The sequence below is a fragment of the Xiphophorus maculatus genome, unplaced genomic scaffold (genome assembly GCF_002775205.1).
Source record: "Xiphophorus maculatus strain JP 163 A unplaced genomic scaffold, X_maculatus-5.0-male Unplaced_Scaffold_BN000168F, whole genome shotgun sequence".
NCBI lineage: Eukaryota > Metazoa > Chordata > Actinopteri > Cyprinodontiformes > Poeciliidae > Xiphophorus > Xiphophorus maculatus.
Window position 1 is genome coordinate 2664 of NW_019369765.1, and position 71278 is coordinate 73941.

The 71278-nt window shown below is 38.0% G+C and overlaps 28 non-coding genes across 28 annotated transcripts; all 28 read left to right on the forward strand.

Moving 5' to 3' along the window:
• Positions 1 to 25568: 25568 nt before the first annotated feature.
• On the forward strand, positions 25569 to 25641 carry trnav-cac. The gene has a single exon. It is a non-coding gene; the product is annotated as a tRNA-Val (tRNA).
• Positions 25642 to 25771: 130 nt separating this feature from the next.
• trnav-uac lies at positions 25772 to 25844 on the forward strand. Its single transcript has one exon. It is a non-coding gene; the product is annotated as a tRNA-Val (tRNA).
• Positions 25845 to 25981: 137 nt separating this feature from the next.
• trnaq-cug lies at positions 25982 to 26053 on the forward strand. The gene has a single exon. It is a non-coding gene; the product is annotated as a tRNA-Gln (tRNA).
• A 287-nt stretch (positions 26054 to 26340) lies between these two features.
• On the forward strand, positions 26341 to 26413 carry trnav-cac. The gene has a single exon. It is a non-coding gene; the product is annotated as a tRNA-Val (tRNA).
• Positions 26414 to 26543: 130 nt separating this feature from the next.
• trnav-uac lies at positions 26544 to 26616 on the forward strand. Its single transcript has one exon. It is a non-coding gene; the product is annotated as a tRNA-Val (tRNA).
• Positions 26617 to 26783: 167 nt separating this feature from the next.
• trnav-aac lies at positions 26784 to 26856 on the forward strand. The gene has a single exon. It is a non-coding gene; the product is annotated as a tRNA-Val (tRNA).
• Positions 26857 to 26993: 137 nt separating this feature from the next.
• trnaq-cug lies at positions 26994 to 27065 on the forward strand. Its single transcript has one exon. It is a non-coding gene; the product is annotated as a tRNA-Gln (tRNA).
• Positions 27066 to 27555: 490 nt separating this feature from the next.
• Positions 27556 to 27628, forward strand: trnav-uac. Its single transcript has one exon. It is a non-coding gene; the product is annotated as a tRNA-Val (tRNA).
• Positions 27629 to 27758: 130 nt separating this feature from the next.
• Positions 27759 to 27831, forward strand: trnav-uac. The gene has a single exon. It is a non-coding gene; the product is annotated as a tRNA-Val (tRNA).
• A 137-nt stretch (positions 27832 to 27968) lies between these two features.
• Positions 27969 to 28040, forward strand: trnaq-cug. The gene has a single exon. It is a non-coding gene; the product is annotated as a tRNA-Gln (tRNA).
• A 287-nt stretch (positions 28041 to 28327) lies between these two features.
• trnav-cac lies at positions 28328 to 28400 on the forward strand. Its single transcript has one exon. It is a non-coding gene; the product is annotated as a tRNA-Val (tRNA).
• Positions 28401 to 28530: 130 nt separating this feature from the next.
• Positions 28531 to 28603, forward strand: trnav-uac. Its single transcript has one exon. It is a non-coding gene; the product is annotated as a tRNA-Val (tRNA).
• A 137-nt stretch (positions 28604 to 28740) lies between these two features.
• On the forward strand, positions 28741 to 28812 carry trnaq-cug. Its single transcript has one exon. It is a non-coding gene; the product is annotated as a tRNA-Gln (tRNA).
• Positions 28813 to 29302: 490 nt separating this feature from the next.
• Positions 29303 to 29375, forward strand: trnav-uac. The gene has a single exon. It is a non-coding gene; the product is annotated as a tRNA-Val (tRNA).
• Positions 29376 to 29505: 130 nt separating this feature from the next.
• On the forward strand, positions 29506 to 29578 carry trnav-uac. The gene has a single exon. It is a non-coding gene; the product is annotated as a tRNA-Val (tRNA).
• A 137-nt stretch (positions 29579 to 29715) lies between these two features.
• Positions 29716 to 29787, forward strand: trnaq-cug. Its single transcript has one exon. It is a non-coding gene; the product is annotated as a tRNA-Gln (tRNA).
• Positions 29788 to 30074: 287 nt separating this feature from the next.
• Positions 30075 to 30147, forward strand: trnav-cac. Its single transcript has one exon. It is a non-coding gene; the product is annotated as a tRNA-Val (tRNA).
• A 167-nt stretch (positions 30148 to 30314) lies between these two features.
• On the forward strand, positions 30315 to 30387 carry trnav-aac. The gene has a single exon. It is a non-coding gene; the product is annotated as a tRNA-Val (tRNA).
• Positions 30388 to 30524: 137 nt separating this feature from the next.
• Positions 30525 to 30596, forward strand: trnaq-cug. Its single transcript has one exon. It is a non-coding gene; the product is annotated as a tRNA-Gln (tRNA).
• Positions 30597 to 31086: 490 nt separating this feature from the next.
• trnav-uac lies at positions 31087 to 31159 on the forward strand. Its single transcript has one exon. It is a non-coding gene; the product is annotated as a tRNA-Val (tRNA).
• Positions 31160 to 31296: 137 nt separating this feature from the next.
• trnaq-cug lies at positions 31297 to 31368 on the forward strand. Its single transcript has one exon. It is a non-coding gene; the product is annotated as a tRNA-Gln (tRNA).
• A 287-nt stretch (positions 31369 to 31655) lies between these two features.
• trnav-cac lies at positions 31656 to 31728 on the forward strand. Its single transcript has one exon. It is a non-coding gene; the product is annotated as a tRNA-Val (tRNA).
• Positions 31729 to 31858: 130 nt separating this feature from the next.
• On the forward strand, positions 31859 to 31931 carry trnav-uac. The gene has a single exon. It is a non-coding gene; the product is annotated as a tRNA-Val (tRNA).
• Positions 31932 to 32098: 167 nt separating this feature from the next.
• On the forward strand, positions 32099 to 32171 carry trnav-aac. The gene has a single exon. It is a non-coding gene; the product is annotated as a tRNA-Val (tRNA).
• Positions 32172 to 32308: 137 nt separating this feature from the next.
• Positions 32309 to 32380, forward strand: trnaq-cug. Its single transcript has one exon. It is a non-coding gene; the product is annotated as a tRNA-Gln (tRNA).
• Positions 32381 to 32870: 490 nt separating this feature from the next.
• Positions 32871 to 32943, forward strand: trnav-uac. Its single transcript has one exon. It is a non-coding gene; the product is annotated as a tRNA-Val (tRNA).
• A 130-nt stretch (positions 32944 to 33073) lies between these two features.
• On the forward strand, positions 33074 to 33146 carry trnav-aac. Its single transcript has one exon. It is a non-coding gene; the product is annotated as a tRNA-Val (tRNA).
• Positions 33147 to 33283: 137 nt separating this feature from the next.
• Positions 33284 to 33355, forward strand: trnaq-cug. The gene has a single exon. It is a non-coding gene; the product is annotated as a tRNA-Gln (tRNA).
• Positions 33356 to 71278: the final 37923 nt, after the last annotated feature.

Below are 71278 nucleotides of genomic sequence, written 5' to 3' on the forward strand. Positions count from 1 at the left end.
CCCCAGAGACTTTAGAAAAGGGCTCCAGTGGCAGGTAGAAGCAATTCTTAAGTTTGGTCTCAGAGAGTGTGTATCTGACAATGGAGGCACAAACACACCCCTTCACGCTCAACACCTCTGTTGACTGCAAGGAGGCATGCTGAGCCGCATTTAGAACGTCGTCAGACAGGAAGGAAGCTCCGTGTGCAGCACTGACCAAAGCGTTGGCAGGAGGGTTCCTGCTGTCAGCAGAGAGAGAGAGCTGCCGTAACATGACAAGGACCAATAAACATCGTTTGACTTCGAGATTGTATGCTTTCTTCCCCAGAGATTGAGAATGAATATTTGTTATTGTTGAATTTTCACTCACTTCTGCTGATGGACAGGAAAAACGTATGATCCTTGGCAGAAAAATAAAATCACTGTTCGTGGAGAATATTCAGCCAAATCTGGCTGAATACTTCTTTTTTTTATATCAATGATTCTGATACAAAACCCCAAAACATGTAACTATGAGGATTCCAATAATGATCCTGATTCCAATTGATACAGAGTCAGTCAGATACTCAAAGCTATTAAATCAGTGCTTGAAAACTAGCTAGCTTTACAGTACAATATAATAATCACAAGTAGTCTGTATTGCTATTCCGTGTATGATTTGGTCATTGCTTTTTCCATTTCAAATATTATAGTTTTTAGTTTTAAAACTAAAGTAGGAAAAGCTACAGTCACAACCAGAGGTGGGGACTCGAGTCACATGACTTGGACTCGAGTCAGACTCGAGTCGTTAAAATCACGACTTGAGACTTGACTTGAAAAAATGCTCAAAGACTCGGACTTGACTTTGACTTTCATGCCATTGACTTGGGACTTGACTCGACTTGAAGCTGTTTACTTGAAAAGACTTGATATTTTTTACTCAAAGTCTTTTAATTTAAAACACATTATTTATAAAGTGGCGTCATTAATTCATTTCACTCATTCCGTATCAATATGCGCAGACCGTCACTATGGTTTTCCTCTCTCCTTATGTATGTATGTGTACGTAGCTGCAGCACAACCAATCAAATTAACAGGATTTGGACGTTTAAAAAAACGCGGCAAAGCTACAGAGCTCAGGGAACGAAATACGAAATAACCGCTCGAATATGCTTCCGCGAATAATTTCTTTTGGCTACGTAGGTTATGAACTTTCGACTAAAAAACGAACTGCAACTTGTAAAACATGCAAGAAGAGAATATCGGACGGAGATGCCACGACGTCCAACTTTGTCCGGCATTTGAAGCTTCACAAAGATCGGTAGGTGGCGCTTTTCTTTTGCTGTAAGATAGTTGACTTTAGCTAACTTCGTGTTAGCATGTGTACTCCGGGTTAAATTGGTGATGATTTACCATAAATCCGGTCCTTCAAATGCCTCCACAAATAATGTGCACCGTGTTAGCTCAGGAAGCCGGTGGATAGTGAGCGGGGCTCCGGAACAGAAAGCAGATTCTGGACCTGAACACAGGGAACAGAGTCTCTCTGTCCCATCATGATGATGAGCCGGGTCTAGTATCATCTAAGGATGGTTGGTTGGACATCTACGTTGGGAAATTATATTGACAATATATTGTTTTGACAGGTCAGAGAAAAGAGGAAAAAAACTGCTGTTATGGTTCTTTGTATTGTGCTGTGGAAATGTCAGCATTTTCGTCTTTTTTTATTGAATATCAAGTTGAACAGAAATGGGCAATAAAGTGGTCCAATTTAAAAATGTTTTTTATACTTTGTGTTCAGCTACACATGTTCTATCATTTGAGATAAATACATATTTTAAAACGAACAAATGGTCTATTATTGGAATTTTATGTATAATTGCAAATAAAAATATAATAAAAACGACTCGAAATGACTTGAAATTAAAGGTTCCTGACTTGAGACTTGACTCGACTTTTGCCTGTCTTTACTTGAGACTTGACTCGGACTTGAGGACAAAGACTTGAGACTTACTTGAGACTTGCAACACAGTGACTTGGTTACACCTCTGGTCACAACACTAAAGGAAAGCTCTGTTTTTTCATATTGTAATATTAATTGTAAAAGCAAAGACAAGCTTTACATTTTGCTACTGCAACATTTGTGACCTTCTGGGGGAACCTGAAATCCCGACCTGAACTCTTAGCGCATTATGTTTTAACTTAGCACTTTGGAAACAGCCCCAGTCTCTTCCTGTTTGTCCTGTTTGACTCGTCTCATTGAGAGCTGATCACCTTACCATGAACAAACTTCTTCTTCTTTGGCCACTTCCGTCATGTTCGGTATCTCCACAACAACCGTGTATTTTATTTTGGATTGAGATCGAAAATCAAACACTTGAGTTTTAGTTAGCTTGATTTTACATTTTTACATTTAACTTTTGAAAGTCAAAAAACAAGAAACCACATGTTTTTTGGTTGGTTTCTTTGTGATTTTGCTTTGAAACAGAAAAGCCAAAGAACGAGTCATACATGAATTATTTTTACAGTTCTTTCTTTCCTTTTTTTATTGACAACAATTTGTTTAGTTTGTGAAACAGAAAAACAGGAAACGTTGTCCTCTAGTTATCGATACATTCTCTTTCATTTTTAAGTCACATCATAATTGCACACTTTTTGGGTTAATAAATGTGCTTGAAAAGGAAAAAGTGCAATTAAAAAAAAATAAAAGTGGAAAAATTGGAATCTGGTCAAAATAAATGAATAAATAAGATGGAATTTGGGAAATAATAAAGTCCTATGTAGGCAGTTATCAGGCCATAGCTCTGGCTACAGAAATCCAACAGAGCTAATTAAAGATGAAACAACAGCAGCAATTTGTTTTTCGTATGTGGTCAGATTGGTTTGGATAAGTTATTTTTCCCTTAATAAAAGAAATCATCAATTGAGCTTCTCCGTAGCCATCCGGGCAGAGGTGTGTGTGTCACAGGTCTTTCTGTCTCTTTGGGGTTGATGAACTGAGGGGCAGATGGATGGATCATCCCGGAGTGTACGCTGCAATCCACCCAGTCAGGGTTAGAGCGTGATTCAGCCTCCTGCGAATCCCTGAAGGATTTAACGAGCACAGAGATGTACAGAGTAAGACGATGGATGGTTTCTGAAAGCTTCAGAAAAAACCTGTCTTTGTACAATACTGTATTTGTTTTCATGTCCTTCCTTACTCTGATGTTCTATCTTTGTTACATTGTGTCCTCCTGGGTTTGTCTACTGTCTGCCTTGTACTTTTTTTTTTTTTTTTTTACTTTGTCCTGTTATTGTTAAATTCCCACAGAGTTGTATGAAGAATAGTATTAAACTGTATTCTGGACTTTGAAAAGTTACAGGGAAGAAGGTAAAATATGACCCCATCCTAGAACATTTCTGCTCTCACCGCCACATTTAACATCAAACACAGTTTTTTTTTCAGCCTGTTATTTAGAAGAGTTTGACATTTTCGGATTTCTATTCCGTGTGATCCCAACAGCGTCCAGGAGGATATCAGATGTTCCCCGACCTGGAGCGTCTCATTAGGGCTGACACATGCAGACATCTGCTCATGCACTCTGAAAATCAACTTCATTACAGCTTGTGCACATCTGCATCCGCAACCCGTGGAAAATGCATGCATGAATGCATGTTAATACTGGGACGTCTGCACACTTATCTTGCAGGAGGAAACTTGTTGTGCACACATATCCTAGGCCTTTTAATGATTCATTTTAACTGTCCCTTTTCCAGACAGAAATTAAATGGTATGTATTGCATGAATTTCAAAAGCAATAATTTGAGGACAAGTTTGTATTTATACAAAAATTCTTCACTTAATAAAATATTATTTCCACTGGCAGATTTTTTCTACTCATAGAGATATTTTCCCCATGATTTACTTAAAAAAATCTGCCAGTGGAACTAGTTCTTTTTAACCTACATGCAAGAATTATTGACTTAAAACAAGCTCCTATATCTTGCTATAAAGTTACTTGTGAGTTAGTTTTGTCTTATCTTAAGTGTGAAATAGTAATTAGACTAAACATTGCCCATTTACTTTAAGGTGCGAACTGTGTTTTGACCTCATGCTTTGTGTGCCGTCATTAAGCTTCTGGCATGATTTTACTCCAACATTTAGCCTCCCTTTTTGACAAAATATGTACAATTGATTTAAATTAGAATTAGTCGTAATCCATGCACAGACTCAGCTTTCAAGTATGGTCCACTAATTTTAATAAGGTGTCAGACAGGCTATGGGGTAAGTCACCCCAGAACCCGAGCAAAGACCAAAATCACAACCAAGACCAATTGTGATGTGTGTTAGGGATCCTTGTCTTGTATGGATGTAACAATTTCTCGAATAATTCAAGAATCTTGATTTTTAAAATTTCTGGAGGAAAGATTACTTGTCTCGAAGTTTTGTTAAATTCTGCTATTTTATTTACCACGCTGTGTTCTGGCCGGATGATTATTTGTGTTACGCAACACTCTCACGTCCACCAATGAGCTGTTGACGAACGCCAAGTGCTATTAGTGGAGGATGATGATGATACACACTTTTTGTCTCTTTCTTGGTGAGAAAGAGACAAAAAGTGTGGATTGCTTTAAACTAAATAGAAAAGATAAAAGCGCAGTGTGTGTATTGCAAAACAATGGCACGTCCTCAAACCCCTCAGCAGGAAACATCCACTACATGCATCAAACTTGTTCGTGGAGCCTATATAGGATTATGTTTTTGTTTCCTTTCAAAAGTTTTATCTGAGAGTGTTACTGCAGATTCTGGCATGCTATACATGTGCAAGGAAATGCATTTTGGTTAACATTAAAAGTACTTGTTGATCAAGAAAAGTAACAAGAAAAAGAAAAAGTTCTTCCAGAGAAAACAGAGGGAAAGGTAAATGATAACAGTAATGTCCTTCAAATGCTCTGCAACCAATAGTAATTTTAAATGTCTATTTATCAAAATGTTTTGGCCTAATATAACTGCTCGAATGGCTTCCAACAGACCCCCTTCCAATCCTAGTGATGCCTCTGCCTAATCCCCAACCTTTCGTTTCAAACCTAGGATAAAATATGGCATTTTCTAAGACCTAAAAACTCAATGGCTGCCTCACATACACATAAATATGAACACATCCATATTAGTCTAGTGAGTCCACAGTCCCACACATGTTTAAAAAGATATTGATTCGGTTGTTTATTCAAGGTATTAGCCCTAAGTCCTATCAGACCCTCAGAATGTTTTTTCCATAGCTGTTTAAACCTAATTAGATTCCCAAAAAGGAGAAAACATACAGCAGACGAGGCGAGTGAACGAAGAGGCATACATGAAAGGGGAACACTAGGAGTACCGGAGAAAGGCAACTCACTGGAGTTTACAACACAACAAACTAGTTTTCTGGCACGCAGAGACGAGGCACACAGAGAGACAATGGGGTGTCACAGAGTCCCCGTGTCTGAGGAAGTTTTCTGCAAAGCATCAGGAATCCCCTACATCAGACTGACTGATGAGTCACAAAGCAGGCCGCAGTTGACTTCATTTGGACTGGAGCTGCTTTCAATTACTGCAAGTGTCACGCTGGCTCCTGGCCTGTTGCGGGCCTTTGAGGAAAACAGGACTTCCTATTGTTGAAGAGCCAAGACTGCAGACTGTAGAGGAACTCAAGTTTGATCTATTTCGGTTCTGTGTCAATGTCATTAAGAACTGTGTTGGTTTAGGTTGGCCTTAGGTGCAGGCTGAATAATGAAGCTTAGGGCAAGGATTCTTTGACTCAAGAGTTGCACTATGACCGTTGTGTGGTTCCATACATCTTTGAGTTTTGAATTTCAGAAGTGAATGTTAATTTTGCAAGTTAGTGAGCAGATTCAAAATGAAAATTTAATGAGTTCCAAACTTTTGGCATACAAGAGTATTTTGAGGTAAAAACTAAAGAAATTAAGAATTTAAACATAAAAATATGTGAGAAACTTAAAATGCATGCTCAAAAGAAGTTTGAGCATGCAAACTATTTCTCAACTATTATTGAGAAACGATTGCTTACTGGAGGGGTGGACTCTGTTGAAGTTTGAAAGATTTTAACCCAATAGATTCACCTTCATAAGTGGAGCATTGCAGTTTTCGGTATGATGCTCAAGGAGATGGAAAAAAACGAGAAAGAAATTGAGAAAGGTCAGAAGAAGGTTTTTGAGGAGATAAGACTAGAGGATAGGAAAGAAGGATAGAGAGAACACAAGACAACACCCTAAAAGTCTGCTTTTACACCTGCAGAAAAGGAGAAAAAAAACTGGCCCAAGAAACCACACAGACAAACAACATATGCATATATAATAATAGCAAATAGAACATCACTGAAAAGTACACAGTACAAGTTAATACAAGATGTATTTAGCGTCAACCAACATAGACAATATGAACATTATAATAAATATGAATATTGAGTTTTTTGCATGAAAGGGGAGAAATATGTGGAGATGCACTTCAAGTTGTCTGTTATGTATATGGTAGAGGACCAGTGATGCTGTGGACCTGTTTCTGTTCCAAAGGCAAAGGAAACCCCATTAGAGTTAATGGTATCAGGAACTATTAGTCGTCCCAAAGGATCTGAGAGAAGATCTTGCAGTTCTTATTTGAAAACTGAGAGTAGATCATTACAGGGTTCTTCAAGCTAGTAATAGGTCTAGAAAATACAGCTGGAAAAACACAAATTGCAAAAATCAACCTTCTTCCATGGCCGACTCAGTCCTCAGACTTAACACTGAATAAACGGCCTTAGGTTATCTGGAGAACTAATGATCTACACAATCAATAATTTGATCCAGGATTTTATAATCTCCTAAAACTACACATGAAGTTCTCTTTTTGTGAACTTCTCAACATTTTGTGCTTGAATGAAACTCTTGACCCCGCCTGAACTAAACTATTTTCTTTTGCCTTTTGTGACTCTGAGGAGAGCAGCAGCAACCAGATGATTAGAATAATCAGGACTGCTGGAGTAGTTTTTAAAGTTATTAACATAAAGACCTCTGAGCTCTCTAAGAAACTAGCTGATTTCTCTATTGGGCTGTTAAAAACTGAGGTTAATGGCAACTGAATATTTGAATAGAATGCTGAATAATAGCAGCTATGGAACATAAAAGTGTGGAAGTTGAGTGTGGCCAAAGAATAAGAACGAAGACTTTATTATTATTATTATTATTATTATTATTTCCAAACCACGCTAGTATACTGTTAGTATTGACAGTCACAAACTGTCAATACTAACAGGGCATACATACAGGAAGGGTAAGACACAATACATAACTTCCTGTTCAGGCAATGTAAAGTCAAGGATGTTTAAAATCCCAATTTCTTTGGAGATTAAACATAAATGTTCGCTGTCAATAAAATCAAAGGGAAAATATTGAAGCCTAAATTTACAGAATGAAATTTAATTAATGAACTTTACCTGTTGGTGTTGTTTTTCTGTGGAATGTGACTCCAAATCATGCATGGAAAATCTGCTTATGTGAGTATTGCATGTTCTGTTATGACCTTTTTATGGTTTACACAATCTTAGGGAAAATTTGGCAGTTTTCCAACTGACAATGATCGACATCCTCCACAAGGAGGGCAAGACATAAAAAGACATGGCTAAAGAAGCTGGCTATTCACAGAGTGCTGCATCCAAGTACATTAACAGAAGGTTGAGTTTTAGAAAAAATGTTTGGTACAACAAGGTACACAAGCAGTAGCGACAACCAGAGCCTTCAGAGGATTGTGAACCAATCCTTGATTCTGCACTTTCAAGGATTTGAGGGAGACGCACAAGGGGGAGGACTGCAGCTGGAGTCAGCCCTTCTACAGCCATTATGAACAGGAATGGCAAGAAGGTGGTCAACAAAAATGGAACAATACAAAAATGGAGGGAAATGCTCAAGAAGCAAAAGGTACCTTGGAGTGCTGTGGTGGCGCAAGGGTAAAGCACAACCCACAAATGGAGGCCTTGATCCATCACAGGTTTGAGTTTCGGTCAGATGACCTTTACCGCATGTCTTCCCACTCTCTCATCACCTATTTTCCTCAAATAAAGACTGCTAGAGCCAACATAACCTTTCAGCAAAAGGAACCTTAAGCATACAAGCACACCTTTGGGGGTTCTTCAAGCAAAATTCTTTCCAGAATTTTGAGGATCACAAGAATGGAGGATGGACTCAGCACATCAAGAGCCTCTACGCACAGGCATGGGATGCAAATGTCTTTCCTGGGCTAAGGAGAAAAAAAACATAAGTGGACTGTTATTCAGTGGTCCACTGCCCTTTATTGGGATTAAAATTAAAGATTCTATCTCATGTGGAAATCAAGTTTCCAGAGTCTGAAGGAAGAGTAGAGCGGAACATAATCCACATTTCTTTAAGTCCAGTGTGTAGTGTCCACAATCAGTTGGATTTTCTTAAGTGCACAGTCAATGCAGCTGTCTAGCAGGAAATATTAATGCTTCCTTCATACAAGCTGCAGCATACATGAATGGATATGCTGATTTGATTTTCCAGCATGGACTTGGTGCCGGCCCACACTGCTAAAAAAAACCCCAAATGATTTTCTACTTTATTGTGCTGCTCATTTATTTACGGAAGAACACCAGTTTTTCTTTAGAGAAAAAAATCTTTCATCAGGGCTGTAATGAACTTGTAGCAGAGATTACTCTTTCACTGCTGGTGGTCTGTCTTCCTGACCTTGTTGTCAAACCTGCGGGAGACATAGTCTTTGGCAGGCAAACTGCCAGTATGGCAGGCTGTTTCAACATTGGCTCAACTTCACCACCAACCTCATTCCGGCTGTGGATAGAATTTCATCTTCAGCACTGCTCTCCCAGAAACAGTGGCAATGCCAAGCACACGTCAAGATGATGGCAAACAGTCCTGAAGTCTACCAGTGGCTAGATTCACCTGACTTCTCCTTGAGAGTCTATCAAATCTAAGCCAGTAGCTAGAGGGATGGCAGCAGGGTTTCTTCAACCAATGCCACCAAAACAGTTGGTGTGTCCAACCCTGGCATCCTTCCTCTCCTTATGTCTGTTCTTCTTCTTGCCTTTAGGTGGCACCAAGGTTCCACCCATGCTTGAGGTCTAACTGGCTAATAATTTGATCATTTTTCTTGAGCTTCACAAATATGCACTTGATTGTCTTGTCCTTTCTAGATAGATAGATAGATAGATAGCATTTATTGTCATTGAACAGAATTCAACGAAATTTCCATTGCAGCTCCCGTGCAAAAGGTCAAATATATACAGTATAAATAAGCAAACACACAATAATAATAATAACAATATATACAACTAAATTAACTAAAGGCACTCAACCACACCAAAGAAGTAGCAGCAGGTCCAATTATGGCAAAGTACAGATAATGTGACAGTGCAAAGTGCAGAACAGTGTGGCTGTGTGGGGGTGGGGGATATGTATGTGTGACTGCGAGGTTATGATATGTGTGTGTGTGTGTGGGGGGGGGGGGGGGGGGGGCAGGGAGTAATGGCTCTGACGGCTGTGGGGAAGAAACTGTTTCTCAGTCTATTTGTTGTAGTCCGTATATTCCTGTACCGCTTGCCTGATGGCAGCGGCACAAACAGTCTGTGGCCTGGGTGGCTGGGATCCATGGCTATGGATCCAGCTCTCTTCTTGACCCGGTCTGTGTAAATGGAGTCCAGGTCTGGGAGGGGGCATCCCACAATGCCTTGTGCTGTTCTCACCACCCGTGTCAGTTGTTTCCTCTCCAGTGCTGTGCAGCTACCATACCACACAGTCATGTTGAGGCAGAGGATGCTCTCGATCATCGCCCTGTAAACCTATAATGTTCTGTCAGTAATACTGAGTAGAGTTGGATCTCTAGTGGTCATATTTTGTATATTTAGTGTTCCTGTAGGTAGTTTTAAACTTTAAGTGGAAACTGAACAGCAACAGTTTTCTTTCTTTGCATTGTATGGTCAGGCCAGGAAAATACTCAAGCAAGGAAAGCACTCTGTCAATTTTGAGAAGGCTGGAATTGATGGTAAAATGATGATTTACTAAAGCCGTCCATGCAAATCATCAGCCACCGTAAGAACTAGACAAAAACAAGTAAAAATTACAATCGTTTTCATCACTCTTTAAGCATAGCTTGTTATAGCAGTACTAATGCGTTTTATTAATGTTTGAAAATGCTGACCGTTAGCATCTACATGGGTTTTTCATTTACATTGTTTGTTCTTACAGTTTTACAGTGTGCCTTATGTAAAGCTTTGGAAACAATCCCAATGTGCTGCTTTTCTTTTGAAGAAAACTGTTGAGCTCACCTGTACAAACAAGCAGAATACATTTCACAGAAAAATCCCAAGAAAATACACAGAAGACAATTGTCACAAAATTACAGCATGTGGAAAAGTTCCAGGGGTTAGAGCTCATAAAGCAAATATATATGCATATTTCTAGCTTTTTTCATGCAAACACCTTCAGTCATAAAGGATTCTTGCTGCCAAACTGCTGCAATGCTGTGGTTAGTAACTTTAAACATGCCAGATAGATCTTTGGAACTCTTTGTACATATTGCCATTAACTTGAAATAGCTGCACATTCAAGCAAAGGACAAGTTCAGACTTTAGGACTATGTAAATATAGACTGGTAACGAGCAGCATTTGGGTTGTGTTTAGGAGGGGTTATTAAAATGCCAGTAACCCTGGAAACTCCATCTAATATTTACTTGTTTATGAGCACTTTGGCTATGATTCAATTATCCATCAGTGACAGCAAAATGGCTGCTGTAGATAGTGTGGAAATACATGAGATCAATGACATATCATAGGGTGTGAAGATTTAAGAGCTGCCATGGAGGTTCATTTGATTTTCATTTATTATTCTTATAATCAGCTTTTTCTAATGGGCTTGTTTGTACTGGTGACAAATGTGAGTCCCAGTGATTCAATTGTTTGTTTTCAGCTCCATTCATCTGCATTATCTCAAGCTAACATAATTAGGCAGGTTGATGAAAGATTAGCCAATGTGTGTGTGGGGGTGTGTGAGTGTGTGTACTGGTTTAGATATCCTATTTAGGACCATTTTTGGCATATTTATCAACCCTCTCAAGACCAATAAACCTTATAGGGACCAAAGCTGGGTCCTACTACTGTTAACCCTCTTATGTAGGATTAACCCTGGTTAAGATTATATCTGGGAAATGACATTAGTCAATTCCCAACTAATGTTGGGATATTGTTTTCATGTTTATTTTCTCCACCATAAGTGATGATGCTCATTCTGGTCAAACAGTTCAGTTTTAATTTCATCAGACAAGAGGACATGTCTTCAAAAGTTTTTTTTGCCTGAAATCTTGCTTTTTTTTTTCTAAGTTTAAACATGGGTACATGTACAGGTTCCACTGTGGGAAGTGACTCTGCTACTAGTTTCCAGCAGGAATTTCACAAGATCTTTTGTTGTTGCTTTGGAGTTAATTCACACGCTGATACTGTCTTTTATGGACAGTGTGATGTCTGCACATTCTTCTGATATTTATATTTCTGTATAATCGATTGAACAGATGAACCTTCAGGAATCTGAAATATGGTCCCAGGGATGAAAGAGACTTGTGGGGGTCCACAGTTCTCTTTTCACCATATTTTCCACCAACTTCTTTAGATTTGCCTTTGATGTCGCATAAATAAGCGGTTTGATGCTCAAACACATGAACAGCTGTGCCTCTATATAGCTCAAATATTCAGAAGTTCACAAAGGCATAAAATTATCATCTGGTCTTCCTGTCATTGCCTAAAGGCATAATAATGCCAGTGTGTGTCACTCATTATTCTGGCATTTAGCAAATCGAAATAATGATAGAAATCCTAAGTGACCTAAAACAGAAAAAAGCTCAATCTGAACTCAAGTCAGAAAGTAAGCAAAAAAAAGAGCTTCTATTTCTACAGCGTCTGTAAATTTCTGGTTTTCGCTCATGTACGACAGAGACAACTGATTAGTCATTATTAAAAAAAAAAAAAGAATATTTTCATGTTCTATTTGGATTTTGATGGCGATTCCTCCTTGTCAAATTAAAGTCTGCTTGCATGATTTCACATTTGTATGAGCTCTCAGTTCACCCACTCAAATGTCAGCAGTGCCACAGTTTTCCCACAGTACATCAAAGTGGGAAGATTAAAACGTCAGCTGCGCCCTGCGCCTCGCTGTATATCTGTGTATGTGACCACAGCAAAGACAGCAGTGATGATCCAACCCTCACAGCTGAGTGGCTGGTACATATTGAGCTGTAAAAAACAGCCAGCGGGCATGTCCTTGGATCAAAGCCCCACCTCATACACTTAACGACACATATGCCCTCTTTGCGTTATGCGTTTGTGACCGTGTGCATCTCAATGGTACCTATTATGAAACGAGGACAAGAGAGATATGCAGAAGCACATAAACGTTGTCTTTATTAGCTACAGAAATTGACAGAATATAACAGGTTAGTTACAATGAGGCATTGTTATGATTTGTTGAGAATCAGACAAGGACAAATATTTCGGACATTACATTCAGCCAAAGAAAGGTTGTCAGTAGCTGCGTTTTAATTGACCATGTAATTGTGCAAAGTAGAATTATGGAAATAAATTGACTTAATGGAAACATGCCAATTTCAAAGAAACTATGGGGTTTTGATAAAAAGTTTTTTGTGGTATAATGAGGTGGATTTTTGGTTGTATCGAAATTAGTGTCACAAAGCTGCAGTGGGAACAATTTTTTCGCTTCCCAAAAGTCACGGGATCACGACTGGCAAAAAAGACGAAGATGATGGCAGGAAGTGGCAGGATGACTGACTTCTTCATGTGTGATTTTAATTGTGTTTCATATATATTGGAAACACCACAATTGAAAAATACTTTTCTTTTTTTCTGTTTTTCTTTTTTTTTTAAATCAGCGGATCATCAACATTTCCAATGGAAACCTGGCTAACATTGCAGTTCTTTCTCCAACACCGCTCCCCTCATGCCTGCAACCTTTTAGCCAATCAGCTCCGGTCTTTTGCTCCAGCATTCTCTCTCCCAGCATTTATCCTCTCCTCTTTCACTGACCCCTCGCTTATTTCTCCTGTTAATCTCCCTTTGCTTCATGTTCCTGGACTTTGTTCCCTGCGGACTCCAAACAGTTTTTGTATTCTCAATTAAAACGCTTTTTTCATTGTTATCGCCTGGTTGCCAGCTTGCATTTTGTTCCCCTTCCTGCACACCCATCATGACAACATCCTATTTTCTAATTTCATAATTTCTCACCCAACAGGCTTAAAAGCTTTTTTACTAAACATGTTTCTCAGTTTTTATAGGCATCAAGATAATGTGCACTGAGCTGTAGTAGATGCATTTGAACAATTCTTGTTAAGTTGTCAAACATCTAAATTATTCCTCAGAAATAATTTTAGTTCCACGCCAAACTGAGCCTGTCTGCTCTGTTAAAGATCTGCAGTGAGAACATGGGTTGCTATCATAAGTCAGAAAATACATTATTCACTTCTTCAAATGGATTCCTCTTGACTTCACCTTACTAAAATCAACTCTGATTTGGTCATCAGAGGACACCAAATCAAAACTGACCTGTCTTTGATTCCCAATGCATGCTTTCAGGAAATGTAGTTTTTCTGCAGTAAAAAAACAAAAAACTTTCACTAAATATTAAAAGGTTGGTGAACACTACATGTGCTAATGTCTGTCATGTTGAATGAAGTCTTACTGAAACTGTTGTGCAGTTGAAAGCAGCAGAAAAGCTGAGAGTGGAAAGGAATTTGTAAAGGAATTCATTTATTTATTATAAAGAAATAAAGTAGCTACAGAGAGAAAAAATAAAAAAACAGAATCTCAATTAGCTTTTTAAGTGCTAAACTAGTACTGGATTTCCTCCTACAGTCATGTTGGGTTTCTTCACCCACATGTAGAACAACCACAGGAGAACAGGAATCAGTTAAATGATGCTTATTTAAACAATATGAACAGATTAGTTGAGAGAATATGATCCCTGGGACAGGCTCACGGAGTCGTCTGCACACTAGGGGACAGCAGAAGGAGATGGTGAGTTTGCAGTATTAGGAAATGGGAACTGCAAGATGAATTGGACTGATCTTACTTGTTGTGATGATAATTTCCTTCAAGGAGAGGGGAGACTGCGGGTTCAGGGTCTTGGGGACTTTGTGCGTGTCTTCGAGGTGATCCAGGTTCCAGAGGGTGGGCTTGGTTGAGTGGGTTCCGGGTGAATATGTGGAGGCTGCGGTGGAGGGCGGGCAGGTAAGTTCAGGTGTGGAGGAAGACAAAGGAGCGGTCCGACTGCCAGCTGGAGAATCCAGGAACTGCTTGTGATCAAACTGAGGGGAAGATGGAACTCGGGCAACCAATGGATAATGATTAGTGATGGCAACACCGATGCGTCGACGCATGCGTCAATCCCATAGACAAAACCTCGTGTCGGTGCGCGTATTGCTTTCAGCAAGTCACGTGACCGATACAGGAATTGTTTTGAAATGACACTGGCGCCAAACTGTTTATAAGGAAGCAAATCTGTCAACGGGATGCATTTGTCAAAAGAATTCTTGATCTTTTATGGTACAACGTCAACTATGGAGCCTCAAGGCAAAGGAAAGGTTTCGTAGTTTGGGACCATTTTGATCTTACGTCAGAAAATAAGGTATTGGTTCTCACTTCGTTGTTTCATCCAGTTCTTTTCAGTTTCTACTTGATCTATCTGAATCCAAATTCAGCTGAAATTGACTCTTAGTTTACTTTCATATTATGTTCTGCAGGTTAAGTGTTGCATATGTTTGACAGAACTGTCTTATTTAAATAAATCCACCTCCTCAATGCTGAGGCATTATAGAGCCAGACTATCAGAATGAAGTTCCAGATACACCTAGGATGAACTCAGGTATACATTTGTAGCCATTCTACAAATTATAAATGATTTCATATAAATGTATCGTTTACTTCATTTTTTTCTACACCAGGAGAAGTTGTGTCAAAAAAAGCATAACAAACAAAATTTCCAAATGTTGGAAAAATGTATGTTTTTCAATGAAAATTTGTGGGGAAAAAGAAAAACAAAATCAGTCCGCAAGCATCCTCATTCCAAACATGTTCACTTAAATTTTCACTTTATGGTACATGTTCACATTATTTATTGACTGCATCTAATAATATCACATAAATTTGGAATTTAACTGAAGATATGACATAATACACTATATAATATACAATAAAATACAATGGCTTAAATCTTATTGTATAGACTAGGTCATCAAATCAGTCTGTCAACTATGTTGCCTGTAGGGATTTTTAATGTCCAGCAGGTGTCAGTATTCAGTGACACAGTATCAACACAGTATCAATACAGTTTTGCTATGGGTCGAAACGCTTCATCATGCCTCATTTACCCTTCACTAGTAACGATCCACGGCGTTACTAGGGGAGAGAATCCAGATAGGTAGAACAAGGTCTTCACAGGGAGTATCCACAGCATCACAAGGAAACACCTGAGAGAAAGGAGGCAACCAGAATAAATTACCAAGAGTCACTTCTTGGGAAAACACAGAGAGTTACCTCAGGGGGGCTCAGAGTACCATTAATGGCAAACACTCAGGCGCTGAAGTGCTGGCAGTTTGCTCCTCTTAAGCTCCAGGATAATGAGATGATGAAACACAGGTGCGCTGAATAGCGGGCACGCCCCACCAGGAGAGCAGCCTCTGTCACCATCTAGTGGATAAAGGAAGAAGCAGGAGGCAAACAGGAAAACACAAAGAAGACCAAGAACCCCGGTATCCAACATCTACAAATGTAAGTGGACATGATGGTACTCTGTTTTTTTTTTTCGTTTTTTTTTCTTCAATTTTGCTCCCCTATTTTACAACATAATCAGGTTCGGATGCTCTAATTTCTGCTGCAGCACCAGCTACTTTCTCTGAAAATCATCAACAGTTGATGCTTTTACAGTGCAGCTAATAACACCATGATTCAAGCCAACACCAGGCAGATGAAGGCAGAAAACAGTTAAATCTCTTAGCAGTCAGAAAAAGAAGATCTTATAATATCTAAGGTATATGAGTTCAAGCTGCGCTCAGTTCTTTTCTGGCAAATTCTGTAACTACTTATGTGTGAATCTGTATCCAGGGAGAACAGAATCAAACAGAAAAACACAAGCAGGAGAAATGACAGCTGTATCAGTTAAAACTGCCAGCATCTTTCTTGTGATATTTAGAAAAAGTTTGCTTAAAATTTTCTTGACAGTTTGATGGAAACAGAACCTTGCTCTGGTGTGTTTCTTTCCTTGCACCAATTTGAACAAACTGGTTATCCTCCATTGTGGGGATTCTATGGTAACATCTGGTGTCAAACTGCATGTTTTAACTATAGAATCACTTTAACCCGTTGCAGGTCAAATTGACCCGTTTTAAAGTTTAAGATTTAAAAAAAAAATACTTGGAAGTATTTTTTTGCATGAAACTTTTTCTGTTTGTCTTAATAGGTGCACTCTACATATAAATTGAAAATTTATTCATTTTACACATTTGCACCCCCCCGGGTCTACTTTTTACATAGATACTGATTTGACTGCCGGGTCAATTTGACCCGGCAGTCAAATTGAAGGGTAAAAAAATTTTTAAAAAATGTCCAATTCCATATGTTTCTTTGTAGCTATGAACCATATTTCACCACACACACACAAACACACCACACAACACGCCTACATGCACATGTGCACCCCCACAAGCCCACTTTCTCACTATTCTCTTTACGTCACTAGGAAACTGCGAGAAAGCAGGTGTTCATACAACTTTTGACGGGAACCTTTTCTGTTCCCGTGGAGAAACTCCACCCACACTGAGATTGTGGAAGTGGAGGAAAACATTAATACTCTCTGCATGACTCATTTGTCTTGATTTTAATTAGCGGGTCAATTTGACCCAGAACAGTATGTGTGTCTCAAGTTCAATTATAAAGATCGCCCATTAAAAAGAAAATCAAAATGTAATATAAACATTTTTTCAAAAGATCAATTTCAAGGAAATTATTGTTTTTTGTGTGTCTAGATTTTTTCCAGTGGACATAAAAAAATGTAAATTCCATTTTTTATGTCCAAATGAGTAAATGAGTAGGTTGTCATCATTTTTATTTCTCACTTTATTTGTGAGAAATAAAAAAAACATTGTTGCACAAATATTGATTGAAATGGTTAGTATTGGAATTAATAACCAGATACAAAAATGTTTTGGAGGAATTTTTTGGTTTCTGACACTAATGCATGATTAGACACTCCCCGGGTCAAATTGACCCACACACATTATTACTGTACCTCAGAAACGAACATAACAGGAGGGTTAAGTTTCAATTTCCATACCTGAGGGGCCAGAGATGGCAACATAACCCGTTTACACTAAATTATCAATACCAGCCATTTTATTTGAAAATGTTCAGATGTTTACTGTACCAGGTTAGAAATTTAGTTTTAGCCTTGATCTCACTATCTATCTATCTTTCAACCATCTTCACTGTTGCTTGATTTCCTCTTCTCTGTCATCTTCTCTGCCTCCCATTCCTCTCCCTTTAACTGCCTCTTGCATCATTGCCTTTCTTACTGCTTGTATTGAATTGGTAATTTTTCAGGCCTTTCTTCTCTCCCTCTTATCTCCTTTTTCATTTCTTTTCCAATAACTTCTCTGTGTTGTCTCGTGCCATTTGTCTTGAGTTGCATTGATGTAGATGAGCCTCCGCCCTCCAATGACATACACTTTTTTGTTGAAGGTGGCCTCTGCAGGAAACAATGGGGCAAGAGAATGTTTCACGTGGTTACATCACATTAAACCCAAATTTAAAAACGCTGTCTTGAACGAATCTTCTACAGAGGTCAGCATGCACTTTGTCAGACTAGATGAAAAAGTTGAGAGTGTTTTAAAGTGTGTGTAAGACCGTTATTGGTTTAAGTAGAGAAACTCCCTGGAAGCACACAACAGTTTCTTTGTACTGTCAGTACACAGAAGTTTGCTATATAGGTTTTGTAGTGTGCAGTGCTGTTTGTAAAGTTACACTGTAGAAAATTAACAGAAACGACTTGGGTTATTTTGCCTGTCATAACAGACAAAAATGTGGAGTTTTAAAAGTCATATACTCACCATTCTTTTATAAATGTCACTATTTACTGAATATTAAGTTAGCAAATTTACAAACATATTTAGTTAAGCTAAATATTTAGCTCCAATATCCTGTATACACACACACCCACACACCCACACCCCTTATATATATTTATATACGTATATATATATATATAGCAAGCTACATACTTAGCTCCAAACTAAATATATAAGTAGCACTGATCTTATATTTACCATGAATATTTAGCCTTAAGGCAGGGATGTCAAACTCCAGTCCTCAAGGGCCGCTGTCCTGCAGTTTTTAGATGTGCCACAGGTACAAAACACTGGAATGAAATGGCTTAATTACCTCCTTCATGTGTAGATCAGTTCTCCAGAGTCCTGCTAATGACCTAATTATTCTATTCAGGTGTGGTGCAGCAGAGGCACATCTAAAGGTTGCAGGGCAGTGGCCCTCCAGGACTGGAGTTTGACACCTGTGCCTTAAGGTAAATTTTTTAGTTTAGAGCCAAACTAAATATTTAAGGTGCATTGATATTTATCTTTAAATATTTAGATTTTAGCTGAATACTTGGCATGGAAACTAAATATTTAACTTGCTAACTAAATATTTAGTTAGAAGAAAAACATGTAATTACAAACTAAATATTTATCTTGCTAAATGGCCTCACTTCACTGGCTGCCGGTATATTTTAGGATTCATTTTAAAATTCTTATGTTTGTTTTTAAATCACTACATAATCTTGCCCCGGCTTACCTCTCTGAGCTTCTTCACCCATACATACCTTATCGGTCTCTTAGGTCCGCAGATCAGCTGCTTTTGGAGGTACCGAGATCAAGAAGGAAGCTCAGAGGGGACAGGGCTTTCTCTGTCATGGGCCCCAAATTATGGAACAACTTGCCTTTGCAGGTCAGGGAGGCCCATTCACTGTCCACTTTTAAAGCTCGTCTTAAAACCCATCTATTTTATTTGGCTTTCAACTCTAGCGGGATCTAGTTTTAAATTGTATGTTTTGTTTTTAAATTGTAAGTTTTTATTTTATGTTTTTTATTGTTATGTTGTGTTTTGATGTACAGCACTTTGTATCAGCTGTGGTTGTTTTAAAGTGCTTTATAAATAAAGTTGGAATGGTATGGTATGGTAAATAAATAGTAGGTCTGGAACTAAATATTAAGTTTGAAGCTATATATTTAGTTAGAAAAACAAATATTTAGGTTGCTACGTAGATATTTAGTTTGAAACGGGGACATTTATACGTGAATGAATAACAACCTGAAAATATGATTTTGAAAAACGAACGCACTTTTTTTTCTTATGACAAGTTCAATATCCCAAAATATGGCTGTTAATTGTGGACTGTGTAAGTATAGAAATGGCACCCCATCATTTTATGTTGCCCACTTATATATATATTTTTTAAGATTTAATACATTTTAGTTATTTTTTACATTATTTAATACAATTTTTTAAATGCACATCCATGGTGGATTTGTACTATATAAATTTAGGTAATTTGTGTGTAATTTGTTTTTACTACAAACTAAACCACAAACAGTTGCAATGCAAAAAAAAGTGGTTGCTATTAATTTTTAAAAAAACATACAATATTTTTACGTGTTGTATGTTAAAAAAACGGACAGGTAAATAATTATTTTTAAATGCAAATGAATGTCAGTATTCTAGCACATAGTTTGTGCATATTTGTGTTTTTGCATGTATGTTTAAGTCAGTTGTCTTTCATATCAACTTATTAAACCATTTGTGTGTTTCTCTGTGTGGCCTGGCCAATACAAAATGATAGTAATAATATTGTTTAAATATTAATATTAATATTAGGAGAGATGATAAATTGCAGTAAGTAGGGAGATGTAACCCTGTAAACCAGAACAGATGAGATTCCTGTCACCATATCAGATCAGCCACGGTTAATCATTTTCTACTTATTCACTGATGACAGTGATGTTGGTCTGATCTCCATTGGCTGCATATTAATCTTAATCTAATATAATTAAATGTCAACATTGACAATTTTTCACAGTTTGTTTAATTAGTTTAATTTAGTGACCTAAAGTCTTAAGCATGCACCTCATTTTACCTGTAATGAGGTGGGAGTTGTTTTATTTTAAGCTTTATTCGAATCATAGATCTATTTTCACAGAAAAGAAGGACAATCACATCTACCCCCTGTGTTTTAAATATGGAAAAATATTTCTTTGTCCTCAGCTGATTGCAAATAAAGCTCTTTCTTTTTGTCTGCGTCCCGATCTCAATCCAGCTCTCCTTCATCCGGTAATTGGCTCTGACAGCATGGAGGGCCCCCGTGCCGCGCCGAGCGCTCGCATTACTGAACTGAAAATAATAATCATAATTTCTCTGCCTGAGAATTACCGTACATACTGTCTAAGGTGGTGTGTCAGGTTTGAAGCTGCATCTTTGGCCTATTCTTCTGTTGCTATGGAGATGGCGCAGTTGTAAAGCTCCACATTTCAGTCGGCCTCGGAGAAATGAACGCTGTGAATTTAGCTGAATTGCTGATCTCGTCCTGTGTTGTGTGAGTTTTCAAGGTTTCAGGACGTTTCGGAACTTTTTCAATGACAGGTCCTCAGATTCAGCCGAGTGTTACCGAGGTGCCTTCATGGCCCCACAGGCTGACAGAAGACGGAATTAGAATGCTTACTTTCACAGACAGGGGAACCACTGTCCTTTTCTCAGACTGCTGGGAACACTTGGTAAAACTGCAAAAGCACCAATTTATCTTTCTTAAATCCAACATATGGAAATATCTCAGACGTAAGCAAAATCATTTCATCTAAATGGATGGGTGTTTTTGTACAACCTTTATACTTTTTTATTCATTCCAGTTTTCTGTCTAATCCTATTTATGTCCCACCTCTGAATGACCCCGGTAATGATTGTGTTTCCTTCCTGATTGCAGTCATGGACATTAAAGCACCTTTGTCCTCAATTTCAGCAGCAACATAATCACATATGATGTGTGAATGCCTATGAAGGCTTTAAAGCACAAAAGCAATCATTTTATCTAACCTCAGCACAGAAAAAAGGAGGAGAAATTAAGTAGCGTGAGAACGCTGCCAAGTTTACTGAATAAAAATGTTAAATTGAAATTACAGTCACTGATAAATCAGGTGAGGACATTTGAATGACATCTAGTCCATTTGTAATTTTAACCAATTCAATTTCTCTTTAGGTGGCATTTTTAGGTCGCGCACTAGGGGGCAGTATCAATCACATCTGAACTGACACTGGTAAAACTGCGAGTGAAGATCATGAAAGAATATCTCATGTTATTCATATACATGAGATATTCACCTTTTTTCACTCCAGAAAGTGATAGAGGACGTCTTTCACCTTCTGGAGCAAATAATCATATCACAAAAGGCAAAAAACAAAATGTGTTTGTTCAACTGGGTGTTGGTTTTAATAATGCTTCTTGGTAATAAATAGAAAGTGTTTAAAAGCTTGTCTGGTTCAGGACTTGTTATGTATTTTTCAGGCACAAAATTGCCATATTATAGCTCAATAAAGTAACTATGTTACCTTCAGTTATTTGTAATTTAACACCTTGAAATTAGGCTTCTGTCTCTTTAAGAAGCTCCTGCTCTTTCTGAAACTCCGCCTTCAGGAAGTCATCACAACATGGCTCCTCTATTAACCCTTTAACGACAGTTTTACCAGCGTTTCACTGAGAAGTAGCTCCTATAATGAGCAGTTCCACCAAATGTTTGCTAACTGCAGCTGGCTAGTCTGACTTATCGAGTGAACAAAATTACTTGTGTGATTTTAATTGCGCTTGTTATTTAATGGAAACACCGCAAATGGGAAATTGTTTTTGTTTTTCAGCATTAGCGGAATACCAATGTTTTGCACACATTTGCAATGGAATCTCAGCCTAAATGCATCACATACATCTGCTGCTCTTGCTACAGCCCATTTTTGTGTGTCTAAGCAGATAGGTTGTTACAATTTATGTTTAAAATTCAAAAAGCAGAGAGTGACAGAGAGTATTGTAGTAAGTGGATGAGTGAACATTTTCATTTTTGGAATCTTATTTTGAATCTAGAATCTTGGCTCTGTAGGTGTGCTGCGTTAAAACTGAGGGAACTGAGGACAAGCAGGGTGGTGAAAATGGCTCCTGCGGTCGAAGCACATCTTATATAACCGCTTTTCAGAGGGTTTAGTGCAGCTGAGGACTTTACGGTGGTTTTAAATCACAGTCCAGTAATGCATTTATGTATAACTGAACTCATAAGCACTGAGCCTTTTCTCTTCATTGCTGCCTGTGACCAGCTTTTGTCCAAAAAAGCCCTAAACAGCACTCTCCTTCCTTCCCATTCTTCTCCACAGGGATGGGCTCTATGGGTGGGAACCAATCCCTTTGCACTTTTATAACATTTCCTTCAATGATAAATCAATTTCTCAGAAACGGAAAACACGGTAACCCCCTCCCCCCCCCAAATTGGGTTTCTTTATCATTCTGAGAGTCAGATAAAAATAATTTCAAAAAATAATAAGTACCGAGGGATTGGAGGCCATTAGCTGGTGAAATCAGGCTGAGCACATTCGATCAGGCTGCTTATCTGCTGTTAATTACCATTGTAATGGAGCAGAGCACTAGATCCGCTCTCGTCCCCGTTTCTTCTCTCCCTGCATGCGCCCGCCTCTTTATCGGCCTCTTTGCGTGTTGAGAAATGCTAATAAGCTCCGAGTTCCTTCAAATCTTGTTCGTCCTTTCCCGGTCACACTCAGATATACATCAGCTTGTTACCCTTTTCAGATGAGTCACCGTCTGTCTTCTCTGTGCATCATAATAAGGAGCTTAGTCACTTCTGGAGTCCCAGATCTGCAGGAGCATCATTTAGGGAACATTAGAAAACAACACTTACTCAGCTTTGTTTCTGCTTGATGTTTTCAGGGTTAAATAGAATCCCGGCCTACTGTCAACTGCATCATGAGTTGACAGTAGGCCGGGACCACTGAGAGTCCAGTGCTGCCGTCTGTTTCTAATTCCTTTCAGCTCAGAGGACTTTACAGCACTTGCTTGGGGTGCTATTGCAACATGCTCCTCTGCCTTTCTCTGTCAGATCATTCCTTTGTGTTGATTTTCTTAGTTCTTTTTGGTGTTGTGCTGTTTGTGTTTTTGATTTGTACCAACGATTTAAAACTGAAAAATGCTGTTTAGCATCTCAAGGCTTCTAACAGTAACTGATGTACAATCCCAAATCGCAAAGCTGTTGATAAGGAGGCTTCATGGATGCAAAGCACAAAGAAAAAGGAAAAACCGTACGACTTTAAAGGGGCATTATCATGTATTTTTCAGGCACTTTGCACTGTTATCACTACATGTTGGATACACTGTGTTTGTTAACACAGATCAACAGCAGGCCAAACTCAATTTTCATGAGCCAGGAAACAGAGCTTCTTGCTCCTTTATTACAGTCTTCTTGACAGCTTACAATTCTTTGCAATTGTTGCTTGAATAGCTCAATGAAAGGGTTGAGTGAAACTATAAAACAAACAGAAAAAATATGCATCAGTTTTCTTATGTGAAATAAATGCACCAAATAACACTGCTAGTGCCAGAACCATACATTAGAATTAATCTTATCTGTTACTAGTAATAAACAGTCATTTTAGAGATCTTTTCATATGTTAATTAGATCATTAGCATCATTGCTATGCAACAAAGCTCTTGGGCAATTTCTGGAATAAACACATCCACAAAACAATCTCTAAATAAGCTTGTTATAAAACACATTTCAAACAGAACAAAGATTGGACTTACAGCCGTTGCTTTCAAAGGTGTAAATAAAGATTTAGGACACAGGAAGCAAAGTTTGCACATAGATATACAGGCTTTCTCTGTAAAAGTGTCTTAACTGACTACTGCTTCTGTTAACCATAATGCAATGCAACCTCAGAATTCATCTTCATAATAAAATGCATACAATAGGTGTATAGAAGCTTTTTTAAAATTAAATTACCATCTTTAAAACATAAATTGTTACAAATAAATGATAAAAAATTTGATCACTAAATCTTTATGAACTATTTCTAACTTTTAACCTTGGGCAGAACGCACATATAGCACAATCAAGGGGCTATGTTATCTTTAGCGCATAAAATATGCTTTACGTATCAAACAGTATTTAAGAGACATATGACCTTGTAATATAAGGCCTTGAAATTGTACTTTTGTCTCTTTAAGAATTCCTACTCGTTCTGAAAGTCTGTCTTCAGGACAGCAAAAAGTCCAGTGTTGATTCAAATCCCAGAGTTGATTTTAACACTTTTCAGGGTTTATATTTGCCCACACTATTCAGAGTTAAATTAACACTTTCAAAATGGTCACATTTTTAACAGTGAATCAGAGTGGAATGCAATGGTTAACACTAATAAAAGAACAAAAATTAACTACCTTGTTAGTGTTAATTTAACACTTTCGGGGGTTTGGTATTTACTCCAAAACATGTTACTTTACGATTCTGGTTAAAATTAGTTATATTTTTTTTTAAAAACTAGAACAAGTAAATCAATTTTAAACACCTGTTTTATTTTTGCAGCTGTGTTTTCAACATTTTTAGCCGTTGTACAATGAAAAAACGTTCATTAGCAATCCATATAGGTTTTGAATATCAAAATACTTTTAGATCTGGCAATTTTACAAGATCTTTTACTATAAATAGCCTTTAAAGCATTAAAATGAACAAAGGTCTCTTAATAGCTGAAAAAAATAATTGTCAACTAAAAATAAATAAATTATCTTGCTCTTAAGTACCTAACTCTGGGTGATTCCTTCATTTTGCAAACATCAATGTCATACACTGCAAAACATTTATAAAAATTCATTAATGCAGCATCATAAAAGACATAAAACAAAAAATGTCTTTTGAATAACTCAAATTAGTGAAAAATGTTTGACTTAACATAAATTTAAAAATGTAAAAACACACCCCTTTATGTTAATTAATCTTGTGAGCCACCAGTATGTTCATTTCTCTTCTTGTGGCATCACTGAGGGTTTCTGTTGTTCCACACTCTTGCAAAACTTCTTCACCACCAGACATCTGTTATATTACACTTTCAACAGGCTATGAAATTAAGAATAATTACAGAAAAGAAAATAGATGGAGACATTTCGATTACCCAAACATGGCACAAGAGGTTTAAAGAGTTTAGGGACACACTGAAATCATGTTACATTTTTAGCAGACAATCCATTATCAGCATTGTCACCTTTTTGCTTCTTGCACAATATCTCACCTGTGATATTATTGAAATTGATATATTTAAGATGAAGTTTGAGAAAGGCTGAGAAGCAGATGAACATTCTGAGAATGCAACTGTTGCCATCCATGGATGCACTCTGTTTCCAGCCATCTCATGGCAAGACTCAAGAGAACCTTCATACTATAACATCTTCAATTTTGGAACCTCAAACTGAAACATCACCTAACAGATCAGTTTCTGTACTGTAGTGGTTATCACATTGGCTTCACACGCAAAAGGTCTCTGGTTTGACACCAGACAGAAACAGTTTTGTCATGTACTGTTCATCACAGGTGGTTGAAGGTCAACTAGAGTTCCATAGCATAATGTTTTGCTCCCGAAATCCGGCCATTAGAGTCCAAAATGTACTCAGATTAGAACCCTTCAAAGGGAATGAGTGTCTGTAGTGTAGTGGTTATCACGTTTGCTTTACACGTAAAAGGTCTCTGGTTCGAAACCAGACAGAAACAACTTTTGTAATGTTTTGCTTTTCAGAGGGTGTAGTGAGACAACAAGTATCTTCCCCTTTGGTAATGGTTCTTATCCCATTGACTTCAATGCAGGGATCTTTGAAATCAAGGCTACTTCAATAGTGTTTGAACATGGTGGTTCTATGGTGTAATGGTTAGCACTCTGGACTCTGAATCCAGCAATCTGAGTTCAAGTCTCAGTAGAACCTTTTATCTCTTCTCCTGAATTCTTCATTTTAATTGTTGATTTCAGTGTGAGGTTTTTACTATCATGTGAAAACAGTAAGAAGTACAAGTCTGTCCGTTTGTTCACCAAGTTACTGTGTGTCCTCCGAGAGGATCTGTGGTATAACTATTTGACATTTGTCAACAAGGGTTCCATGGTGTAATGGTGGCACTCTGGATCCAGCCATCTCAGTGCAAGCCAAAGGAGAAGCTTCATACTTTAATCTTACATCTTCAATTTTTGAACATGAAAATAAAACATTGTATATCAGCTTCTGTAGTGTAGTTGTTATCACGTTGGCTTCACACGCAAAAGGTCTCTGGTTCGACACCAGACAGAAACAATTTTGTCATGTACTGTTCATCACAGGTGGTTGAAGGTCAACTAGAGGTCCATGGTTTAATGCTTTGCTCCCAAAATCCAGCCATTAGAGTCCAAAATGTACTCAGATTAGAACCCCTCTAAGGGAATGAGTTTCTGTAGAGTACTGGTTATCACGTTTGCTTTACACGCAAAAGGTCTCTGGTTCGACACCAGACAGAAACAGATTTTGTAAGTGATGCTTCACATCACTTTGTTTCGTGTAGGTTCCATTGTGTAATGGTGGCACTCTGTTTCCAGCCATCTCATGGCAAGACTCAAGAAAACCTTCATACTTTAATCTCACATCTTCAATTTTGGAACCTCAAACTGAAACATTGCCTAGCAGGTCAGTTTCTGTAGTGTAGTGGTTATCACGTTGGCTTAACATGCAAAAGGTCTCTGGTTCGAAACCAGACAGAAACAACTTTTGTAATGTTTTGCTTTTCAGAGGGTGTAGTGAGACAACAAGTATCTTCCCCTTTGGTAATGGTTCTTATCCCATCGACTTCAATGCAGGGATCTTTGAAATCAAGGCTACTTCAATAGTGTTTGAACATGGTGGTTCTATGGTGTAATGGTTAGCACTCTGGACTCTGAATCCAGCAATCTGAGTTCAAGTCTCAGTAGAACCTTTTATCTCTTCTCCTGAATTCTTCATTTTAATTGTTGATTTCAGTGTGAGGTTTTTACTATCATGTGAAAACAGTAAGAAGTACAAGTCTTTCCGTTTGTTCACCAAGTTACTGTGTGTCCTCCGAGAGGATCTGTGGTATAACTATTTGACATTTGTCAACAAGGGTTCCATGGTGTAATGGTGGCACTCTGGATCCAGCCATCTCGGTGCAAGCCAAAGGAGAAGCTTCATACTTTAATCTTACATCTTCAATTTTTGAACATGAAAATAAAACATTGTATATCAGCTTCTGTAGAGTAGTTGTTATCACGTTGGCTTCACACGCGAAAGGTCTCTGGTTTGACACCAGACAGAAACAGTTTTGTCATGTACTGTTCATCACAGGTGGTTGAAGGTCAACTAGAGGTCCATGGTTTAATGTTTTGCTCCCAAAATCCAGCCATTAGAGTCCAAAATGTACTCAGATTAGAACCCCTCTAAGGGAATGAGTTTCTGTAGTGTAGTGGTTATCACGTTTGCTTTACACGCAAAAGGTCTCTGGTTCGACACCAGACAGAAACAGTTTTGTCATGTACTGTTCATCACAGGTGGTTGAAGGTCAACTAGAGGTCCATGGTTTAATGTTTTGCTCCCGAAATCCGGCCATTAGAGTCCAAAATGTACTCAGATTAGAACCCTTCAAAGGGAATGAGTGTCTGTAGTGTAGTGGTTATCACGTTTGCTTTACACGTAAAAGGTCTCTGGTTCGAAACCAGACAGAAACAACTTTTGTAATGTTTTGCTTTTCAGAGGGTGTAGTGAGACAACAAGTATCTTCCCCTTTGGTAATGGTTCTTATCCCATTGACTTCAATGCAGGGATCTTTGAAATCAAGGCTACTTCAATAGTGTTTGAACATGGTGGTTCTATGGTGTAATGGTTAGCACTCTGGACTCTGAATCCAGCAATCTGAGTTCAAGTCTCAGTAGAACCTTTTATCTCTTCTCCTGAATTCTTCATTTTAATTGTTGATTTCAGTGTGAGGTTTTTACTATCATGTGAAAACAGTAAGAAGTACAAGTCTATCCGTTTGTTCACCAAGTTACTGTGTGTCCTCCGAGAGGATCTGTGGTATAACTATTTGACATTTGTCAACAAGGGTTCCATGGTGTAATGGTGGCACTCTGGATCCAGCCATCTCAGTGCAAGCCAAAGGAGAAGCTTCATACTTTAATCTTACATCTTCAATTTTTGAACATGAAAATAAAACATTGTATATCAGCTTCTGTAGTGTAGTTGTTATCACGTTGGCTTCACACGCAAAAGGTCTCTGGTTCGACACCAGACAGAAACAATTTTGTCATGTACTGTTCATCACAGGTGGTTGAAGGTCAACTAGAGGTCCATGGTTTAATGTTTTGCTCCCAAAATCCAGCCATTAGTGTCCAAAATGTACTCAGATTAGAACCCTTTTAAGGGAATGAGTTTCTGTAGTGTAGTGGTTATCACGTTTGCTTTACACGCAAAAGGTCTCTGGTTCGAAACCAGACAGAAACAACTTTTGTAATGTTTTGCTTTGTAGAGGGTGTAGTGAGACAACAAGTATCTTCCCCTTTGGTAATGGTTCTTATCCCATCGACTTCAATGCAGGGATCTTTGAAATCAAGGCTACTTCAATAGTGTTTGAACATGGTGGTTCTATGGTGTAATGGTTAGCACTCTGGACTCTGAATCCAGCAATCTGAGTTCAAGTCTCAGTAGAACCTTTTATCTCTTCTCCTGAATTCTTCATTTTAATTGTTGATTTCAGTGTGAGGTTTTTACTATCATGTGAAAACAGTAAGAAGTACAAGTCTTTCCGTTTGTTCACCAAGTTACTGTGTGTCCTCCGAGAGGATCTGTGGTATAACTATTTGACATTTGTCAACAAGGGTTCCATGGTGTAATGGTGGCACTCTGGATCCAGCCATCTCGGTGCAAGCCAAAGGAGAAGCTTCATACTTTAATCTTACATCTTCAATTTTTGAACATGAAAATAAAACATTGTATATCAGCTTCTGTAGAGTAGTTGTTATCACGTTGGCTTCACACGCGAAAGGTCTCTGGTTTGACACCAGACAGAAACAGTTTTGTCATGTACTGTTCATCACAGGTGGTTGAAGGTCAACTAGAGGTCCATGGTTTAATGTTTTGCTCCCAAAATCCAGCCATTAGAGTCCAAAATGTACTCAGATTAGAACCCCTCTAAGGGAATGAGTTTCTGTAGTGTAGTGGTTATCACGTTTGCTTTACACGCAAAAGGTCTCTGGTTCGACACCAGACAGAAACAGTTTTGTCATGTACTGTTCATCACAGGTGGTTGAAGGTCAACTAGAGGTCCATGGTTTAATGTTTTGCTCCCGAAATCCGGCCATTAGAGTCCAAAATGTACTCAGATTAGAACCCTTCAAAGGGAATGAGTGTCTGTAGTGTAGTGGTTATCACGTTTGCTTTACACGTAAAAGGTCTCTGGTTCGAAACCAGACAGAAACAACTTTTGTAATGTTTTGCTTTTCAGAGGGTGTAGTGAGACAACAAGTATCTTCCCCTTTGGTAATGGTTCTTATCCCATTGACTTCAATGCAGGGATCTTTGAAATCAAGGCTACTTCAATAGTGTTTGAACATGGTGGTTCTATGGTGTAATGGTTAGCACTCTGGACTCTGAATCCAGCAATCTGAGTTCAAGTCTCAGTAGAACCTTTTATCTCTTCTCCTGAATTCTTCATTTTAATTGTTGATTTCAGTGTGAGGTTTTTACTATCATGTGAAAACAGTAAGAAGTACAAGTCTATCCGTTTGTTCACCAAGTTACTGTGTGTCCTCCGAGAGGATCTGTGGTATAACTATTTGACATTTGTCAACAAGGGTTCCATGGTGTAATGGTGGCACTCTGGATCCAGCCATCTCAGTGCAAGCCAAAGGAGAAGCTTCATACTTTAATCTTACATCTTCAATTTTTGAACATGAAAATAAAACATTGTATATCAGCTTCTGTAGTGTAGTTGTTATCACGTTGGCTTCACACGCAAAAGGTCTCTGGTTCGACACCAGACAGAAACAGATTTTGTAAGTGATGCTTCACATCACTTTGTTTCGTGTAGGTTCCATTGTGTAATGGTGGCACTCTGTTTCCAGCCATCTCATGGCAAGACTCAAGAAAACCTTCATACTTTAATCTCACATCTTCAATTTTGGAACCTCAAACTGAAACATTGCCTAGCAGGTCAGTTTCTGTAGTGTAGTGGTTATCACGTTGGCTTAACATGCAAAAGGTCTCTGGTTCGAAACCAGACAGAAACAACTTTTGTAATGTTTTGCTTTTCAGAGGGTGTAGTGAGACAACAAGTATCTTCCCCTTTGGTAATGGTTCTTATCCCATCGACTTCAATGCAGGGATCTTTGAAATCAAGGCTACTTCAATAGTGTTTGAACATGGTGGTTCTATGGTGTAATGGTTAGCACTCTGGACTCTGAATCCAGCAATCTGAGTTCAAGTCTCAGTAGAACCTTTTATCTCTTCTCCTGAATTCTTCATTTTAATTGTTGATTTCAGTGTGAGGTTTTTACTATCATGTGAAAACAGTAAGAAGTACAAGTCTTTCCGTTTGTTCACCAAGTTACTGTGTGTCCTCCGAGAGGATCTGTGGTATAACTATTTGACATTTGTCAACAAGGGTTCCATGGTGTAATGGTGGCACTCTGGATCCAGCCATCTCGGTGCAAGCCAAAGGAGAAGCTTCATACTTTAATCTTACATCTTCAATTTTTGAACATGAAAATAAAACATTGTATATCAGCTTCTGTAGAGTAGTTGTTATCACGTTGGCTTCACACGCGAAAGGTCTCTGGTTTGACACCAGACAGAAACAGTTTTGTCATGTACTGTTCATCACAGGTGGTTGAAGGTCAACTAGAGGTCCATGGTTTAATGTTTTGCTCCCAAAATCCAGCCATTAGAGTCCAAAATGTACTCAGATTAGAACCCCTCTAAGGGAATGAGTTTCTGTAGTGTAGTGGTTATCACGTTTGCTTTACACGCAAAAGGTCTCTGGTTCGAAACCAGACAGAAACAACTTTTGTAATGTTTTGCTTTGTAGAGGGTGTAGTGAGACAACAAGTATCTTCCCCTTTGGTAATGGTTCTTATCCCATCGACTTCAATGCAGGGATCTTTGAAATCAAGGCTACTTCAATAGTGTTTGAACATGGTGGTTCTATGGTGTAATGGTTAGCACTCTGGACTCTGAATCCAGCAATCTGAGTTCAAGTCTCAGTAGAACCTTTTATCTCTTCTCCTGAATTCTTCATTTTAATTGTTGATTTCAGTGTGAGGTTTTTACTATCATGTGAAAACAGTAAGAAGTACAAGTCTGTCCGTTTGTTCACCAAGTTACTGTGTGTCCTCCGAGAGGATCTGTGGTATAACTATTTGACATTTGTCAACAAGGGTTCCATGGCGTAATGGTGGCACTCTGGATCCAGCCATCTCAGTGCAAGCCAAAGGAGAAGCTTCATACTTTAATCTTACATCTTCAATTCTGGAACATGAAAATAATACATTGTGTATCAGTTTCTGTAGTGTAGTGGTTATCATGTTTGCTTCACACGTGAAAGGTCTCTGGTTCGACACCAGACAGAAACAGTTTTGTCATGTACTGTTCATCACAGGTGGTTGAAGGTCAACTAGAGGTCCATGGTTTAATGTTTTGCTCCCAAATTCCAGCCATTAGAGTCCAAAATGTACTCAGATTAGAACCCCTCTAAGGGAGTGAGTTTCTGTAGTGTAGTGGTTATCACATTTGCTTTACACGCAAAAGGTCTCTGGTTCGACACCAGACAGAAACAGATTTTGTAAGTGATGCTTCACATCACTTTGTTTCATGTAGGTTCCATTGTGTAATGGTGGCACTCTGTTTCCAGCCATCTCATGGCAAGACTCAAGAAAACCTTCATACTTTAATCTCACATCTTCAATTTTGGAACCTCAAACTGAAACATTGCCTAGCAGGTCAGTTTCTGTAGTGTAGTGGTTATCACGTTGGCTTAACATGCAAAAGGTCTCTGGTTCGAAACCAGACAGAAACAACTTTTGTAATGTTTTGCTTTTCAGAGGGTGTAGTGAGACAACAAGTATCTTCCCCTTTGGTAATGGTTCTTATCCCATCGACTTCAATGCAGGGATCTTTGAAATCAAGGCTACTTCAATAGTGTTTGAACATGGTGGTTCTATGGTGTAATGGTTAGCACTCTGGACTCTGAATCCAGCAATCTGAGTTCAAGTCTCAGTAGAACCTTTTATCTCTTCTCCTGAATTCTTCATTTTAATTGTTGATTTCAGTGTGAGGTTTTTACTATCATGTGAAAACAGTAAGAAGTACAAGTCTTTCCGTTTGTTCACCAAGTTACTGTGTGTCCTCCGAGAGGATCTGTGGTATAACTATTTGACATTTGTCAACAAGGGTTCCATGGTGTAATGGTGGCACTCTGGATCCAGCCATCTCGGTGCAAGCCAAAGGAGAAGCTTCATACTTTAATCTTACATCTTCAATTTTTGAACATGAAAATAAAACATTGTATATCAGCTTCTGTAGAGTAGTTGTTATCACGTTGGCTTCACACGCGAAAGGTCTCTGGTTTGACACCAGACAGAAACAGTTTTGTCATGTACTGTTCATCACAGGTGGTTGAAGGTCAACTAGAGGTCCATGGTTTAATGTTTTGCTCCCAAAATCCAGCCATTAGAGTCCAAAATGTACTCAGATTAGAACCCCTCTAAGGGAATGAGTTTCTGTAGTGTAGTGGTTATCACGTTTGCTTTACACGCAAAAGGTCTCTGGTTCGACACCAGACAGAAACAGTTTTGTCATGTACTGTTCATCACAGGTGGTTGAAGGTCAACTAGAGTTCCATGGCATAATGTTTTGCTCTCGAAATCCGGCCATTAGAGTCCAAAATGTACTCAGATTAGAACCTTTCAAAGGGAATGATTTTCTGTAGTGTAGTGGTTATCACGTTTGCTTAACACGTAAAAGGTATCTGGTTCGAAACCAGACAGAAACAACTTTTGTAATGTTTTGCTTTTCAGAGGGTGTAGTGAGACAACAAGTATCTTCCCCTTTGGTAATGGTGCTTATCCCATCGACTTCAATCCAGGGATCTTTGAAATCAAGGCTACTTCAATAGTGTTTGAACATGGTGGTTCTATGGTGTAATGGTTAGCACTCTGGACTCTGAGTCCAGCAATCTGAGTTCAAGTCTCAGTAGAACCTTTTATCTCTTCTCCTGAATTCTTCATTTTAATTGTTGATTTCAGTGTGAGGTTTTTACTATCATGTGAAAACAGTAAGAAGTACAAGTCTGTCCGTTTGTTCACCAAGTTACTGTGTGTCCTCCGAGAGGATCTGTGGTATAACTATTTGACATTTGTCAACAAGAGTTCCGTGGTGTAATGGTGGCACTCTGGATCCAGCCATCTCAGTGCAAGCCAAAGGAGAAGCTTCATACTTTAATCTTACATCTTCAATTTTTGAACATGAAAATAAAACATTGTATATCAGTTTCTGTAGTGTAGTGGTGATCACGTTTGCATTACACGCAAAAGGTCTATTGTTCGACACCAGACAGAAACAGTTGTGTGATGTACTTTTCATCACAGGTGGTTGAAGGTCAACTAGAGATCCATGGTGTAATGTTTTGCTCCCAAAATCCGGCCACTAGAGTCCAAAATGTACTCAGATTTCAGTGTTAGTTTTTGGACTGTGGAGTGAGAAAATTAACAAAGTCCAAACCTTGTTAAAAAGAGAACAAAACACATCTTTATTACATCTGCACAGATGGAGAACTCAGAAGAGATCTAACTAGACAAAGGAATACTGCCTACTGCTATTCCTACACAGACAGAATGTCTGTCGACAACATTCCAAAGAAGCTTATCAGATTAACACACACACAGAGAAAAATTAAACATTCATTTAAAAACCAGTCTCAGGCAGACCATTCTAATAATAGCCACCCAGCCGTCGAGTCTGACATGTTAAAAAGACATTTTCAGAAGGAACGCTCCCAATGTGATTTGTAGGTTACGATTTCCCAGCGGTACTGTCGAGATCATTACAGGACTTGATCACAATCTGTAGTGCATGATGTGAAAATTATTTAATGAATAGTTGGCTTGATGAAAAGGCTAGTCCTACTCTCACTTGCTCAAAAACTTTTGAAGCGTGTGACTCGTTGGTCTAAGGGTATGATTCTCACTTTGGGTGCGAGAGATCCCAGGTTCAAATCCCAGATGAGCCCAGTTAACTACTTTAAGACAACTGAAAAGATTTACATATCTTACTGAGTAATTGATTTGATTATCATGTGATTTTGACATTTACTGTAGAAAACGATAGAAACATCTGACGCCACATGTAATTCATAGAAAGAAAATCAACAAAGAAATGACATTATCATGAGCGCTTTCACACACTTGCATTTGCCCCTTCAAAACAGCCCTTTTGTGATACTGCCAACACAACCACACTTCTCAGGATAAATGCTAGTATGTACAGTTTGCAATTGGGTGCACTGCCTACAAGTGTTCGATGGCGCTCTTTGGCTAGTTGTCTTGATGAAAAAGCTGGTCCTACATTCACACACTAACAAGATGCCGTTAGTGGGTGACTCGTTGGTCTAGGGGTATGATTCTTGATTCGGGTGAGAGAGGTCCCGGATTCAAATCCTGGGTGAGTCCAGGAAATTCATTATGGGCAACAGAAATGTTAAAAAAGATGTTTTCAGAAGGAAAGCTCTCAATGTGATTTGTTGTTAAAATATTCCCAGATCTGCTGTCGAGATAAACACAGGACTTTATCACAATCTGTAGTGCATGGTATGAAAATTATTTAATGGTCATCAACAAAGAAATTAATTAACCAAAGGTCTTCTTCTTCTTGCTTCAGGTGTGGAAGTCCCAGTTTCAAATCCTAGAGGAGCCCAGTTAATGTTTCAAACCTGTGATTTTTATATTTACTGTAGAGAACAATAACAGAATATGTCACGATATACAGTGCATTTTAGTAAGTAGCTTACCTGAACGCTGATAAAGTACTTAAACCGTTTGTTAACTCAAGTATCTAAACTGTATATAGAGTTTTTTTTGTTACGATAATTTGTGTTTTCATTTTTAATAGAGAACTCCAGTGTTGTATGACACCACACATCAACAAACAAGTGTTCAGAAAACAAAAACTGACAGGGAACTGTTTGGCAATTACTCCCTGAAAATTTGTACAAAAGATCTATATTTGGAAGAATGATCCACAAAAAAGCAAGACTTTTGAAAATAGAGTGGGGGAAAAAAGCTGCAAAAAGCAGATAAAATGTTAACGTCAGAATTGTACCATGGCTTTTGTGAGCTCTTTTGTACAATCTCATCAAACACCTTGTGTTTTGTGTTGCAAATAAGCTGGAGTGAGTTTTTTTATTTTTTTAAGAATAACATTAAAAAGGAGTCTCCACACTCTCTGTTTGAAATGCTTCTGTTCACTCCTCTAGACTTTATTCAGCTCACACACAGAACATCACAAAACCATATGGGCATGATCGCCTCTGTCTGTACCGAAGCTTCTCTCACCAGTGCTGTAGTGGAGATCACTCGCAACATTTTACACCAAGGAAAGCTCAATAAAACTGAAAGTAGAAGAAAACCTTCAGTTTCCCTCTACATTAACAAATTCTAATTATTTGTTAATTAGACATTTTCAGATATGATTAAAAAGCCAGATTAATCTAAAAGAGTTAATATGTAAGACTAAGGAACTTAGGGATTATCTAAGAATAAGAAGATAGCAAATTATTGCATTATTCATGATTCAGAACAATGCAAAATATTGATTTCTCACTGCTCTGTTCAGGTTTACATTAATGTGAAAGTTCACAAACATCAAGTGTTTCTATGTCAAGTCAGTACTATAGGTGTGCGATCAGTGTGCATATTGGTATTGATCCAATGACAAATAAATATAAGCCCAGTATTAGTGATAACAATACCGATACTTTTTGAGTAACTACAATACAAAAATAAAATACATTTTCAAAGTTACAAATCAATCTTATCACGCTAGTATTGATACGATACTGATTTGGTATTGACATTACTAATATTATGGATAGGTCCATCCACTTCTCATAGCAATGGCCTTTAGTGACTATAGCATATGTAGAGACGTCTGTTTGGATGCGTTGTCAAAACCAAGAATGATGGGATTATGATGTGATGCGCCTCTCTGAGACTTCGTTCATAATTTCACTAGAATTTTTAGCCATTGTTTAAGTGTGGATTCACAGCATCTGGCTTTTTCTGGTGCAAAATTATGAAGCATGAGTCAGATAAAATGCTACACGACCGTTCAGACCGCAGATGCTTTAAAACTATTGGATGCATATCCAAATTAGAGTCACATGTTGAAGAGGCACAAATCTGAATTTTTGAAAGGTGAAAAGATTGGAATTGGGCCATTCAGACTGACCTGAAAAAATCCGATATAGGTCACATATAGGAAAAAAAATCATAGCTATAGTCTCACAAGATCCATTAATACCAAGGATAGGCATTTTCTCTTGAACATTTCAGAATTATTAGCATTTGAATCGCTATGTGACAGCAGTTCTGATTGAATCTAAGTAAGTATGCAAGCAACTAGTGTTTGTCATTGCATATGAGTACATTGTTAGATTTGCAGCCATGAAATAATAATTATCAGCATCTGTACCTTGGCGCCTGTTGACAGTCACATCTCCATTAGATCCAGCCGGAGCTGTTAGCAGACCCAGGAAACAGATCATGGCAGCTGTTGGGGAAACACGCCTTGTTTTGCTGGCGACATAAAAAGCTGCTGCTGACATCACTGCCTCTGTAACTACACACCTACTCGGGAGTTTTAAGTATTTCCATTTGTACTTAATAACAGGATTCAATGGAACTCTTAAGGGACCAAGCAAAATCCGCGAGCAAAGACTATCTTCCGCAGATCAGCCTTTCTGAGCTGTCACAGCAGCCTCCCTCTGGCTCCTAAATAACTGCAATATACAGTACCTCTGTCTTCTTATTAAGAACAGCTTCAGCTCTGCAGTTTATTGTTAGAGTTTTTATCTGGTGCATATCTCACACCTTCGGTTTACCAAAGCAGAGAGGAAGTGAACCTTGATTGACAAAACACTAGAAAGGATACAGTCCATAGCACAGAGTGGGACTATCAAACCTTTGTGGATCTGGACATGTTTGAGTTGAATACAGGATATGCAACATTAGAAAATAACACGAAAAGTTCCACAATAGCTCTAATGAGTGGTCGCATGCAGTGATGGAGCAAGGTTTCAGATAATATCTGCTTTACTTTGTATGGGAAATAGATGAACTGATGGATATAAGAATAATTCCAGTGTAACAAAATGGCTTAAAACTGTGCGCATGAAAGGGGCAACCGTAATTTTATTCTTAAGGAGATATTGGAAAGCCAAGCTAAACTTAAAGGAGCAGTGTCATCTATTTGTCTTCTATTGTGCCATTTTACAGCACAACCAAGGAACTGATGCTTTCAGTAGCAAAGTTATAGTAACAAATATTTAAAAGAAATTTAACTTTGTAATTTAATGCCTTTAAATTGGGCCTCTATCACTTTAAAAATTCTTGCTCTTTCTGAAACGCCGCCTTCAGGAAGTCATCACAACACCACTTCTCTAATAACACTTTATCAACGTTTTTACCAACGTTGCACAGACAGAGAAGTAGCTCCTATGATGAGCTCAGCAGATGTGCAGTTCCACCAGGTGATTGTTAATTGCTGCTGGCTAGTCTGAAGGATATGAGTGGGGAGTTGCGGGGAAGGGCAGTTCTGTGAGGCGAAAGCTTAGAGGTTTGAAAACTGCAGCTCTGATGAGCTGCGCCTCAAAGGCTGTGCTTGGTCTCGCCAGACAAGCATCGCCTTTGCCATGGAGATTAAAGGATTTCTGAGACATGAATGAAATAATCAAGGCAACAATCCAGGTATATTTTGATGAGGAAATAATATTATGATATTGCGTAAAGCTCAAAAATGTAAACTTTAAATAAAACAGACCCTGTAAAGTGTTTTATAGGCAGCTAATAAACTTTAAAAGCACTCATGATCATACTTCTGCTAATCTGCTAAGAGTGGATTATTAGCAATAAAAGTTTTGACCCTGTTGAGTATTGTAACACATTTCATTGACACTTAGCAGGTATCAGTATGGTTGAATTTAGCTCTTAGCACTTCAGCATTAGCTTCTGTTAAATACCATGTATTATAGCGTGATAGTTAGCGAAATATTGTTTTGATTAGTGCTTTACGGTTAGCAGTTAGCGCAACAAACCAGTGTCCACCACTGATAAAATTTATTTTAACGCATTGTAATGAATGAAAACATTTAAAAATGTTTTCATTCTTTACACAGCTTAAAGGAGTGAATCCTGTAAGCTGCAGTTGTTTCCGCTATAAGTGATGACAACAGATCTAACACTCCTCAGGTCATTCCTCAGGATTACAGCCACAATACCATACCATGTTCATCTTCTGCTTGGAGGTAAAAATATGGATAAATCAAATAGCAGAACCATAACAAGGTCGTCTAGCAGTATAGAGGGGAACCATAGTACTACAGTTTGCTGTAAGCAGTGAACAATCAGAGTACAGATCCATTTCAAGAGGCAAAAGATTAGCCTCCAGTGGAGTCTGTCATTGTGTGATTGTCAGAGGCGGACTGATACAAGCTTCCACAATTATGCGATGTGACAGAACATTTGTCTGAAGCCCATCTGCAATAGACTGCCGTCACCACAGAGGCTTGCATAATTTGCAATCATAGTAGAGGTCATATGCGATTTTCATCTGATGCATCCATATCTATAATTTCTACCACAAATTACCTATCATATTATTCCAAACAAAGAGACTCTACTGCAGTATTACCATCTGGCACCGCCGTGATTTGGGCTAAAGGTTGTTGTTCTCTTTTAGTTTTTCTTCTTTTATCCTCATAGGCTCATTGAGGATACAGGCAAAATGCTGAAAGAAAGTCTGGTCGCTGTCAGAGCAGGAAGACCTGAGAAAAGGCAGAGGTTTGGAGGCTGGGTGTAACAGGCCTGTGCTAGGCATTAATGACAGAAGGAAAAGTCGCTATTCAAGAATTATTAAATTGATAAATTTTGTTATATTTTCATGAAAGGTAAAAGAAAAGGGAAAAAATATTTTAGTATCTCTTTTCACAACAGCAGACCTGTACATATGTACAGTATGTTTGACTTCAGACTTTATTATCACACCTGGTCTCTAAGCTGCACATTCAAGAAACCCCTTCAAATGTCTAACAAACTAAAGTGAGGAGGGGAGTGAACTGTCTCAGACTGATGTCAGTGAGTGGTAAATGGCTCCAAGACATTTATCACTACAGTTATTTCAGCCTCAAAGGAGTAAAGCTAGCTGCTGGAAGGAAAGGTGTGCCAACATTTCCTCGGTTGTAGAGGTGCACAGATTGCAGTGTTCTGGTAGATCACGTCTTGCTGATTCTGATTTTGGCCTGTAATTTTTTGTCTGAAAAGTTGCTAAATGTAGCAATGAAGTTGCTAAATTTGCAACAGTGGGCGACTATTGTTAACAGGAGCTGGTGGGCGGGTCTGTTCTCAGTATGGTATCAGCAGCTGATAAGACTGGTGGATAAGATCGGTTTCTCATGTTAGTCTCAGCCAATCGTCGATCTACCTAAATCAAGGAAATTTGGCCGATTGTATGAGCCAGTCATATTAATCTCTAACTTTCTTTTTCAGATAGTACTTTCTATATGGTATCTGATAAGCTCTTTAGCTCATTTGCAGTTTTTCTGCCAGCCGATATCTTTCAGCCTAGACCCTGGCTTTAGAATTTCTGTAAACCTTCAATAGTACAAGAAAAAAACTTGAGCAAATGCACCTTTACTCTAGCCTAGCTCGTATGATCCAAATAGGTGATGGTTTAAGTTGGTTAGACTCATCATCTAAGTCTGAACTGAAAGGTTTCTGCTTAGCTTACTAAGTCTCCTTTAAGTTAGTGATGCTGTGTCATGAACTTGTCTACGACACGATGTTAGAAAGTCACACTCTGCAAAGCCACAAAACCGTCCGATTATGCCAAGAGGAAGATCAGGGGACGCATTCTGCCTAAATGTCACTTTGCACCAACAGCTATAATGGACACGTTTTGCTTAAGGTTGCAGTTAACTGAGCGTGCATGACTCTCGTTGCTCACGCAAACACTGAAGGTTTAATGAGGCGATGACAGCAGACTCACACAGGGTCTGCTGCTCATGCTGAGCAAGCGTCCAGGTCTGGCGACTGAGTACACGAACAATATGCTGAAGAGACGTCAGACCACGCAATTATGTAACGAGCAGTCTACTATGAATGATGAGCTCACTCAAGACATACTGAGAACTAAACCCAGTGCTGCTCCAGCACCAAACTTCATTAACAGTTGAGTTGGTCATTCCAAATTGTCGGACCCACAGCCCTTCAGGAAAATTGCAGACTACAATTGGCCAAAAACGCAGCATAGCAGTCGCTCCAGCATCTCCTCTGATGGCTGATAATGAGCTCTACAGCCATGGCATGCTGTGTAACCACCGACTAATGGATGCCATGCTGGAAAGAAAAACAGTGTGATTCAAATGGATCACCTTTCAGTAGTCATAATTTTACGGCTGATTAATTTATGTCAATACAATGTCACAGGGCAACGTAGCGCATTTCATATTGCATGAGCCTTTTCTTTAGATTCTGATAAATAGCTGAAGCCTTCCTAAATTCGTCTCTTATCCCCGAACCACTTAGTCATGGTCCAGTCTCTCTGCTCTCTGCCTCTATGTGCAAATGGAGAACATTTGTGGCTCCTGATCCATATTTATTCCCACTTATTGGCTAAAAAGTGAATATGGAAAAAGAAAGCAGCGTTTATTGTGTCAGCTAGAATCTTTAATTCAGGAACTCCATTTGAAACTGAAAGGCTTTCTGTTTTCATGACATCGTCACAGTGACTGTAAATCACTCCTGTGTTTTCACTCTCAGTCATATAACGACTCAGTCTCATGTGGATTTGATGTAAAATATATGGAATTACTTGTGTATGGATCCATAGTTCAAAGTACAAATGTGCATTAGCCATACTAGGCATGTCAGTGTGAAACTAGTTTATGTTCATTATGTTCAGCCATGTTCAGCTGGTGAGTGATAAAATCCAAATAAATCGGACCATTTCTATGGAACATAGAAAAATGCATGGCTGAAGATACAGTTTTATTACACAAAGCATCTCAAAACATATTCAGGAGAATGTCTCACAGGCATTCAAGTTTTCTTCAAATATCTTAATGCAATTCAGCTGCAACATGAAAGTCAAGAAAATAAAGTCTGATTTGCATGTTTGCCTCACAGTGGAAACTGCTACAAAATAGCCGGTGAACATTTATCAAAACTGTTGTGAAGAACTTGAAGACATATTTTAAGGATTAATAAAGATTCAAAAGTTTCTCAAATTTGTTCCCCACACAAAAATGCACCAAATGCAGTGTCTATGAGAGAAGAATGATTAGATGTAGCCTAATCATGCACGTTTTTAATGCCAGTTTTTCACTTGGGTTAATGACATTCCGTCACATTTATTTTGAAGAAGAAGAAAAAAACCTGTTGGCTGTTAAAACGATTGATAAAAAAAAACAATAACAATGAGATATAGAATCTTCCCTGTCTGTTCCAGCCAAAGTACAAAGACTGAGCAGTAACTGAACCAGAGGCAACTTGTCATGCTTTACAATGTGAATTGATGCTCTTTTGACTGCGTCCATATTGTTTCTACCGCCTGCTGTTATCACTGAAAGCAGGTGTTCTCAGCTTCCTCTGAGCGACGATAAGCTGCAAGCCATTGATTAAAGAGGACCACAGCATTTCCATCGGATTTCAGCCGACAGACTATTAGCATGACTTATACCTGTAATTACCATTTGTTAAACACACCGCACACAAAGATCTCACTGAAATATACAATATAGTCCCTTACTGAAACATATCTACATTTTCCACTTTGTAATGGATACAGAATTATTTCTATTTATGTCAGATTACCCACTCATCACTACAAGTTTTTATTTTTTTGTGGTAATATTCAGAACATATTGTTCCATTTCAATATGATGCTGTTAAACAGCAACAGCAAGATTGAATTCATATCAAGGAGAGTCGATTTACATCCTAATGAGTAATTTTCTTTTGAAGATTGAACACCACAGCTGTTCTGCTTCTTGAATGTTGCTTGGAGAGAAAATTATGTCATTTAATTTAGAGACCTCTGCAAATGCATAAGGCTTATGGAATTAAAAAAAGAAAATAATTACAATTCAAAAAAAGAGGGCCGACTCTTGACTAGTTTATGATCATACAAACAACAAAAATGAAATCATCTATATGGGGGAATTTTTCTACCATAATCCAAGAGCACGCATTTTCACTCTGAAAAACAGGCTTTCAAGTCTTTTGTTCTCCAAACTTTTAATACTTTTGCTTACATTATGAAAGTAGGATTTCATGTCTTTCTTCTCAAGACTTGTAACACTTGAACTCAAAACTTCTTCTCGCACTCGCAGTATCTGCTCGGACTCTCTGAAAGCACCTTTTGGCACAGTGTTGTACTTTCATTCTACAAGGTGGGCCATAAGTTTCCATACATAGAAAAAAATAAAGATTTTATATTGGACAACCGTTTTTATTTTGTGGGACTCTGTGTAATCGCTGCACTTCTTGGACCACTTCGTGGTTGATCTACAACATTTCCAGTTTTCTGAAACTTGCAAACAAGTTTTGCCACAGTATGGTGTGTGATGCTCGTTCCATGTTTTCTGTTAAAGTTTCGCGCAACCATGCGACTGCTTCCCGATCCAGCCATCAGTATCATTTCAATTCTTTGCTCTTTAGTAAAACACATCTTATTGGGTATCTGAAATATAAAAGAAATATACATTTGACTTTCTCCTATGTATGGAAACTTATGGACTTATGGCCATCCCTGTATATAGTATTTAGATGGATGGATGGATGGATGGATGGATGGATGGATGGATGGATGGATGGATGGATGGATGGATCTATGGATGGATGGATAGATAGATAGATAGATAGATAGATAGATAGATAGATAGATAGATAGATAGATAGATAGATAGATAGATAGATAGATAGATAGATAGATAGATAGATAGATAGATAGATAGATAGATAGATAGATAGATAGATAGATAGATAGATAGATAGATAGATAGATAGATAGATAGATAGATAGATAGATAGATAGATAGATAGATAGATAGATAGATAGATAGATAGATAGATAGATAGATAGATAGGAGTATAAGCGTTACAAGTTTTGAGAAGAAAGACATGAAGTCCTGCTTTCAAAATCTGGGAAATAGAGAAGATTCTGAGTATTTAACCCCTTCCAGTTCTGGAATAAATTTGTTAAAATGTTGATCCATTACATTCCAGGAGGTTTAAAATAGGAAGTATATTGATAATGAAATGTAAAAGTGGAAAATAATAAAACTTGAGAAAGTTGGTCGGATTGTTAGTTTAAATCTTATCTCTATGATGATGGAGAAGTTGGATTACCTAACTGTGTTTCCTGAACTTAAAAAAACAAACATCTTCTGAAATTAATATTTTACCTGGAGAGTTTCTCAAAATATGCAATATACAGTATATATACGTATATACAGTGTATCTCCCTGCATTTTTGACACCAAGACAAGATGACCACACCACCTACATTGCTTCTCTGCTTCAGTTAAACACATCACAGTCTGCTACATCTCTATCACTGTCCCAAGACCTGACTGAACAAATACCACACAGCCAACAACCTTAACCCATGCCCCTTCTGACCCCATTGCAAAACAGCAACAGGATGAAAATAAATACTGTTTATTGATTTCAGCCAGTTTTACTTATCGAACTGATACGATATGTTAACACATAACCATCATCAGCTGATGACGATGTTGATGGCGATATATAATGCATCCCTAGTGCAGAGTTATGCTGTATCAAAACGTCAGTGCTGAACGTAATTTCTCATCTACTGTTCTTTTAGTACCAAACATCAGGCAACAACTGAGACTATAACAACTTGCCTTTTATTTTCTCACAGTCAGGTATTGTCAAATTTGGTAATTTTGACCAAAATGACTAATTTTGTCAACAGCTGCGTTTGGTACTTAATACTTATCCATAACCAAACCTGTTGTTGCACAAACTGATGACAAGAATGAGAAGCTTTCCCAACAATAAACAGGTATACCAAACAAAGACTGCCAGTCCATCATCAGACAAAGACACACTTTCATATCAAAGGTCAATTTAGACTTTTTTTATGCAAAATCAAAAACACAACAAAATCCATAAGGAAAGTTAAGATTCAAACTTGTGACATTCTTGCTGTGAGATGAACTGTTTTTTACTAGAGCTTGAGATCTGTGATCATATACTATATTTCCCCAATACTTTTGTAAAATGCATTTCATCTAGTATTACAAATGCCCTGATACATCTCCCATGCTACAGCATGCTGACTGAAACCATTTATTGTTATATTTGCACTAACATAATGCTCAACAAGGCTCACCTTTAGCAGATCTTCAGTGACTCAGAGCATACAACATCATTAATCACAGTGTCAAAGCTTATTCCCCTGACAAGGTCAGTCTCACTGGCTGGCTACAGAAAACAGACAGATACTTCTTCATTTTACTCTGACTCAGAAAGCTCTTTGCTTAGATTTATGAAAGAATTGGCAAAGTCGGCTTCCACCATTTGGAGGATGTACTTACTTTACAGCAAGCTCAGTGATGCAACTATCAGCTGCCGGTAAGTCACAAACAACATCTTCATAGAACCTCACATAACCTTTTAAGAGCTCTTTGTTTTGAGAGATCTGTTTGAAAACATCATACGCAATATGAATTTAATGTCTCAATATATATAAGAGATTTATTAGGCCTGAGCAGCGAAAGCGTTGCTAAGGCCTATTAGAATTCAAATGTTTATTACTTTTCTTTTTCAAAAAGAAGAGCCATTTTGGGAGGCAGCAAAATCTCAGATTTGGGTTATCCCATGCAAATGCAAATACATAAAAAGCCGATGTAGAGGAGTAATTTATATATCACATTGTGTTACATTTTTACCATGGAAAGCATTTGGAACTGCCTTGGTGAAATGTGCCATACAAAATAACTTGACTTCTCTTTTTGCTTTTCCATCACGTCACAAAGGTGTTACTCATTTTTTTTCATCAGATACCTTTTTTCAAGTGTATTACATTAAATCATTTGTATTTGCTTGGTTTTCTTTGATTGCTAATAAAATTCAAAATCTTTCAGTGTGCCAAATAGCAGAACAAATCTGTAATGTGACAAGGGACGGACTTTGGTTCCGCTATGCTCTCAACGAAGACGTTTAAAAAATAAATATAAACAATAAAGTATAAAGAAAATGTGGTTCTTTGTTATTTTACAAATGAGGACGACCAGGATGACTTAGTGTTAAAATGCACGTCAGTCTCGGCACTCTGACTATTTAAGAGAGCCCTGGGGGAAAACACCAACTTCTAGTGGTTGATTTTTAACCATTAGTGAAGGAACTGAGTTGCCATGGCAATTGAAGAGGGGTTTACTCCCTCTTTTAGAGGTTAATATTCCTCCTAGAATAGGCGTACCATACAATAAGCAAACAGTTTGAAACACACAAAGAAATAGATGCAATACTAACAGAATTTGTAAACACTCATTAGCATATGGTGTAGCATAGCCACCGTTGCTGGCTGGCCAACACATCCTGGAGCCTTCATTCCACAGAGTGCATTGGAACCAGTCCGGCAGATAAACACAGTCTCCATGTTTGCTGGGCTCCTCAGCCAGGGAAAGATTCTTCCCTATAGAGGAAGATTAACAGAAACAATTCAGTGTTCAAACATATTTCAGTCCTCTGGGAAATGAATTGAAAACCGGAACCTTGATGATTTGAATGCCAGCAAAAGAAAGGACCAACATTCTTGTAAACATAGGTGTTCTTCTAGATGTTCTATTTTAAATAAATGTTACTTGCATAGTATTTTTTTCCTCATTTTGAACCCCCACCCCTCCTCCGCCCCCACCCCACCCCCTAACATTTTGGCATGTAATCTCTGCAGTTTGCCCATCGTCTTTTAGTTTCAGCATTTAGAAATAGCCTTCATTGTCCAACAGAGGGGAAATTCAGGATATTTACTGTTGATGACATAATCACAGCGGTATGCAAACGTTAAAGCTTAAATTCAAAAGCAGCAGATTGTTCTCTCTTCCCTGAGTGTGGTGCAAACACTGAAGCGTACCTGAAGAGCACAACAGCAGAATACCCTGGGGAGCAGACAACAGCATTCCCAAGCATTTGTCATCTTAAACGGCACCGTTGTGGAACAGCCATATCTCTTGGATGCGACTGATACGTGCTTTTTAAAAAAATGTTCCCTCCAATGTCTGCTAGCCAGAATGCCGTCAGAGCCACTCAGCCGAGCCTCAGCTCGCCTCTCAGACCGCTCAGAGCAAAGCACTTCATTCATGAAAAAGCAAAAACAATCCTATTTTCTGTCCTCACACAAAGATGACATGTTTGTTACACTGAGAGATTTTTGTGTGGAAAAGCGAAGTTGTCACTCTAACTTGGCTATACAACAAACAACAAAGCTGGTTTATTGTTTTTCAGACATCACAGCAGATTTCAAAATGGCTGCCCTTCCTTCAGTCTCAGTCCACATGTACACACACCTCAAACCCCGCATTCTCAATTCAAATCGTCCAATCACCTCAGCCTGCCAGAGCTGGAAAAGAAAGACTTTTGCATAAATATTGTTAACATTAACAATTAGCAACAATTAACAATTAATACATTTTGTGTATATAGATGTACAATTTACAACTCAATTTGTTCTTTGAATTACTTTGACTTTTTTCTAATTGTCAACCAATCAAAGTCCTGCTCTGATCAGCTCACTTCCTATATCTGGAACACAAGATGGCTGCCACAGAAGACACACTACATGGTAGCAACAGACATTTCAATAGCGCTCTGGCACACAACAGGATTGTTTTTTACAATTAATCCCAAATGCTGAAATTAAAATAGAAAAGTTAGAGGACTTGGTGATTCTTAACAGCGTTATGAGTTCAGTCGTCAACCAGAGCACATCAACACAAAGAGGCAACAAGTTGACAATGGTTTTCTCTTTCTGTAAATTTCTTCCTTAGAAAAGATCCTCACTCAGAGAGAAGCATGTTTTTTAACAGCTTTTAGAAATACTGAGACATCTAGTTGTTTAAAAATCATTAAGTTCTGCATATTTTAGTTATCTAGCTAAGTAAGTTTCTGTTAAATCATTCCTCTTAGTGATGTAATTGTGATATATTGTCTTGTGTGCCAGAATTGGTGAATTATTCATTATATGAAAGATTGGAACAATTCAAGTCAATGCATAATAAACTGGAGTCTCTGGATTCCACGTTTGTTCTAATACATTTTCCGGGTTAATAGTGAGTACTCCACAGTTTCTAACAAGTAATAACAAATAAACAAGAGGGAAGGACACATTAGGAAAGTTTGCACACTCATCATTCAGGCAAAACAAAGACATGGGTGGAGGTTTTGACATCAAGAAGTGTATGTGCTTGCAGTTTATGTGCATTGCATTTATATTGCCATGATAACCATGTAGCTCAGCATGGGTTCGGCATGAGTCCGATATGATGGTGTTATCAAGTAATATGTCCTTGGAAGTGCCCACCTTCACAGTCACATGGCTGATAGGAGGAAGGGGTGAGGTGGGAAAGAGTGTTTTGTTTACACATCTTCAAGGAGACTGGAAATAGGCAGCCCTTCCAAGACCACACAAGAAAGCCAATTTAGATACAGAATGTCTTAGGTCGGGTCGATATTAATTTTCAATCTCCCATAAAGTCTCACCGATACATCTCAGTTTCCAGTTATCCAAATGAGTGTGGCCATTCCCCTGAACTGAAACCATCAACTTCTCCAAGATTGATTCCATCCCGCTAGTCAGTCTTAGTGCCCTCAGCTGGGCTGCAGGTCTCAGCAAGACTCGCATCCAACTTGCGTCTCTATCCCACAACATACATCTGAGTGTCTGCTATTTGTGACATATGTCTTTGGAGAGTTTTTTTGTCCTCATGAATGAAGAATGTGCTTTCTGTGTGTTTTATACTCCTGCAGGTCCAGTTCTAACTAAGAGCACCAGATGTGGATAATTAAGGTTTTTCTCTCACCACGTTTTGCATGTCTATATCTATATTTTATATGAAATTGAGATAAAACTGTTACACTGAGGTAATAAAAATCCTGGACTATTTTCTCAGTGTGTAAAAATCCCCACACACACTACCAGTAGGGTGAGATGTCTGTCACACATTTGTGTGATAGCAGCAAAATTATATCCCTTGATCCCAACAGAGCAGAGCAGCTTCCATTGGCTGTAAAAAGCTCATTCTGACACCAGATTCTCTGATTGTTCTGTTTCGATGTACTGTTGTGTGGTGAGATATTTTTTTCTACTTCCAAAAAGGTCCTCCTCACCACCTGTTGCATAATCAAGTGGCATTGCACACGAGTCACAACTAAAACCCACTCTAACTGAAAAGTGGTGCAGGGAATCACCTCATACACAAGATGAATAACACCAGATGTTAAAAGATTTAGAAGAAATATTAGTTCATTTAAGCATAAAAGCAAAGAGGATAAACAGTGAGAACATTATTCAAAATTTGTTATTCATGTTGCATTAATTATTGCATAATTTTATTTAAGAAAATTGCAATACATACATTAGTAATCAGCTAGTGAGCCTTGTGGGATTTATTGGTTGCTCCCACATCCACCACTAGGGGGCTTTCCCGCTCTCCTCTCATTACATTAATAAACTGTTGGTGAAGCAACTGAAAAGCCCTCCTGCTATTCTTTCTCCCCTATTTTCAGTTCATGTTAATCAAATGTTCATGTGTTTTTAGTGTGAACATAAAGACATTGTATTGATGATTTTTGTGCTTCTGTGAACTTTATAGAGCATTTTATTATAGTTCTATGTGTAGTTTGACATGACGTTTCTGTGTCAGTTGTGTACAAGAAAATGGCCGTTAAGATAACGCAGGAGCTAGAAAACTATCATTACAGTGCGCAGAAACATGTGAAAATACATATAGTTGAGATATTTGGCAGCCTATTATTATAATGGCTTTCTTAATTAGCTCTGTCCTCCATTTTGTGATATGGAGCAGCACTTAATGTTATGTCATGATTCCTCAAGCCCTCACCCTTTCCTTAAGGCTAAGTTCAGCCACCCTCAAGTGGAAGCTCATTTATTCTGCTTGTAGTGGTTATAACATACTAGTAACATACTAATAACCAATATCTATTTATAACCGGTCATGAAGAAACTCATCAGATTTGAAAAGTCTTCCTTTCCTCCACTTGAAAAGTTCCACCTTGCAGTTCTGAACCTACATGTCCTACATTTGGTCAGTCCTTAGATGTAGCTGGAACAATATTTCCACATTAACCATTTCCCTTCCAGCAGCGACTTAAAAAGCTACACAGCTGTATTATGAGCAAGATGTTTACTTTATGTTGTTAATAGAGTATTTGTGCTGTGAGCAACAAATATATAAATATCTTTCCTGCATCTCCCCATAAATTTTTCTTTGCTATGAGCAAAGTCTATTTTAAGAAGCGTCTAATTATCACATCTAGCTGGCAGCTTGGCTATTAGTTAATTATTCTCGATGGCAACAAGTATTTACTGGTGATTACTAACCTGCCGGCATAATGCTAAGATATCGTAGTCTTAATTATGTATGTTTGCATTCATTAATCCATTAGTTTCCCTCTTTGTGTGAGAACAGTAATAAATGCTGCAAAGCTGAAAGCAAGCAAAGACACATTGCATTAATTCTCTTTACTGAATAGAATTTTTAAGATAAAAATTAACATAATAATTTGAAAAGTTAGGAAGTATTTTTATAAACAGCAGCACTTTTTAAACCATTTTTCCTTCATTTTAGTCAGTTGGGAAATATATAGATACATATCATTGAATTTGATTTTTATGTTTATTCCATGAATCCTTCAAAGATCTTCTGGGCATATCCTACCAGATATACTGTATATACCCAATGGCTAGGGAATGCCTCTTTTAATCCAGATGAGCAGAAGGTCTACCCTTTGAAGAAGCTCATTTCCATGATCTTTTTTTTTTTCCAGCAATTGGCCCATCTCCCGCTCTGACCTGTCCTTACTTGTGAACTAAACACAAAAGTCTCCATTGTCAAAGTCTCACTCCAACTAGAACCAGTTTGTCTCCATCTGCAGTGTGCTCCCCACTATGTGGATGTGAATATGGGCAGGAATGTGCCCAGGCCATGAGCTGTGGCACCGATTAGGTCATGTTGCTTGTGGCTGTCAGTTCTTCCAAAATCTCTTGGTATATTTGTTCATTGTAGGTTTTTCCGTCTATTTGACACTGTATGTGCTCTTCCACAACTTTTGAAGAAAATGTTGACCTCCAAAACTTGATGATGGAGATACTGATTTGCGGCTCACCATCTTGCCAACTACTAGGGCAGAAGTGGGCAACTCCAGGTCTCTACTTCAATACACCTGAGTCAAATAATGAGGTCATTAGCAGGACTCTGGAAAACTTGACTGCTCTTAGAAGGTGATTCAGCTGTTGGATTCAAGTGTGTTGAACCAGGGAGTCATCTAAGCGTTACAGGACACCGGCCCTCGAGGACCAGGATTTCCCACCCCTGTACTAGGGTCAAGATGTTGTTGTTCAAGGAGTTTGCAACTACTATCCAGGGTCATCAAGTGACATAAATCCACAGGCCAGTCAACATGTGCAGTCTGCTGCCAATCAAATCACTTCTGCGCATTACCCGGCTGAGGTGGTTCCATGAAGCATAGAGGAACTGTGCGGGATCTACAAATGGAGATGAATCTGGCTGTGAAAGAATGCGCAAAGCAACACCTGTGGAGAAAGGTCTAAGTTACCTGAACTATTCAGCTTGAGGCTCCAACAAGCCAAGACCAAGAGGAATGGATACATTATCTGTATGGGAAAAGTTAGTCTCACACATGCTGAAGACTGTTAACTAAATCCCTCTCTTTCTATCTCCATTTCCATTGATAATATGATTATGCAATTTGACATTTTGAAATAAATTTGCCTAATGGAAACATGGCAATTTCAAAAAGAAAGACTCTTGGTTTTTCAATAAAAGGTTTTGGCATTAGGATGAGGTGGTTTATTGACTGTATCAAAATATGTTTATTTCACAAAAGTGCAATGTAAACATCTTTTTTTTTGCATCAAACGAGTCACATGATGAACAACCAGATGTTTCCACTGGCTTAAACCATGAAGGCGAAGAAGACAAGAAGTAGTTGGAGGATAGTGGCATGGCATTTTTTAAAATTATTCATTGCATGAACAAAGTTATGAAACGATTAAATGATTGCATTTCCTATTTAATGGAAAAACAACACTTGCAAAATTTTATTTTTTCAACATTAAAGAAATATAGACAAAGTTTTGTGCACATTTGTAATGGAAACGCAGCTCATTGCTACAAATATTGGTCCAAAAGACAGTCTTGCTGAAGTCTAACTTAGCCCAAAGAGCTCGACTCTACTAAGGCATAGCTTTAATTTTAATGATGCAAAGACTGGATAGCAATTAAAGGGATCCCTTAGAGCCTGGTCCCTGATTCAGCCCAATCGAGATGCCTGGGGAGAACAAGGTCAGGAAATGTGAACTTGACAGGGTTCACTGTTCCATGACCAGGCGAACAACACACAACTAAACCTGAGTCTGAGATTCATAGAATGGAATGTCACTACATGCTGCTGATCCTAAATGACTCTTCTTCATTTTGTTTCTGGGTTAAGCTGAAACTGTAAGCCTGTGTTTAAATTTAAAACATTGTTCACTTCCTTTATTTTCCTCTGCATACCTTGACCATGTGGGTCAAGAGTTTACTCCATTCAGCCAGACCTAGCCGTTTTTGCTACATGACCCCGTCTGAACCTGTAAATTGCATTTAGCTGCTTGCAGCCCTTCATGTCTCCACCTATAAGCTCCAGTTCTGATTATTGTGTTTCTGTTGTGCCCCAGGGTTTCTTTTCTTTCCACTTATCACTTCCTCTATGTGAAAATCTCTCTTGTGTTTCTTCAGCTTCTCTTCCACCCCAGCAAACAAGAAGCAGGAAGTGGTTGGTTCTCTCAACAGATTGTAATGTCACCGAAATATTTAGATTTATTATTTCTGTTAATTTTGATTATGGTGGATAATAGCATACTAACCATGCAAAATTACATTTCTCTGAAAATTAGGATACTTTATTAAATAAATAGAAATAATTTGTGTCAAACAGCTGCTGGTTATTGGAGTTCATTTTGCATTGATTACTGCATCAGTGGACATGTTTCCATCAACGCTTTTTTATGTATCACATAAGAAAAGCATTCAAAGCAGTGAGTAGCAGTTAAGTCAGTTTCCTCCATTCCAGGTAAGACGCCTCTGTTCTCTCAGGCTCAGGAATGGCTGAACATAACCACTGTGATGGTTTTATCTCATTTCTTGGATATGTGCGTGCGGTGGCTCTCCAATTTGTAACTCCATCTGCTGGTCTTGTGAATGTTCCCCAAACTCGTTCATTGTTTTTTGTTTTTTTTCACAATCATTTCAAGGTTGTGTTTTGGGTGATGGTGGTAATAGTGGTAAGGCTTTGTCTCTCAGTCGGTGGGTTGCTTGTTCGAACCCCCACACCGTGGTTTTGACTACTGTCACTTCAGCTGGTATTCCCATGACTGTGTAGGTTTCCATTATCCATAAAATTGCAAAAAAATTAAATTAGGAAAAGGATTTTTTTTAATTAAAGAATGCCAGCTTACTTTTTTTTGATAAAAGTTTTTTGCACTAAGATGAGGTGGTTTTTTCAGCCGTATTGAAATAGATGTGTTTCACCAAACTACAATGTAAACTTTTATTTATTTTTTTTGCATCACACGAGTCACAAGTCTTACTACTGGCGAAAACGTCAAATAAGACGACAAGAAGAAGTATGAGGATGATGGGGGGTTTTTTGGACAATGTGCAGCTGGCTTCACCTGAGCTCTCTCAGCATTACACAGTTCATAAAAAGTTGTGTCATTCTAATGTGTTGAATTCATAGCTGTAATAAAAAGTTGCCAATTACAATTTCCCCAAAACGCAGCATATGAAGCCACTCACAGGTATAAGAGCTTGTTACACCAACATCTCCCCTGATGGCTGATATATGATGAGCCATCATCAACCACGGCTAAATTATGAATATATTTCCTCTAACATTTTGCTTCAGTTACCATGATTTTTAATGGCTTATCGTGTGAAAACAAGCTTATTGACGGATGATTTTAATTTAATTTCTTATTTAATGGAAACAGGGCAATTGTGCATATGGATTTTTTTCAACCTTAACAGAATATAGACACTGATTTGTGCACATCTCTGATAGAAACACAGCTTATTGCATACAATTCATTTCCCTTTTTTCAAAGTGATATGTAATACTCACATTTTCTGAGAAACTCAAATTTAAATTGTCATCAGGTGGAAGTCATAATTGGGAACAAAGGGAACTTGAATTGTTCCCTTTGTAGACTCAAGTAATGAGTCTACTTGACTTTCACTTTTTAATTGAAATAAAGTTTTTAGTGATGTAATTTTTGTTAGGTTTAGGTGGAGGAGCTTAAAGTGACCAATAATTTGTGCTGTTTTTTTGTTCACTCTTAGCCCACACACGCAGGAGCTGAACGCAGGATAACCCAAGCTTTGCTGGTTGGGCAGCCGGGTAAACCAATTAGCTGGCTTGAAATCGCACCAACACTTAGTTGTCCTTTTTCTTTACTCCTGTTTCCACTCTCTGTGGGAAGAGACGGCGTTCAGCGTTGCCAAGGAGAGAAAACAAACGGACTCACTGAAAGGCTGAGAGAAAAGGAGACAAAGAGGATACTTCGAAAAGTGGGATGAAACAATTGGAGCAAGATGGGAGGGGGGAAAAAAAGAGTGGAATGTGTGAAATGAAGCTTGGAGGATTGGCGAGGACAGACAGAGGGTCGGCTTGGGCGAAAGAGACATTGAAAAGTGACGGCCAAGGCTGGCGCCGACAAGTTCCAGCTGCTGAACCGAGACGGAAGTGGGAGAGAGACACAGAATTGAAAAAGAAAGAAACAGAAGGGGGGGATTGAGGGAGTGCCAATGTTAGGGCATAGAATTCAGGTAATGAGGCATTCAGCTCTTCTGGAGAGACACAGCTGAGAGACTCTTGAAGCACAGCCGCTGGAGAGGGGAAGGGAAAGCAGACCCTGCTTGATAGAAGCTCATCAAGGAGAGATGGAAAGGCGAGAGAAACAGGCATAATGGAATAATTCAGCAGAGTGAACGCATATGACCTGAAAACGATCCCTGCAATTCGTCTCCTCTTAAATTGAATGCAGTTAAACAGTTGGTGAAAATATTCTGCGGATTCTGCTACAAAAAAGTTTTGTGGTAGACCCAAAAATCTTTTACCGGCGTTGAGCCGGAGGTTTTTTAGGAACTGTCCATGAATGCACATGAAGATCTTCCCCCCACTGACTGACGCTGGCAGCAGTCTACTAACCAAAAGATGCCATCGATAAGTCATGAGCTTAAAGAACAAGGAACATCTTCGAAGTCTGTAAGGGAGCACCAAACATAGCATATTGAAAGCAAAGTAGAATCTGGACGGTTTGATAAGAAGATCCTACTTAAGATTTTTAATGTAGCACAGTGGAGGCGGCTGCGTCATGGTCAAGTTGAGTTTATTTGTATAGCACATTTCAGCAACAAGACAAATCAAATCTTTATACCATAAAACACAGTAACCAATTCAATTTACATTTTGTTTAAGTGCCATCATCAAAAGTAAATCAAATATGTTGATCAATGCTCCACTTACTATTAATCTGGAAACTATTTTTTGTGCTAAAATTCTGCAAATGCTTTCAAAGTGATGACCCAATAACAGCAGTTGATCTCATGGTCCACTGACATTTTCTCTGCTACAATCATGATCCTCTCACCTCAACCTTCATTATTCTTTAAGCATTGACCTGTTTCATGTCCTGTTCTGACACAATATTGAATTTTATGCATCCTTTATTCAATACACAGTGGTGGAAAATACAAACTAAAATATTAGCTGCTATTGTGCTACACTGACATGGTTTTTAGCAGAAGCTAATGCTGCAAAACTAAATTCAATTCAAATTATATCTGCTCTTGAAAGACTACAACCCTCGAGCATCTAAGGATTTTTGCATTATAACTTGTTTTAAACATGTTTTAAAATTCCTTTATATATTGTGTTTAACTTTAATATCTTGTTCTCTACTTGGTGCTTTTGTTCCTGTGTGTTTCTTGTTTAAAACCGTTATTGAGGGGAAAAAATTGAGGGAAAAGGATGAGAGGAAGTGAAACTGCTGCATAAAAGTCTTCACCCAAAATTCTTCAGTCGGTGATCAAAAACTTCAACACAGATGTCGAACTTTATTCAACTGTAATGTTATAAAACATCAATGTAAATTAGCGTTTTATAATTTATTTGAAACAGTTAAATCAGGGGAAGCCAAGTGCGCTAAATGTTTTCAGAGTTAGCTAAACTAAAAATTAGCTCTGCTATTAGCGCACTAGCGGGAGGGTGCCCACCACTGCCAATACACTTGGTTCATCACAATGACAAGACAGGAACTGATTTAACAAAATATACAGTAAATTTCCTTACTTTGCAACACATAAAGAAAACATTTTTAGTAGGCCAACATGTTAGCCTGTATAGAAACAGACAGAATAAAACATTTCAGATGTTTGGGGATTAATTTGCCACAATGAAGCCATTTTATTGTTCAAGTCTTCAAAACATGGAAACAATGAGACAATGGCTGTGTGTCATCCTGCATCCTCCCTACAGGAGGGTTAAAAATAAAAAAAACGTAATAAATTTTTTAAAGTGTCCACAATTTTATCTGAAAAAACCATGCTCACTTCCACCGGAGCATGTTTTCAATCTCGGTTTTAACACCGAGAGATTGAAGCGTTTATGATGTAGAAGTAGCCGCTGTACAACCAAACAGTCTGCTGTTATACCCCGGCTTTGCATTTTCATGGTCAATAGGATCACCTTCTTTTGCTCTCCGAACTCCAGGGGCCCTCTGTAGTGTAATTGCTTCTGTCATCGATCCCCTGAAGCCACAACAAAGAAGGTTGCTGGCCTGAAAAATATGAGCAGCCCTGAATGATTTAAGGAAGGAAGTGGAGAATATGAGCCTGCTCGCTGTCCTGCTGCTCCCCTCCTCTGGGCCCTCCCTCTACACTTTGCAGCGCTTTACAAGCTATTATTCTTTTGCTTTTATGTAAGGAAACAATTTTTTTATGAAACAATTTTTTTATGAAATTCCCCCATCACCCTCACCAGTCTTTTGCTGGTTCAACTTTATTACAGTTGCTTTATGCATACTTTAGGAATAGACCATTTAAACCTCTGTGGTTACAGAGACACATTTTTCCTCACACCTATAAAATAGTATTTTTGATTCAATATGTTCTGATTATAGAGTTTTGTAGAGCCCTAATATTGATCTTATTAGCTATATTGTATCACCAAGATACGTATTCTGTCTTATTTTACATAATTACATAGCATCTCCTAAGTGCTATTTGGCGTTTTAGAGTTAGAATAAACGTAACGGTTCTCCCTTCAGTCCGAGCTGCTTTGGTCTTAAAAGGCACTTGTGGGATTTTCCACCTGAGGCAAACACACAAAATGAAAGTCCATTTAATTTTCTACATAATTAATTCCTGATAAGCTAATTAAACAAGCTCATTTGGCCAAAGCAACATGGTTTTATGTGTGCTTGTAGATCCGCCACTGATTTTAGAACCGGGCCAGGTTTGTTAAAATAATAAAAGCCCAGCTGTTTGAACTAGTTGAGGCAAGGCACCACTTATGAGAAGATACAAGGACACATCTATACATTCAGAAAGAGGACTACACAGAGACACACACACTCATACCTGGACAATTTAGAGAGACTAATTAACCTCGTAGTCATGTTCGAGACCTGTCTTTCCTCCTTGATACAACTCTGGGATAGGCAGTAACTGGTAGTAATGTGCTTGCTTTAAAATAAAAGGTCCTCCACTAACAAGTGAGGCCACCAGTCTTAAAATTGGGGTTCACATTTAAAGGAGTAGAAAAATACACAAATCTCAAAGAGCATAATTGAAATTAAGAGCAATTAAGAACATTTTTTTTTCTTGAAATTGACAAGTACATATCATGAGTGCTTTTAAACAAGTTATGATATGTCTGTGGGCTACACAGAACATGTTCATTACATTTTTGACACAAAAACCATTGTTGGATTATGAGATTTCAGCTGCTTAGTTCTGCCTAACTGGAGCTCCTTTCTGAATGAGCTGTTTTAAGGCTCTGTCACTTTTATGCTACAAAGCTGTTACTGGGCACGACCCTCTGAAATACATGTTTATGCTTGCACTTCATACATCTAAAAATGGCTGTAAACCGTACAATTGTACATCTTTGAGCCTGAGTCCGATCTGGAAGCTGAAGAAGGGCCTACAACAGAACACTTGTCTTTTCCAGTAGTGTCAATGGTGGAATGGTGGGCTCCAAGAAACGCAGCAGACTGCTACGATCCACTCATAAACACAGCAGAAAAAGAAAATTGTGAGCAAGTTCAGAAGAAGAAGATGAAAACTGACAATGATATTTGTTTCTTTTGGAAGCAAATTGTGAAGACGTTCTGTTCTTTTCTCAGGTGGATGAGTTAAGTTATCTGTCATGGACCACAAGAGTCGATTTTTTGTCCGACTCCAAGTAAAGTCACCTCCAAACGTTTGAATGAGTAACTGATGTCAAACTGTTTTCTCTGAGTTGCATATTTTCTTCAGTGATCTTGCTTTTGACTCTTTGAATGTTTGGATGTTGTTTTTTCATATCTCTCCAAATTTGCCAGATTGTTGTACTGTGAGTGTTGCTGATTGGATGTTGACTGGCAGTGCTCCATACAGACATTTCTTTTTGGGTTGATTGCCTGATCTGGCTCTGATTGGCTGAGCTGTTGAGTGTCCTGTGTTTTTTAATGTTTGTTAGCAAGTGTGCTGACAGCATGCAGAATGTATGCAGCGTGCCAACATTAAAGGAGAAGTACTGATTCCCATTTTTTTCCTGAATTTATATGTAAATATACATGATTCTGGGTAAGGACAGGGGAGATGTGTTTTCTTCATGCCAGAAGCGATAACGGTTTAGGTCCATGAGAAAGGGAATGCTTGTTATATGACTGGTTTTGTTTTTATGGTGCAAAGCATTTTAAACTGCTTCGTTGCTATGCAAATAAATTTGACTTAAAGAAACTTGACTAGTCTTTAGATGATGAAGCATGTGGCTCTTTTTGCTGTAAGGATGATAATATCCCGTTGAGAGTTTCTGTTGTCTAGCTTGCAGTCAAATACAGGTGATAATGGTCACGATGGCTAACTTGTTGGCCTACACTGTGTTGTGAAACAGTGTAGGGTTTCTTCACGTACTTCATGAGTCTCTAGAGCAGGTTCTCGAGCTCCATTGTTGTACCTGGTAAGTTGTGACAAATCTGTACTCTAAACTGGAGACTCCACTTATTTAACTAATAAAGTTGATGGGAAACGTTGATGAGTCTTTTGAGGTTCAGGATTATTTGTTATGGTGACATTTAGTAGGCGGCTGTTGCTTCAACTCCATGTCAGAAGATTCTTGACCTCTGTACATGGGCGTAAGATCCTGTCCACACGGAAATTATTTTTGTTGTATCCTTTGTCTTTTGCCTAAAACACAAAGATCTCATCCTCACAGATCCAGGGTTATGGATCCCTGGATCCAATTTTTGAAGCCAAGTTCAGCAGTGAATAAATTTAATAACACCAATTTCATGTATTAGTGATAATGACAATGGTGCTTGGAAACAAATCCACCTTTACGCTGACCAGCAGAGTTGAGTATGTGGATTGTTCCCGTAAACAATAAGTCAAAAATGATGCACAAATTAAAATTAATTATGTTTTGTTTTCCATTTCTGATGTTTGGAGCATCTGGTTTCTGATTGTTTCAATAAAAATCTACTAGGCAAGATTTTTTTTAAATTTTTGTTTACTACAGAGAGATATCTATGATCCATGTTTCAGCAGGAAAACAATGAGTCACAGCAAAAAAAGGAAAAAAAAAAAAAAAACTCATCTATGTGCAAACAGAACAGTAGCTTCTGCTTGAACTCTGACCCCAAAAGGGTGCTTTGTAACCACACCACAGAGTTACCTAGGTGACATGTTTTTCTCACCTGACTGGAAGAGAGCTTAGTAGCAGAAAATGATGATGCCAAACACAATTTGTGTTCACAGCGACTCATAATGTTAATTATATTTGTGTCCTCATGTGTCTGTATGTAGTCTTGCTGGACAGCATCTAATCTTTCCACATTTTCTGTTGTAAGAAACAAAGACACAAGTTTCTGCTCAATTTTGTTTTCTGAAAACAGCAGACTGGTCATGATTCCAGCTGTAGGTGAACTACATGGCCCTTTTCTAACACCTACTCAGTGAGGCTGGGCTCAACGATACTCGTCGTAAGGGTTATATAGAACCAGCTCCTTTTCTAGAACGTACTTTACTTGGGTTCCAAAACAGCCGAGTTGTGCTGAAAACATGTCGAGTCACTGGTTGGTTCACAAATGCATCTCCCTTACAATAATCCAATCACCAATTTGTAAAAACTCACAACAGTGACTTGGTGTATTTAAAGTTTTCAAGGACTTAGCAGAACACATCTTCCATGCCCTCTGTTATTAAGCTGTGTTTGTGTACTGATCATGTTGGGCTAATTCTCAGACTCTGGGATCATCCAACTATATGATGACCCCAACTACTTCAACTCTTAATCAATTGTAATGGAAAACCACTGGAACTGCTTGGTAATAGTGGAAAAAGACCTATAGCTCTTGAGTCATGTACATGCACAGCCTATGTGATTATTTCCCTTAAACAAGGTTGCTCCACTTGAACAAATCGATTCGTCAGTGCGTCACCATCTCATGTTAACTTCCTGGTGTGAGATGCTGCCAACCCAAGCAGCAGTTCAGTTTCATTTGACTGCCTCTGCTTCACAGCCATTCAGATTTTCAGGCAGAGAAATCTCTTCTTGATGTTATCGTCAGATGGAGCATAATGGAAACGTACAGCAGGCAGCAGAGTGTGTCTATCCTTTACTTCATCTGCCATTACAGCAGATATTTCCCAATTTTTCACTTCTTCTATCATGCTTTCAACTATTCCCTTGGAACAGCATCAGTGGATGGTGAGAGGATTCGCAGATTTGGGATTTTTTTTTGTCATTATGCGAAAACTCTTTTCTAGGAAATGCATAAGGCCACACTAATAAGGGATTTAGTATTTCAAAATGAAATACTAATACATAGAATTACCAGACAGCAACATAGCACAATGAGTACATGAGGGCTCCCCTTTGTAACTTCTTATATGCATGTCCAGAATATGCCACAAAACCTGGGGAAATGCTCAACACGACTCAGGTAAACGTCTGACAAACAGGCAACTAGATCTAGTGAGAAATTAAAGACTAATATTAAAATCAGGGGAGTTGACATAAAGCTCCCAGTTCCTGCTATGCTGTGATGCTATTGCTTTCTGATTAACTTTTCTGTTGAACTGTTCAAAAACATTGTAATCTGAATAACTTTCACACTACAGCCACAGTGATTAATAAAAAAGAAAATCGTTTTATTGCAACGAAAAACTCACACCATGCTGCCGAGCGGTAGAGCACTGACTCGTCTTATGTAATGCCAGTTGGAGAAAACAAATATTTTTAGGAGAACGGCTCAGGATGCCTGCTGTTCTACTCAATTGATTTATTGGCTCATGGTTGTGCTTTTAGGTGCAGCTTTAAATGAAACCTTTGGAGCTTCTCTGGCAGAGGAGGAACAAAGCCAGTCCTCCGTTCTGAACTCACCGTCTGCCTTGCTGGTTCGAAAGTATTTGTAGACTGATGCTTAAAGAAAAGAACCACATTTACTCTACAAACCAAAACGCTCCAATCTATAAATTATTTTCTTCCAAACATACCCATAATAGGATAATCACTATATTCATCATCATAGTTAAGAGTGAAACATTTGAGCCACATTTAGTTCTGTGTCGTAGCTTCTATTTTTAAAGTCAAAGAAATCTTTCAAGCTTTAGCAGGTTTTTTTTTTTAACTCAAACGTGTGAGTTTGTGAAATATAAACTTACAGTAGTAAATTGTGTTAACTATTTGATACTTTTTCCATTTCCCCTAGAGTCAAATAAATGAGGGTTTTTAAGTCGGCACCTAAAAAAAGCATTTTAACAGTGAAGGAACAAAATAAGTGGTGATGAACCAGGCCTGTTCCTCCTTTTGGTGTTTCTATGTCTGTGTAATTAAATCCACTGACTCCACCTGTGTGACTCTGTCTCAGGTATGCCTCTCACCTGATTCTCCAGCTATCTTTTCCTGTGTTCTCTGCAGGATTCTCTGTTCTGTTTTGCTCTGTTCAGTTTGTTGCTGGTGCCATACCTGTTTAAATTTTGGGCTTAAATCATCACAACATCATATTTAAATGATAGTCTGCGCATTGGTTTGTGAAGGTATCAGACTGATGAAGCCAAATTTAACTGAGTGTCTCACTCAAAATCACTAACTGGAATGCTGCTCAATAAAGCATATCAGTAACCTGACTTATTGTAATTAAGTATGACAAGAAAAGTAATATAATATTATCATTAAATGTTGCTTGAAAGTAGATGTCAGTAAAAACATCTACTGACATTCACTTTTCCAATATTTACATTTAAATATTGGAATTTATTCACTCAAGACCTCTTCAAAGCAACATAAACATTTTTTCCTCCAAGCATTTCTGTTTGCATATTCATTTAAAGCTTCACTCCTCTCTCACGTTAGCATACATATTTATGCTGTTAAACACAAAACAACTGCAGTAAAAGTTTGCAGTTATCTGTAGTGAAGTGAAAGTTGGAAGTTTCTTCAGAATATTAGCAAGAACTGCCCAGGAAGCACGTTTGTTTTTGTTGAGCATTCTCTAATAGTGTCTCGTCACTTCCTGGTTTTTCTTCTTCTTCTTTCTAATTCTGGATTGATGGCTGCAGCGTCTTCATATCATTCTGTAGACTCACCGGTGGACAGACCATAATGGTGCATTAATTACTTATCAGAAAAGTTTAATCTATACTAAACTGGTAATGTTTTGTCATGGACAATTGCTAAGGAATATTAAGCTAGCTGCTTAGTCTGTTACCCAATAACTAGACTAGTTCCTCAAGGCATATACTGCCACTTAATTGTACTGGACTATATAGAACAGACTGGTATTCTAAATCTCTCAGATCAAAAAACAAAGAGAAATTAAAAAATAAACTTACTTCTTTGTGATTCAAACTTAAGAGAACACAGCATCCTGATGATATGAGATGGATATGTTGAGCGTAAACTTTCAATATGGGCTATGTGTAGTGTGCTGTTTTTATTACCCGGCAGTCAGCCAGCTGTGAAGGCTTCATGCCACATCTGGAACAGACCTGTTGCCTGTATGGGGATGAGATAATGATCCAATTATCAAGAGGTAAGGACTTTCATCACAGCATAAGAGCTTTGACGTTTGCTGTTAGGTTGCAAACCAGACAAAGCAGTTGCTATTGGCAATTTTGGCTTGGCGTTCTTACAGTCCCGTTTACCAACATATCGTACTGGTAAACGAGATATTAATAATCATTTAACGTTCAGATGGAAGAAATTTGTCTAGGAAAGAGATGGAGCTCACCACACACTGAAAACTGGAAGAACATCAGAGTCAAGAGCTGCATTTCCATTACAATCTTTGTCTATATTCTGCTAATGTCAGGATAAAAACACATTTTCACAATTGCAGTAATTCCATGTAAAGCAGTAGTCACCAATTTACATTAGAGCAATGGATCCAACACATTCAAATGGCAAAGCTTTCCCAGTAGTAACATCTGGCTGTTGATCGTGTGACTAGTGTGACGCAAAAAAAGTGTTTCCATTGCAGTTTTGAGAAACACACCTATGGCAAGTATTTTTATAAATTCAATTTGTGCAATTCTATGTTTAATGGAAAAGTCTTTTCAGTCTTTTTTCTTTTTTGTATTCCCTCACAATATAATTCACCACATCAACAAAGGCAACAAAATGATTTTTGGAGGTCATAGAAGTGCCGAGCTTGTTATAAGACAACATGAACCAAACCAACATGGTTAAATGTGCCTTGTTATATTCATTTTGCAATAGTATAGCCCAGCTCTTAATGGAGCCCATTTTCTTAAGCATACACCTCTGCTGCATCCATCTTGTTCTTTAATCAGTCCACCTCAATAATACATCATCTACATCTATATCAGTGCACTGCTACCTCCTTCTTCCAGACCTAAGTTTGTTCTGACTCCTCAATAATCATGTTTTCACTTCAACATACAGCTGCTTCAGAATGAACTTTTACAGTTGAAATGCAGGAAAAACAGCAACGAGGCGTTCCGTTCAGAAAGGTTGTAATAACTTTCAGACCCTAATTGACTCCAAAAATATCTCAGAATCCAAATTAATCTGTCAGCAGGCTTCAAAAAGCAAAAGACAAGAACAAATCCCAAGGGCAACCAGTCTTATGTGTTCATACAGTTCTTCTCCCTGGAGAGGAAGAGATTCCTGCACTGTCAGTTTAACTTTATTTTATTTAGAACATTTCTTTCTACGATATGATTGGTTCTGACAGCACTACACAAATAAATATGGCATGAGAAAATCCACTCCGTTGTTTCTACTAGTAGGATTTATGTTCTAGTCGCTTGTTGAGTGGACAGAGGAGTGAAATGGCAGCTTGGTTAGACATTATAGTTTGCTTTGTGGAGGATTAAAACAATTTCTGTTTCATTCACAATCAGTTTTACAGTAAGAACACAAAAAATAATTGTATTACAGTGGTGTAAGCCAATTAAATACATAAAGTGTGACAATCAATCTGCCTCTGTAACTGCATTTCCAATTATTGCAACTATTTTGATATGATTGAAAAACCACCTCATACTAATGCATAAACTTTTTTTTTAAGTGCCTTGCTTTCGTTAGTAAAGTTTCTTTTCGTAATTTCACTTTTCGCAATTCTGAGTTCAAGGCAATGACTATTAAAAACTTGGAAAACCAGTGCCCATTCCTAAGACGTAGCTTCTGAATTTTCACTTTCAAATCATTTTTGGACACCATCCTATTTGTTGAAAAACAAAAACATAATAAGCAAAAATATTAAATCCAAAACAAACAGAATATGTATATGTCCTCCTCCTTTTTTACTAGTGTCCAGTCAAAATCAAGGATAAAGTGCAAAAGAACATGATGGCAACAGTAGAGTGAACTTCTTCTTGATACTTTTAAGTGAAAAGCTCCTTCCTGTTAGAAGCATGCAGTGCTCAGTGCTGAGGTGATCATTGAGCAGGTGGTATCACCACCATCTAAGGGGTGGCAGCTGGATCAGAAAGCAGACAGAGCCAAGAGTTGGCCATCTGTGCAATTAACCTTGTCTTGGATCCATGTCCTGCTGAGTTAAACGTGGCTCCAATCTACGGGAAAAAACATTCTGTTTGGGTTTGTAGATGAAGTTTATATCAGGAGCTATGAACAACCCATCATGAAACATGTTTGGGGTTAATATCCCCTTCTCAGACCCTGAAGATGATTGGACACTGAGGTCATTGCTCACAAACTGAATGCTGTTGGAAACTGGTCAAAATGTAAAGTAAGGCTAATAAAATAAACAGAGCAACCTTGGTGTCTTTAGCACTTTCAGACTCCATGGTGGTCTGATTATTGTCACCCTAAGCAATTCTGTTTGACTTTTTTCTGGTAGAATTTCTACTGGGCCAATCAGCGAACAGAAGGCAAAGTTGTGAACGATGACATCAATTTTCTGTGCTGTTTTATAATTGTAGACTGTCTGTTGTTTCAGCAATGGCAGTGGAGGAAGTGAATGAAGTGGTTCACTCCGTTTTGGCCTCGCTTCCAGGTATTGAATTAACATTAACAGCCACGTTGTTGAAGCTCAGCACTTTTCTCTTCACAGTGGAGGATGGTTGTTTACAGTGTAGGCCATTTCCAGTAAGCTTTGTTGCGTCGAACTGGAGCGCATCCTAAACCACCCAAATGTTACCAATTCCAGGACATTTACCACCATATTTTTGCATTACATAGTTGGTCTTCTCCTGGCAACTTTGAATTTGTGGCTGTTGTGTCCTTTGGGTACATGACCTGTCTAGTATAACCCTGGTCATCAATAATATTGTGGAACGTTGCATTGAAAAGTTGTTTTGTATTTACGATAAGTATCCACTGGTAATCCTGCTATCCTTTTTTTTTTTGGTAATGTTAAGTCATGTACCAGCTTTTGCCTGCATTGGTGTGGGGAGTTTGGCTTGTAGTAGATTTCCCTATTTTTCATTCGTCCCTGTTTAATTTGGGTTGTGTTTGTTTAACACTCTTAGTTTTCTTCCTTTACAATTGAGTGACATCTCATTGTGGATGGGATTATTATTATTATTATTATTATTATTATTATTATTATTATTATTATTATTATTATTATTATTATTATTATTATTATTATTTCCTTTATTTGACCAGATAAACCCCGCTGAGATCTGGATCTCATTTTCAAGAGGGACCTGGGCAAAAGTCTGATACCAACAGAACCCCACAGCTGTGATTTTGTTTGTAGAGGAAGAAAGGTGTATATTCACTTTTAATTTAAAATGTATATGAAAAGAATTTCTAATTCAAAGTTGATAGTTCTTCTGCATTATGTTCGAAAAGATCTGATGCACTTTCAGAAACAACCTCTTGATTGAATGAAAAGAAGTATATCTACGTCCATCAGGGATATGAGTAACTTTGATCTTAATTGTATGGCCCATAAAGCTTCTAAAACCTCTGACTTGGTGTTCTTCATAGAAAAGAAAATCACTTTTTATATTTGCATATGTCTGTTTTTTTGTTTTTTGTTGTTTTCCGTTCCAGCCAGTTAGGATTAATGAATTTCAGATGTTTTGACTACTCTGTCAAAGTTCAAAAACAAAATTGGGTGTTAATGCGCTTCAAAGTATTGCAGTAGCTTTTGTCTATCAATAAGCATAATTTAAAACACACAATTCTAAATGAAGTGAGAGGCATGTTTCTAAAGCTTCGAGCTGAAAGGCTTAACGTCACACTTGTAGCTCTCATTTAATCCAACGAACATTGTTTTGAAGCCAAAACAGGAGGCGTCCATGTAGTAAGAATCAGATTTAATAAGATACTGAGAGCACATTCAAATTTCATCTCCCCGCATGTATTAAAATCCTTTTGTAGTTCTGGAAATTAGTTGGATTTCAGTGTGAAATGACTGACTTTTCCAAACATTCACAACAACAGACTTGCCATGTTTTTCTGAGGGTCCAAAAACATTGGTCATGAACTGCTAAAAAAATTTTCTTGTATTAAAATTGGTTGGAAATAAAAGAATAAACCATGTTCTTTATGCAGTAAGGTTGGCAAAGATTATAGACAAAGTAGCAACGTAACAGAAATTAGACTAATGTTTGTAATGAAATGAAGACAAAAGCATTTGAAGAATCAATAATGTGAAATTAAGTCCGAAATGACTGGCACTGAACAGTGATGCAAATCAGTGAGGTTAAAGAGAGGCTCTGGTTCATGAACTTCCTGTTCAGGTACTTGGTGTTGAAAGCATGAGAGAAAATTCATCAAATGCAAACTCAAATGTCCGAGTGTGTTAAACCCAATATTTGTCCTGCTGCCAAGACTTCTGGCTGTGACTGGAGTAACCCAGATAAATGTTGACAGGATGCAGGCGAAATTAGCTTTTGGTCTGTTTGCACTCTGGGGTCAGAGGGAATCCACCAGTGGAGAACTTCCAAATACCCTAAAACGTGTTCACTGCCCACAAAATGGATCAAGTCAGGCTTTATTTTAGGAAAAAGTGTTCATAATCAGATGTAAAATACTTTTCACCAAGCTTCTAAACATGTTTTTTTTTTTTTTTATCTTACAGGGCTGGGTATCAATCAAATATTTTCCATACCGGTACAAATATTCATATCTTCACTTTGATACCAGTTCCTGAATGATACTTTTTTTGATACCAGTTTTAGAACATCAGTTGTGCAAAGAAAATTATGTTACAAACTACAGTAAAAAACTCTTGAGTTTTATTTTTTAACTTTGGTATTTCTCCATTTTATTACAAAAAAAAATCCCAATAAAACCCAAAACACACATCAAGACAATGTTACGATGATGTCTGGACAGAGGACGGTATCAACATGATTAGATTTGCAAAATGGCAAATATTACCAAAACATCAGTGAAGAATAAGACATTGTTAAATTCCTCAGTATTTATGTACAGTATTAATACGGGTGTACTTTCTTTTCCCTGCTGATTTTTGGGTTAAAAATCAAACATTTCCTCAGATAGTAAGTTTGTTTACACACGCTTCATTTGCCTCAGTTCCAAAGAGACTCCTGCCAGTAGTTTCTATGTGTGTGTTAAGAGGTGAAGGAAAAATGTTGTAAAACTAAACCGCTCAGGTGAAAAGGGGACTACATGAACCCGGACCATTAGAGGGGTAAGAAGAAATTATACAGTGATTGCAGCAAGTCCAATAAAAGTCAACACCTCTGCTTTCCTCAGAGACTTCAGACTAATGTGTTGAGCAACCTCTCGCACATCGATAAGGTTTGTCGATCACTTATTGGCAATGACATTCTCACCTGCCAATATGGCTGAAACACGGCTGGATTATTCCTCTGAGTTACCGGCCATCCATTAGGGCAGCGCCGGTTGGGCGTGTGCGTGGGTAACGGCTGTGAGGGTTTTAATCAATCACTGTAAGACACCATCTCTGAGGACCTCACTAATACCTCAGCGAGGCTCCGCCGACAGCTCGACATGGTGAAATCAGCCGTTTTTGGAGAACAAGACACAGGAGTTGGAGATTACCCGAAGCCTGTAAAATGATTATATATTGAGTTTAGGTCTTACAATAATGAGGAAACATAAGAGCCAATCTACACAAACTTGTGTTTGTTTAGCATTTGTTAACTCCCAATACTCCCCCTCAGCCAGCACTCCTCTAATAACGCAGCAGTGTTTGGTTTGGGATTGCTTTTTTTTCTCTTTACTGATGTAGCTGAAACTAGCTCTTTGAAATGAATACCACAGGGACCCATAGAGAGAAAGGATGAGGTTTTGTATCAGAATGACTTGAGCTCAGAGATCCTACCAACAGAACACAAATCGATGGGATTTTTTTGGTTGGTCTGAAAGGTTCTAGATGTTTCATTCATTATAATTTTTGCTCTTTTTACATTAATTATGCTTTTTCTGGTGGCACATAAAAGCATAATCCATCCACCCTTCCTACAAAAAATGCAAACGCAAAAAAATCCAAAACGAAAGTTATGCCAGCAAGTTTTTTATAACTTCTGTTTTAGCATAGCTTCCATTGTGGCTTTTATGTGTATATGTGATTGTATTTTGTTGACCCTTCTGGGCCACTGTAGTGCTTTACTGTTTTTGTCATCAAAAAGGTCTTTCCAGTTCCTGCTTTTTCATTGGCTCAGTCTAATCATTTGGTCTTTCTTAATCAAAAAATCTAAGTAAAGAAATAATAATTATTAATAATAATAATAATAATAATAATAATAATAATAATAATAATAATAATAATAATAATAATAATAATAATAATAATAATAAGTCTTTCAGAATATCAGTGTATGCTACTTTTGCAGGTCGTAATTCCAGCTACTGGAGGAACTGTGACTTAAAAAAATTGAACAGACAGAATAAAGTTTCTGTAGTTTCATAGTTGTTTTTTTTTTCCTCACATTTATTTCTTCCTTCCTTCCATAAAGGAAGAGAACTCTGGCCGATTTACTTGACCAATGTGTAGGAACTTAGAATTACTATTATTAATGCATAACTTTCTTCACATCCTTTATTGCAAAGTCTGTGACGTTTGCGCTGCATGTTTCACTTGAAATCCTGTCATAACACTTGCAGCTCATTAAACAGGCTCGGTGTGGATCATGTTTTTATGCTGCCGGCGGTAATTAGCCTCACACATATGTTTACTTAATGTACAGCAAGTGATTAAGCAAAACAGTTATAAACCATAGCACAAATCACAACTGTAAAGAAAACAAAGATCAAACCAGAAAATGTTGTAGTTTTTGAAAATTAATAAAAAAATGAGAATCTCATTAAAGTGTGAAAAATAAGCAAAAACAGCAGAAATCTATAATAGGGGCATAAACATAGTACTGTGACTTTGGTTAAAAACAGTAATTAGTTTATGATGGAAATAAGCTACATATTTAAGTTGTTCATACGTAAGAAATCTAAATTTTTGACAAGTTTGGTTTAAAAAAATGTAATTTGAAAAAAACCAAATGGATCTCATCAGACTTCCCACTAATCATCTATTTTTCGTTTACTGTGTATTTCACTTAAAAAGGATCTTCAGTAGAATCAAAGACATTTGCATATTAGCTACATATTTAGCTACTAGCTAAATAGTTTGTTACACAGCAATAATTTAGATTCTGTAGCCTGTCATATTTTCCCCAAGTTCTTTTTTAGTTTGTCAATGTCTAAGCTTCAATCTAGATATTTAGTTTCCAAATGAAATATTTAACTAAAACTAAAAGTAGTTTCTAAAGAAAATATTTAGCTTCAAAACTATATGTTTAGTTCATTAACTAAATATTTAGTTTGAAGCTAAATATTTTAGATTGGAGGTAATATTTAACCTCAGTTGGTGTTTGTATAAGCAGATGTTTGCAGATTATGCACAAACACGAAGCAGAAGAAGATGAAGCAGAACAGAATGAAGACAGCGATGTAAAAACATGAGATGCTAACATTAGCAAAACAACAGGGGGGAGCCAGTCATTATAGCAGTAGCATCATAATGTTTTAGTCAACATTATTAAGCCCACATGTATTTGCGCTCAGACTTCAGTCGTATTATAAGTTAAATCTATTTTGCTCAAATAGATTTGCAGATGTTATAGTTTGAGAGAGAAGGAGTTTCTTTGGTGGCCTATGAAACGTAAAACAAAATCAAGGCTACTGTTGAAATCTGCATAATATTTAACGTTAGTATAAGAGCCAACTTGACATCCATACTGACTGTTGAGCCATTTATGTGGGATTTTTATATTCCATCTGCTATGTTTTTATATATTTGGCTGTAAAATACAACTAATAAGTTTGACTGGCAAGTAAAACTGATCATTTTAAATGGAAACTATTCTCATAGTGGCTTCACCAATCGTTCCCAGGAATGTAAGTCTATTTTCTCAATAGTGGAAGATGGAAAGCTCAGAGTTGCTATAATGACACTCTGTGAATGAAACTGATTCTCTGAGGACAGAAACAGATATTTTTAACGAGTGTAAAGCGGCAAGACATTGGAGCTTTTTAGGTCACTTCACTCTCTCTCCATCAAATCAATCAATGCAAATGTGGTGCTGAGCATGTTCACTGTGAGTGCAGCCTGGGCTTGGCATGGGGAGGAAGCAGTTCTCATGTGGTCAGAATGAAGGACTCATGCTGGCAGAAACATATGGCTCGGTGCTCGGGCCAAACCCTTCAACCACACTGACACAAGTGGAGATTTCAAGGGCTGCCATAGGAAAAGGGGAAGTTTAGAGCACTTTATTTATCATTTTTATTCAAGCAACATGTTGGTTTTTCTTTTTTTAGATTTGCAAAGGTGATTCAACAAAGTATTTAGGCTGTGGATATTTAGGTAAACGCAATTTCTTGGTTTTCTATT